Raw genomic sequence first — 72,089 nt, 5'->3', positions numbered from 1 at the left:
AGAATGCGAATATACCCTCTCAGAGGTGATCACGGTGGAGCTAAAAGCTGTCACTGCGAGGGTGCTTGAAAAAAAGAAAGCGAAAAACTTGCTCCGGACGAACCTAAAATAGCACCATCAGCAACACGGCTCGTATGGACCCCATTGCTACATACAACACCCGTGACTCTTGATGTGCTTGCTTACAAAACGGGCCAAAAGACCAACAAGCCCTTTTTGCAGAGAGTATTCGATCGTTTTTGTGTTACAATTCACAAAGCCTAATTCTCGGGAACTACCTCGGCTAGAGCTTCTAAAGAAACGTAGCTAAAGGCGTACTCCTATTCCCCCGACGATTCCTTAAGCCATGTCGCAGGGGAAAAATGCCTTACCTGAAATAGTGACATCCTGAGTCGCCAGCTGAGACGCAAAAGTAACATCAGCTGATGCCACCAACCAAAATCTGAAGTAATGCTTTGAAGTCATTTTGGATAGCGGCGACTCTGTATTTTGTGATCTCGTTGGGGGCTTAAACAGTAGTTGAAAGTAGTTTACTGAGAGAGGAGCACAATAGGTCCAAAAGAAGGCCTGAGGACCAGAACGAAATGTATAAAGGAAAAAAAAAATCACTTTTTCTCACATTGCTGACGATTACCTAGTAGCAGTTACAGTGCATGTCGTTTCTTGCGAATAAGTAACGTAAACATTAGCGCTTGTTACATTTGACCCATTGATATAGAAACGTAGCGAGATAGAAAACTGACTTTTAACAATTTGAGCTGCAAAGAGATGCAAGAGTATACTGAAAGCTTACTGCTGCCACACAAACATAACACAGGCACAAAGAACCAGGTAATCGATTTTTACTGATAACAAACATTAGATGAAGTTATCCTCAGTGTTAGTTTAAATTAAACGGTATAAAGACCACAAGTGCTACTTCCGCACGCTTCGTGCTAGGACGATGCGGCACGCAGTTGCTGAACCACGTCCAGCACTGACAGCCACGGCCGCTATTATATTATTAGAGCACGCTTGATTTTCTTTATGTAGAACTTTCTTATGTCGGCTACCTTGCGCGTAGCTCTAGCAGTTCTGTTCTGTCTCTCCGTAGGGTTAGGTGCTTTCATGCTTTGGCGTTTCATAAACAGATTTATCGTCTCCTGAGATAACTTGCCGGTATCCTGTTAAACTATCCTACCACCTACTTCTACTGCACGCTTTGTAATGATAGCTGTGAGATTATTGTTCATTCTTTCAAAATTAAGGTCGTCTTCCTCAGTTAGAGCCAAATATCTGTTCTACAGCGATATCCTAAAATCCAAACTTTCCCTCTCGCTGGAAACTCGTTGATTGACTTCCGATTCGCTAATTTCCTCCGTTCCCTTCTCAGGTCTAAGCTAATTCAGACCATACCATTCTGTGAACACTACAACGCACCTTTCCGAGGACTTCCACATCCTGCACGATACCAGAGTGTGCGCATATTATGACATCTATTTCATTTTGTCTCACCACAGGGGCTTTTCAACGTCACTTTCCTATTCTTTCTTTTCCGGAAGAATGTCAATGCGTCAACATCTGGCCAGTATAACATGCTTCGCGGAGTAGCTGCCACCGCCAATGCCTCGCTCCCCTGTTCTACCGACGGATGGCTATCTTGCCCCGACAGAAACGAGGTGGAAAGCAGTCAATAGCTGCAATCTGGTCGCTGGCTGGACCCGCACAGCTGCACAAAAGTTGAAGTTGACCCAGCTTTCCACCCGGTCACCGGACCAGCCCGGTGTCCGCATGCTTGCGGATCAGCACAAAAAAACGATTATGGTGGTGGTAAAACTTTATTTCCCACAGTAGGGGTCCTGAAGTACCCTCGGCTAGGCGCCAGGTGTAGAGGGCAGCTCCCACGTAGGCACAGAGAGCCCGAAGCTCTCCGCCGCCGCGCGGGCCTCCTGGACAGCCCGAAGCTGGTCGTGAAGTGAAGCACTTTTTAGTACTTTGTCCCAATGTTCCTTGTTCTGGGCGTAGGCGTCACTTGATGCACAACCACACAGCATATGGGTCAAGTCTACACGTTCACTGCACTGGTCACACACATGTTGTCCGTCGTAGTCTGGGTCGATGTGCTTCATGCGCCAGGGGTTGGGGTATGCGTTCGTTTGGAGCAAGCGTAACGTGACCGACTGGCTGCGGGTTAATTTCTTATCCGGGAGGGGAAACGCTCGTCTGCCTAGATAAAAGTGTTTAGTGAGCTCGTTGTACGTGAATAATTGATCCCTGAACTCGATATGTGGAGTAGCGGGGGAAACCGGAGGGACGCGGCCAATGAGCCCTCGCGCCGCCTCGTGTGCGATCTCGTTGAGATTCCGCAGGCCACCCCCTAAGCTGCCCATGTGTGCCGGGAACCATACGATGGAGTGATCGGTGATGTTACTTCCGCCTAAGATTCGTAGCGTCGTCTTGTCTATTCCGCCCTTGGCGAAAGCTCGAGTGGCTGCTCTAGAGTCGCTGTACACAGTTGTGAAGCTCGAGTCTTTGAGAGCTAGTGCTATCGCTGCTTGTTCAGCTACCTCTGGTTTCTTCGTGAAAAGTGTGAGTGAGTTACGCGTTCGCCCGTGTCCGTCGACTACTGCTACCGAGTAGGCATGCTTTCCCGGTATGTACGCTGCATCCATGAAAGCTGTCTGGTCTGGAAACCTTGCCGCGTCCGCAGCGAGGGCTTTGGCGCGGGCGAGTCTTCTTCCTTGATTGAGGATCGGGTGTACGTTTCTTGGGAAGGGGAACACTTTAATTGCTTCTCGCACGACTTTAGGTAACTGCAGGACGTTGTCCCTTTCTGCTATGATGTTCAGGCCGAGCTTGACGAGAATCTCAGTGCCCGCTTTAGTGCTTGATAGGCGTGCGATCTGTGCCGTGTGCTGTGCCTCGATGATTTCGGCAAGGGTATTGTGCACTCCTAGCTGTAAGAGAAGATCAGTGGAGGCATTATCGGGAAGCCCCAACGCTGTCTTGAAAGCTCGACGTATGTGTACTTCGAACCTTTTCCGATGTACTTTTTTCCAGTTGAGCATCGCAGCCACGTATGTGATGTGACAGAGTACAAAAGCGTGGACCATTCTAATGGCGTTGTCCTCGCTCAATCCCCTGTGCCTTCATGATGCGCCGAAACATCCGGATCGCGTTTGCAATCTTGATCGGGATGCTGCCCAACATTGCCGAGTTGGACCCGTTGCTTTCGATGATTAGTCCTAGAATTCGTATTTTGTCAACCACAGGTATACGATTTCCATCCCTGTCGTGTAACTCTATGCATGGAGTGGGGTGTCTGCGCCAGTCGTTGGACGGGCGCCCTGGTGTTGGGGGGTGGTAAATGAGCAGCTCCGATTTTCTGGAAGAGCAGCGAAGTCCCATTGGGGCGGATGGGCCTCGGTAACTGTGATGGCTTCTTGCATGCGAGCTTCCAATTCCGCATCGCTCCCACCGGTGCTCCAGATGGTGACATCATCTGCGTATATGGTGTGCTCCGCACCAGCAATTTCACCCAGTGCGCAATAAAGCTTTGTAATCGCCAAGTTAAATAAGAATGGTGAAAGTACTGAGCCTTGTGGTGTTCCCTTATCGCCCAGTTCAAAGCTCTCCGTGACGTGCTCGCCTATCCGGAGAGTGGCCGTTCGATCCTCCAGAAATGCCTTGACGTAGCGATAGAAGCGTGTTCCGAGATTGTGGTCAGATATGGCTTTGAGAATGGCTTGATGTTGGATGTTGTCAAAAGCTTGTTCCACGTCGAGTCCCAGCAGCGCCTTGGTGTCCCGTGTGGGGCGATCCAACAGACTTTTCTTGATTCGTAGCATAGCGTCTTGCGTTGAGAGACCCGGTCTGTAGCCTATCATATTGGAGGGGAAGTACTCCTTTTCTTCTACGTATTCCGATAGTCTATTAAGTATGACGTGTTCGGCTAGCTTTCCTAGGCAGGACGTTAGTGAGATGGGCCTTAGGTTTTGTAGGCCCAGCGGCTTGCCTGGTTTTGGGATGAGGACCGTGTTTGCATGTTTGCATTCGCCAGGAAGATGGCCAGTTTTCCAGGCTTCGTTGATTTGTTGCGTTAGGAACGTGACCGAGCTGTCCTCTAAATTTCGGAGAGCCCGATTTGTGATACCATCAGGGCCTGCTGCAGAGTTACTGTTTAGTTCGTGAATTGCAAAGTGTACTTCGCTTTCTGTGAAGTCCGTATCTAGCTGCGAGTTTGGGGCATCGTCATAGTTCTTCCTTTCTAAGGTACTGGGTAGCCCCGATTTAAGCGGTAAGTACCGTTTGGCAAGGTCATCCACAAGGACTTCGGCAGTAGTGGTTTGCTTCGCGCAGTGTACTAATTTACTGAGCCTGGTCCGTTGCATAGTTTTGGACTTTGTTCCGTGTTCGTCGAGGAGGTGTTTTATGAGCCCCCAACCACTCCCTCTGCGTATTTGGCCGTTGAGGGAGTTACAGACTTCGTCCCATTGTTGTCGGGAGAGATCCACGCAGTATTCTTCAATGGTCTTGTTGAGTTCGGCGACGGCCTTTATTCCCCAAACTCTTTCCTCGGCTTTGCGTTTCTTTTGCCGACAGGCTACATCCCTCACCATCTCCTCCATCTCCTGTAAGCAGATTTTATCAGGCGGCCATATGGCCGCACAGTGAAGTTCCAACTCCAAGGGAGCTTCCTGGGCGTACGCGCCCAGCGTCGGCGCTCTTGTCGCACGCCGGAACTGTGTATAAATGAACGTACAGCTCCATGTTCCTGATCTTGGCTCGGTCCCCATCTCGAGCCGATGGAAAGAATTTCAAGCGTAGAAGAAAAGGGGTTGGGGGCGCATAAAGGACAGCTTAAACCACGGAGAAAAGTTCGGGGAACCAGGAAGAGCTTCAAGCCATGAACAAAAGAGTCACCGAGAGCACCGCGCTCCTCCCATTGTTGTAAACTGGACGTCGCTTCAGACTCGTGTGCGAGAGCCCGTGCGCTGGCGCCGGTATCCTCGCACGGACATTACAGCGTTGGCCCGCGCGTCAACCTTGGGGTCGCCCGGCTATCTCCCACAAGCATCCGACTGGCTATGGTGGACTGCCGACTGACAACATAAGGGAAGAACAGGCGGGCATGAAACACCAAGCGTATAGGGAACGTTCTCTAGGCACCACACTTCTAAGCGAACCGATTTATACCTCTGTTACACGGACAAGTTTAGTGACACTTTTACGAAGTACATTTACCGTGAACGAATGACACTTTCGCTGCGCGCTGTGACACGGCAAAAAAAGTGCCATTTGAAAATGATGACAGCGGCGATGAGTGTAGCAGCGCTTTTGAGAAATAATTTGTTTTCACGCAAATACTTACAAAATACAATTTGACGACAAATGTAGTTATTACGAGTTAAATTTAAGTTTTATTTATAGATCTAAACAAATGTTAACTACAAAAAACCATCAGGATCCGATTCAAGTAATACCCGTGCTCTTGGAGGAAGGAAAATTTAAAGGAGAGGCCATCATGTGACATATTTTGAAGCCGCGGAAACGAGCTCGGCGCCACGTTGTCCGGGCGTGCTCTTGTTTACTTTTCTCCGCGCGCGCGTTCCAATCACAGCGAAGGAGCCGGCCTAAAGAGACTCCAGTGCGAGTGGCGCTTGGTTTCTGGCCGTTGTTCGTGTATAGAAGAACCCGGAAATAATCGTGCGAGACATTCGGCTGCTTCCAGTTATTGCTCTTTGCCGCATCGTCTCAGCGTCACCCCCGCTGGCTTGTTCGAACGAAACCGTCCGGCCATGCATGGTCATAATAAAGTAGCATACAGCGAAGGTGCTTGTCGCAACTGCGGTAAGCCCGGGAAAGAACTTTCACTTATTGTGATGGCCCTCCCTCGTACACAGTGTCTTTCGCCGCGTTTGCCTGCGTCGTTCTGAGACGGCGGAGATATGTGTCCCTGGATTCCTTGCAGGCTGCACTTGGCGAAACATACAACTGGTATACTTTCATCCGGTTCATCGTAGTCTCCTGTTAATCGCAGGGCTTAGAGGTTAATTTCACCAGATGTGGTGAAGGGCACAAAACTTTAGTTCCGTAAAATTCTGTACACACAGCTGCTGCCAGAAAATAGCAGAAGAAAAAAAAGCCAAACCTAGCATACAATTTGAAGAACATGCTTGTTGCTTGTTTGCGTAGGGTATTTCACCTAAGACTTTCTGCAATTTTTAAAAATAAGCTATTTGAATTAGATGCGCGCTTTTTCTGGCATAGCATTGCCAGTGGTGTAGTACATCATAATGGAGCTAAGACGTGCTAACTAGCAGGCTTGTTAACCAATATTTAATAATTAACTTTCAACTATTACCGTTGGGCTCCTTAATTATTAAGAGACATGCAGCCCACCGTAAGTAATGTCCATATCCGTTTTTTAAAATTTCGAGAACGCGATTATCCTCGGCGCTGTGGCCCAACAAATTTTGGCTATCTCGACGAGTTAGGTTCACTGGAGAGGTTGCTTTGCCTGCAAGCTTCTCAAACCGCATGTATTTTGGCGCGATGTAGGCGAAATTTGTTGGGCCACAGCGCCGAGGATAATCGCGTTCACGAAATTCTAAAAACGGATATGGACATTACTTACGGTGCGCTACATGCCTCTCAATAATTAAGGAGCCCAACGGCAATAGTTTAAAAGTTAACCATTAAATATTGGTTAACAGTTCTGCTAGTTAGCACATCTTAGCTGCATTATGATGTACTACACCACTGACAATGCTATGCCAGAAAAAGCGCGCACCTAATTCAAATAGCTTATTTTTAAAAATTGCAGAAAGTCTTAGGTGGAACACCCTATATATACTGCTACGCAAGGTGCCACTGAAATAGAACTTGGTACTCTGTGCCGTGTATCATCTTTCATTGCTTTTTTTAATGCTATGTGTCTTGGGTCACGCTGTGTATTTCATGATGCTTCTGAACCAACTATCCGCCCTAATGCAATGTCTTTAAACTTTACCTTCCTGAAATGCTTTACCACATGGTTACCAGGAAGCTTTTCGTTTCCACCTTGCCTGCACGAGGCTTAAATTTCAAATGCCCTCTGCAACACTTTGTATTTTAGAGCATAATGATTTTTGAGTGGACAGGTGTCAAATGTGCTCATGAGGTTGTAAAAAAATCTCTGCCCCTCCCGTAAACGAGAGTAGAGTAAGCATGAAATGTTTACGGGCCTAATGTCATCTCGGTGGATATCCGAACCGCACCGTACAGGAAGGGAGGAACGCCACCACCCGTTCAGCGCGATGCCTTGTCATTTGAACGCAAGGTTTTTTGAGGAAAGGAAATGGCGCAGTAATTCTCTGCCATCTCGGTGGACACCCGAACCGCACCGTAAAGGAAGGGAGGAACGCCACCACCCGTTCGGCGCGATGCCTTGCCCTTTGAACGCAGCGCTTCTCCCCCGGATCACGTGTGACAACGAAGTGTAACGTGGCATTTATGTGCTTTTTGCACGCCTTATTAGAAATCGGAAATTATAATTCCGTGCATTATCAAACCCACAGCTCCACTGATATCTTGATAAACATTGAGAAGGCACTGGCAGCAGTTATTTTTTGTCTCGTTTGGAGACCAACCGGTGCTTGCATGCCGGTCGCGTAGGAGGGCTTAGAGAGTCTCGTTAAATCTCGTTAAGTCTCGTACGGTGCCCGGATGTTCTCGTTTCAGAGCCCGGATGACTGGAATTCAGTGCCCGGATGAGTGGATTTCAGTGCCCGGATGAGTGGATTTCAGTGCCCGGATGACGGGAATTCAGTGCCCGGATGACGGGAATTCAGTGCCCGGATGAGTGGATTTCAGTGCCCGGATGAGTGGATTTCAGTGCCCGGATGATGGCTCTAGGTCTAGGCGTGACGTCACCACACTGCCGACAACGGGGGCTAAAAGCATTTCATGCTTAAAAATCTATTCTATCTTTTCGAGAATGAATTTAGCGCTTCATGCAGGAGATCCCTAAACACGGTTTTTGATGTCGGGTTGTTGCATGCTATGCTCCCATAAAACTGGCCCAGAACTGGCTGCACTTAAATCGCGCTCTGTGGTGGATCGCACACCTCTCTCAGTTTTATGCTGAATAAGAGCGCACGTGTCTGCTTTCGGCTGAGTAATGTACAGTGCTGCTATTCACGGTCACACCCCAGCTTAGTGTTGAACCTGCCTTTTAATGCTGCTGTGCGTGTCTACTTTATGGGTTTTTGCAGTAAAAAACATGTTCAGGCTCAGCTTTTTTCCGCTTACCGATAAAGGACCACAACGCCTCTATATTAAACTTCTCGCATAATTGTTTTGCTTTCCTTTCGGCTTTTGCAAGGCACACGGTTCCGCGTTCATTAAAAACCGAGCAACCACATCAGCTGCTTTTATGCGAAGCATACTACTTTAGCTACCACTTCAGCCCTTCACCGTGGTTATGCGCCTCAAAATCACGTGATACATGACGTCACACCATGTGACACGATGACGTCACGACAGTAGAGAAACGGGGGCCCACCTCGCGCCGTCGCTGTGGCTGTGCGCCTCCAAATCACGTGATACATGACGTCACACCACGTGACACGATGACGTCACGACAGTGGAGAAACGGGGGCCCACCTCGCGCCGTCGCTGTGGTTGTGCGCCTCCAAATTACGCGACACGATGAGGCTTCGCATTCTCCAGGCTTAACCAAGTTAAGCCTCAGCCATTTTTTGTTTGCTTAAAGCAGTCCATGGGGAGTACCCCAAAACTCCCCTCCTTGTCCGCAGTTGACAAAACCAGAGAATTATCCAGCAAGTAACTGACAGTCTTGTGAATCAGGAGGTTTTTTGGTCCTAGTCTCGGGCGCAGCACTACGTCCACTCCATCGAAAGACATCTACTTGCCTCATGTTCTTCAGCTCGTAGGGAAACCCGCCTTACCATTTCGAGTAGCTCAGAGGTATTCTGTCTGCGTGTTTACCAGTCTTTGCCCTGGTATAGTTACGACATGCAGTCTGGGAGTCCGCAATTACACACGAGACCTTCTAGGAAACCATCGCCAAAGCAATCACCGCTTCCTCCGCCTGGACGATTCCCTGGCTTCGAATTGATGCTCCATCAACTAATTTTCCTTGCGCATCGGTGCATGCCATGGTTGATATCCCGTTGACCGGTCCTGTCATGTTCACGTAAATTCCCGCTTACACCCCGCTCCATGTTCTCCTGATGGCGTTTGCCCTAGCCTTTCTTCTTTTCTTATGAAATTCGGGGTGCATATTTCTCGAAATGCGCTGCACCTAGTTCTTGCTCCTAAGGTGGACTTCCAAGTCCTCTCTGTACTCCGTAGACCAAATGCATTCGAGCCCTACTCTATCGAGTACGCCTCTTCCTGTCTTGTTTCCTGATAGCCGTACCCTCTGCGATACCGAATGGCCTTCAATAATTTCTTCTACAGTTATGTGTCTACAGTTACGTGTGTCTACAGTTATGTGACCGGGATACCAAGTGCTCTTTTATAATGCTTCGTGTATTATGACATCCAACTTGTTCTCCCTTCTCTTCCATTTAAGATGCGGTGCTGTGTAAGCGATCCTGCTCACTATAAAAGCCTGTACTATCTTCATGATTTCTCTTTCTTTAAGTCTATGCTAGTGGTTTGACACACTACTAAGCATTCTCTTCACTTGCAGAGTTGTTGCCTACAATGGTCGAATCACTTCTGCATTGTTGCCCTTGCCGTCAATGAACATACATAAGATTTTCGTAAGTGGTGCTTCTTAATTTTCGCTCCCCCCACAAATACTATAACAGGGTTATAGTCTCCTTTCTCCCTAAATATTTGTAACTCCGATTTGTTAGGTGCGCATTGTAGTCCACAGCTATTAGCGTACTGTTGCACGGTATCCGCCGCACATTATAGTCTTTCTTGCATGCTCCCAGTTGACCTGCGGAGGTCCAAATCTCCACGCTACAGAACTTTTTCCGGCACGTCTCACGACCCTCCAAAAGAGTTACCTTATCAAGGAAGAAAACTGAAGTCTCCAACCCATAGCTGGGTTCCGGCACCGCGACCTTCCGCTCGTACAACGCGACGAGAGTTTTCGCGCCATCCGTTGTGTTCTTCGGGTCTTACTCCAAGGTGCTCGCTCGCAGGGGAAAACCTTTCATGGTGTCCCCGGCATTGGCGCACCGGCGTTTTTAACTGAAATATTCTGCGAGATACTCCCTTTATGCCCCAAAGGCATCGCTTCTCACTTCATGTCCGCATTCCACACCTCGCGCTCACACAAGTATTTTTGTGCCCCCGCCCCCCTTTCCACATTATTGGTTCTAGATGTTCGGCGATTTCGTCGCTTCTGTTCACACTTAATCAGTGCTGCCTGCTGCGCTCTCCCCATTTTCTAGGTTTACTGGCAGGCCGATTGGGCTGCATACTCTGTCTCGCAACCACTTCTTTATGCTAAACTGAGACTTCCCCAAGAGCGAGGCTTCATTTATCCAGCCGCACGCAGAAGCGGCCGTGTGTTGTGTGATGTTAGTCCTCTTAAAGAACGTGAAGTGGTCGGATAGGATCTGGGCCGCCCACTGTACCACAATTATACTATAGAAAACATTTGCCACCCAGAAACACAACATTAGGGGCTTTCCGTGTGAAGTGTTTCTAGCTGTTACCTTTAGACGGGTTTTAGGTGACGGAACCTGGAAGTTGCAGAAAATGTGCCGGGAAATGGGGTCAGTATTATGCAAGGATATCCACACACAAACCCTGCCTCCCTCAATAATCTTGTAAATTTGTCATTTTGTAATTGTAATTTTGTTTGAGGTTGATCAACGCGCCAATCATCAGCAAGACAAAAGTTTCTCTCTCGTAATTCACGCCCATGTCGCCCTGAGCGTAAAATGTGCTTCGCATCAATGCAGTTTCTTTTTTTGCTCTGATTACTGAAGCATATTTAAACACACGCGCTGTCGGCATATATTGTCACGCTTAAATACAGGGCAGGGGAAGAGGCGCGAAGTAAATTGCCGATGTGTAGTGTACGGTCACGTAATACTTTGGTACGACGGAATTGTAGTGCGAGCTTCGTTCTGGCGAGAGCCGTCTCGATGACACATGTTGACAGCGCGGGTTCAAAGCAGTATAATTTTATTTTAAAAAACGCATTGAGGAGAGAAAAGAAAGAAAGCGAAAGAAAAAGAGGGAGACATGATGGGCTTCCCAGAAGCCTGCGGTACCGCAGGTCGGGGATCAGAGGTGAGTAGCTTTGTCCCAGAATTTTGGGATCGCTACGAAGCCGTGGTGTATCCCTCCGGTACCCGGTCCAGAACAGCGCCCGGTACAGAACTGTAGAATAGCCTAGCAGTGCTTAATACTGCGCGCGTCTGTTCATGGCTTCTCTTAACAAACTGCGTAACAAGCACACAGAAGAAGAGGTTAACGGAGAGAGGGCATGCTTGCAATTGATTTATCTTTCATTTCAGTGTCAACTTCCACCTTCAGTGATAAAAACGAGGCGAAAAGAGGTATGGAAAGTCACCCCAGCCTTCATATATAGCCAGACAGCACAACATTTTTTCTGCAAATTCTAATGTTACATTGATTTCTCACTGGCGCCATATCACCCCTCTCTGCCAAAGTGTTGAAGTCCTGGCTTTCCACTATTGCTGCAATTTCATGGGCGGCCGTGATCCCTCCTTCTCCATTTTTTATCAACAGGGCATGCTCCCTAGCGCCTTCATTAGGAGTGCAGCACGTCTGACCTGTGTAGATACGCCTGCTTATCAGCGGAGTTTTTGTAGACAACAGCCATGGCACAGTCTTTGTATGCTTCGTTCCGCGTCCCCTTGGTCCAGCTCCTTTCCCTCTGATTCTCAAGTGCAGCCCGGCGAGCTTTTCTGGTGCTGAAAAAACCTCTGGGATGCCGTGCCCTTCTCCCACTTTTTTTTTTTTACATTGTGGGCGATTTCCTGCATATAAGGCACAGTGGTGGGCTTCGTCGTCCCTAGCGACTATTCATTGCTGTCATCACTTTTTTTTAAAGTTTGCTTTCTTAACAACGCTGTAGGCCACCGCCGATATCACTGCGCAAGAGGGGCCGGCTCAGCGGACCTTTTCAACCTGATCCTTAGAGCTGGACTCCATTGTATGCCGACGCGACGAAATTAGAGCAAAGAGCTGACGAACGGAAATGGCATCCCTTTAGTTTTTCCGCAGCATGAAAGCCAGCGGCGCTCAGTAGTGCCGAAAGCGTTCGGCTAAGTGGATAGCGGAATTAGCGCATCAGAAAGGGAAGTGAAAAATGTCACGGCTGTCATCAAAATTCCTCTGAAGCTTGGTGACGTCTGTACAGGCTAGACGGACCGCTGTGTGAATGAGTGTGCGAGGGCTCATATGCCATCGGTGATAAATATACAGAGGGCCAACCTTCCCGCTCACTGTACTACACGCGAAACTTGAAAGCTAGGATTTGAACGTAAAAAGGTTCTTCTATAAGCTGTGAAGACAGTACATGAGTAGCTTACCACATCAAGAAAACTGATGATGAATATTTCAGTGTCTGAACAGTTTTATTTTAGTATTAGAAATTGGTTGGTTGATTGAAAACATCTTTATTTGCTGAATATTCTTATAACATGTGGCTGGGCCGCCTAGTCCGGTAGCCCACTGGTTATTGCTGCTGCGCTGGCCCTCCCCACCAGCCAGTGCTGACGGTCAGGATCATCGCTGAGCAGATTAGCCTGCCACTGCTCCTCTGAGGGGTTTGGAATGGGGTCAACTAAGGGATTACACTGGCATGCCCACACCATGTGGTAGAGGTTAGCTACCTCTCCACAGTGTGGGCGGAGAGTATAGTGTAGGGTACCACTGGTGTAACTTAGCTGGTGTTGGGTATGTGTTGGTTTGTAGTCTCCTAAGGGTGTTCTCTTCTAACTTATTGAGGGATTTATGTCGTGTTGGGTACTCCTTCCTGGATGTTCTGTATGGCGCGAGATTGTCGTCAGCATACACTGCTAAGCCTATTAGGTCGCGGCACCCTTCATGGTCATCAGGGGGAGATGCCCGGTATAGAATTGCTCGGGCATGCCTGTGAGCGGCTTCGTTTCCTCCTGGTAGTTCCAAGTGACCGAGAAACCAGATGACTGAGGCTTGGCTGGGTGGACGCTTAGTCAGCAATGACAACCCTGACCTGTGAATTAATCCGTTATTGAAGTTGCGACAGGCGTTCTGGGAATCAATGAGCACAACGGCGTTGGGGTTAGATGCTACAGCTAATGCAATAGCTGCCTCCTATGCGTAAGTGGGGTTGGACGTTTTCATCGAGGCGCAGTTCACCATCGATCCTGAAGGCGCTGAGACTGCAGCAGTCAAGACTCCATTCTTTGGTCCTGCTGTGTCCACGTAAAGGGTGTTAGGCTGCTTGTCCCATTTCTTCCGCAGGGCTTTGCCGATTGACGCCGAGGTCGAGGAGCGTCTTCAAGCAGCAGCGGACACGGTGGACCGGTACGCCAGGGAGAGAGGCCTCCAGTGTGTGCCGGAAAAGTCCGAGTTGCTCATACTGGAGAACCCGAGGACACCCCTTGCGCAGAACATCATGGTGTATATAGAGAACCATCCAGTACAGAAACCCACGGAGATCAAGATCCTAGGGCAGTATATCCCCCAGGGGCGACAAAACACCACCACTATGAAGAAGCTTACAACATCCACCGAGCAAATCCTCCGGATGATACATCGTATCCGAAATAAACACCATGGCATGAAGGAAAGGGACACCATCCTCTTGGTGCAAGCTTTTGTGACCTCTCGGAAAATGTACGGGACGGCATTCCTCTCCAGGTCGGAAATTGAAAAGTTGGAGACACTGATCAGGCAAGCCTACAAGACGCCACTGGGGCTTAATATTAGAAAGAAATTTAGGTAGCGATTCACTTGACGTGGGATCTGAGGTGGTCTTCGGCGCGTTGCGCAACCTATACGCCGACATTTAAAGGGAATAAAAAGTTTACGTTTATGGGTGTGACTTCCATAAGGAACTGAGGCCGTGAGGGAGGCCGTAGCGAAGTGTTCAGGAAATTTCTACCAACTGGAGTTCTTTAACGAGCACTGACATCGCAGTGTACATGGGCCTCTAGCGGTTCACCTCCGTCTAAATGCGACCACCGCGGCTGTAATCGGACCTGCAATCGAACCAGGGATCGAAGGCAATAAACGTCACTTTAAAGTTTGCGCTCGTACGCTACAGCAAGTTTCCTGTACGTGTCTTTCTTGATCGCGCAATTTGTTGTACATAAAATGGGATGAAATTAGGGAAGCGGAGGAAGACAGGGAGTTCAAACACAGATATAGTTTGCAGGGTAAACACGATTGTTGTACTGACAGGGTGTTGTTTTTCTCTTATCCTATGACTTTCCTGTTTGCTTTGGGCACAAGTAGACGAGAGTGCCATCATTTACTCTAAAGTTGCCGAGAAATCAATACAGCAACTGGCGACGACAACGAACGCATACTCCATATTTCGTCGCCCGCAGCAAAAGGTGTTATGCTTGAAATCTCCAAAAAGGGAACAGAGCGGTGTCCAGTTCTTCTTTACGTTTGAAGAAAATTTTCTTTCGGTAATGGTGAGGCGTCGAACTCTCATAGTTTTTCTGATGAGGCTGTAAAGCACGCAGCCTTGTTTTCGGTGGTATGGTGTTGAAAAGATAATCTCATTTTTTAATTACTTTACGACCGTGTTAACCATTTCATCAAGCAAAATAAAAAGTTTAAAGAGCAGTAAAAAGCTAATAGGGATCCTCGTAATCAGTATTGATGAAATGACGCATACATACGCAAATATGCAAGCATGAATCACCGCACTGATGCACTTTTCAGGCGCGGCTACTCTTTGCCAATTTTATACCTACAAGCTGTTCAAGAATTTTTGTGGTTCGGGCATCACGAGTATGTTGCTTATTTACCTGCCTGGTGCAGGCAACAATTGATGCTGAGTTGTATGCGCAGTGTGGAGGAGTGCATCCGTGTTGCGCTCCACGAATCTCCACCGAATGGGGTGGTGAGTCCTCAATGGGCAGCATGGCAGCAACGGCGCTCGCAACCACGGCTACGCTGGCACCCCCGCTGCTTGGAGAGGGTTGGGCCCCACCGCTATGAGCATCGCACAGCGGGATTCGGACGTGGGCTGCGGTGGCTTCAGGCATGCGACGGCGTAAGTGACATCTTGAAACCACCTGTGCTAGACTCCCGCGACGGCCTTGCACGCACAGTCCCACAAATTATTGCACTGAATGACTGAAAAGTGCGCAGGCGCTTGGTGACAGAATAGCCTGGTGAATCCACTGCCTGCCACGCAGAAGAAAATGGATGCCCAGATCGCAGCTGCCGCAATGTTTTCTCGTTCTGCAAGCCTGACCAAACATGTTAAACTAATATCCTCTGTTCCTGCATATACAGTTGTTCATTTATTTATTTTTATTGGGATACTCTGAGGGTCTTACTGGCCTACATGAAGGGGACGGGGTGGATAATATTTTCATGTTGTGGTGTCGACACCGCTGGTGGTGGTGAGCAGTTTCAAGTTGCTTTGAAAAGATTTCTGGGTTGGGCTGACACGGCACCGGCAAATTGCAGTACAAGTCTGCGGCGGCGATAAGAGAAAAGATGTTCCAGTGTCGTCGGAGGGCGACCTCTCTCAGTCGCACTCAATTTAAAGTTTGGGAAAAACTTTCGAGACTGTGCGCGGCGATCGCTTGCTATATTCTGGAATAGGGTAGCAGCTGTTGCGCGTTGCTGAATTGATTCCAGATAAATCTCGTTGCTTCGCGCGTCACGAATCCGTGTGCCGACAGCTTTTGGGCATAAACCAAGCAACATAAAAAATCTTTTCTCCAATGGAAACTGTGAACTGCATGCACGTGACGAGAAATGTGAGCGCCCGGAAAAATTAAAAAAATGTAACACTAGCATGTACACGACTTCGCGCCATAAAAATTATTTAAAACGAAAAAGTAAACCTCCAAAAAATAAGCAAACGACAGTTATTTGAAGTGTAAACCATATTATACTCTTTTGACAACATGAAGTTTAATATATATCTGGGGCCCCTTATCCAAAACCGGACGCAATACAATAGAAGAGAATAGATAGATCTTTATAAATGAAAGGGAGAAGCAGAAAGGAAGAGGAATAAAATGCCTACAGCAGCGTAAAAACTGTATGATAAGCAAAGTAAGGTAAAATGATTCAACTGTGTACTCAGCACCAAGTAAAAGGGACTTATCTGGGGGAGGGGTACCGAGGGGATCACCCCCCCCCCCCCGTCCTCTTTTTGGGATTCAAGAAGCTTCCTTGGAGGCCCCGCTCAAAAAAAAAGCTGGCCACGTGCCTGATCAACCCATTTCAGTTGTTTTTGCATGTGTCTTTGGGAGTGTATTATAGTTCAATCGGATATCAATGCCACATGTTGGATACTGGGCAACAGTTGGAAGTAAATTATCCTTCCTCTATGACACGCTGGCCTCTATTGACTGTCTTCTGCTTTCCCCCAAATCAGTGTAGATACTGGCGGCATGTTTAAAGCTACGTAGTGTTTTGACGTTGTGGTAAGAGGTGAACGCTCGTCCCCGGTGAACGTCGTTTGCCAGGACATTTCAGATTTGTGCAATCTATTTCTTAATTAAACGTCACGCGTGGACAGAGTGGCATGGCATCACGCGTACTGTGAGGCGCCAAAATTTGAGGCTCGTGCCTCAGAATGTATATGAAAGTTCTCAGCTCTCGTTCGCTTTGTGCTAAACATGCACTCGAACATAACTGTTTTTCTCGTACACTGTTTAACGACGGGGTTTTAAAGTGTTAGTGAATTGACTTACTTCACTAAGCCTCAAACAGATGATTTTTCCCAGGCTTAAGCGATGGCTGATCTCTTGGAAAAACCACGTAGGTTAAAGGTTCTCGACCACAGTGAACCTGTGTGGTGAAAGTTCATTACAAAGACTTCATTGCTGTCGTCGCCGAAAAGCGCCTGTATAGACGAGTGTGACCGGCGGAGGGGCCCGAGAGGAGCTGGCGGCCGAGCTGCATGAAGACACCCCGCACGGGTGGCTCGCATGGTGTGCCAGATAATAAGGGTGCCATCCCGTGGCCACCCCTCCCACACTGCCCGTATCTTGTTTTTCGCGATAAAACCTAGCTTCCAAAAAATGCTTCTATCGTTTTTAGATCCCTACAACGTGCCCAGTACCACACCTCGTACAGAAGCGTAGTCATCACGTACGTCATCGCGTCTCTTAGCTCTCGGTTTCGCAGAACGTTTGACTCACAAACCTGTAAGAATTACTGGCATGGACGGAGGTTATTGTTGGGTTCTAGCCAAATAAAGTTACTCGTCTTCACTGCCTCAAGAAAGACTTCTTCTCTGCAGGGCGCACGAGCAATGTCACGTGACCACCCTTGGTGCTTGAACCGGTTCCAGAATGTGCTCAAAGGTTGGCGGCCGCGAGTTTTAATTGTTAGCTTTGAGAAATTTTCAGTACCAGATTTTACTTTATCAATCAATGAAGATCATGACAGACTTCGTCTTTCGACCTTTTTGACTGTCTCTAATTACATTTTGTAAACACGTGGTCACCATCCTCCAGTTCTGCTCCAGGCGCCTTATTTTCAGCATTGCACCATGAGCCCTATGGAAATACCAAGTGAACGTGAATGAACATTACTTTCACAGCTGCCGACTAAATGTGCCGATGGTGAAGCGAAAGTTAAATTTAATTGAAACCTTCAATCAGTCAGATGTATTGCGCTTTCAAATCTCTATTACAGGTATGTTTCCACAGTATTATTTCTCTTCTACAGAGCCCTTTACCCATACGCAGTGAGTCTCCAGAGAAAAATGACGATTGGGCGCTTAGGCCGACTGCGAGTCGTGTGAGCTAGCTTTTCGTTTTTCACTTGGGTTTCAGTCCGAGGCTCTGTTTTCAAGGTCAAGCAAGCTTCAGAGAAACATGGCCGAAATCTGTGTAGGGGGAGCTAGCGCACTCAAAATTTATGGGGCCACTTAACGCACCTGTAGAGGGCAATGCGTTGGCGGTGTATTCTATATTCATTCCTCACGGATGGAATTTGATGAAGTCGACGACATCCAAAGCAGAGCGCGAGAGACTGGCAGCTAAGCACAGGGGATGTTCGTCTGCAGCTATGGTTCTGCGGTCTATTCCAGCTGCCGGTGAAGCCGATGTGTTCGCGCTGCCGCAGGTTCGAAACGCACTTGCGGCCATAAAGTGCGTTATTTCAGATCAAGCAAGCTTGAGACGGCGATCGGCGAAATCTGTGAGCGGGGGGGGGCCTTAGTGCTAGCGCAGTAAAATACGCGTAATAATAATGTATTGGACAGAAATCTTGCTACGGGGAGGGATATGTAGAAAACACGCAGTGATAATCTGCAGTTTCTGAAACGAGCACAGGGTGGCAGCCTAGATGCCAGCATCGAGCGGTGCAGAGCAACACAACAGCTTCTCGTCCTCGTTTCTGCCCCGCATATGTCCTACAAACGCGATTGGCGAGGAATCGATGCTTGGAGGGATAATAAAATCTTGGGTCTCTAATTAAAGAAGACATCAGTAGCACTGAACGAAATTGTTAAATGGAAGACGGCACAGGCGCCTCTAGATATTGGACGCCTCAAGGATATAAGCTAACATTTTGCAGTGGTTGACAATTTTCGAAGCTCCAATCCTCACGCTAATGCGGTTGCTCTTTACTGAAGCTTCGTTGTGGAAATTATCACGAACATGTTACGATTAGTGATCGTAAGTGACGGCACCTTAGAGCAAGAGAGAAAGAGAGAGAATTTAATGAATAGAGGAGAGACCATGCTTATCTTCAATGTTTCGTTCGAATTTTGGTATATGTACTTTAGAAGTACATATACTTAGAGCCTTAGAGCAAGAGCGCCTGCGTAATGGCTAGGCAGCACGCGGCATGGCACACTGTGAAACTAAGTTAACCCGAATAGGAGAACAAATGGCTACTGTCTGCATTGAATTTCCTTATCATAAAATAGGGCGTCCCACAGTAATTGATGAAAACGAGGAAATCCCTCTCTTTACTGCCGTCGGAAAATGTAGGGTAATAAAAAACATTCACTTGATTTTACTAATTTTCCAGAAAGGAGTGCGTCGGCTTGGGTACGTCTTTTGCCCCTTTGAAAACTCCTTAGCTTCCTTGCGCGCCGTCTAGTGGCAGCTGCCGGTCGGCCGCGCTTGCAGGCGACGACGCCGGCGCCATCGTCGCTGCTTGCTCGCTTCTGTCTCAAGAGCTGCATCTCTCGTTTGTCATGATAGAAGACATCGGATCGCCGACGCCTTGGCAGGAATTTGCTGCACGGACTCTGTCTGTGAAGCCGCCGGCGTGTTCGCGGAACACTTCGCGTTGCTTAGCCTATGCCGCCACACCACGAGAGGGCTACTTCAAAAAAAACAACATGGCGGTGTGTGACGTGTCGGCCTCCCCCCCCCCCCCCCCCCGCAGCCCGCCAGCTTACCACCCGCCAGGGCATAAGAGACCAGACATCATCGACTTGGCAGCAACATACTCCACTGAACGTTTCAATGCTGGTTAACATGCATGTGGCTGATCGAATTGAGCGGTTGAGCGGCACCACAGCAAAAATTTTTTTACTTGTTGGAACCTCGCCGCTCGAGCCACTCGAGCCGCCGCGACGACTCAAAACAGTTCCTTCCGCCGCGGCGTTAGGATTTGCCAGCGTTTTTCCCTTTCATGTGAAACAGGCTTCGCTCAAGCCGGCAATACGTGCGGAAGCAGCGACTGACCATTCGTTGTCTACGCACCATACAACTGTTGGCGGCTGCCGTACCGCAGCTTCGACATGGCGGTGTGTGCATGATGCATCAGTTTTCTCGACACGGACGACCCCTCTTTCGTTCGCTGTGTCGTTGCGTGAACCTGCATGGATACAAAAGACCGGATTATCATCGTCATGTAAAAGGGTAAGAGTATTGAACGCTCATTTGATGGCACTGATGCGCATGCTCTAAACACCACTCTCTCTTCAGTGTGCGACGACTTTCAGCGAATCCCGGGCGCGCCGATACGGAAGACTTCATCCTCGCCCGAGCCGCCAACTCACCCAGAGGTCACTAAGTGTGTGAGAAATTTATTCTTGCATGCGGCTGAAAAAAGTGCGTGGCACTACAGCCATGGCGCTTTACGTTAATCTCGAAAACTGGAAGTATTGTCAGTTTCCTAGGGATCAAATTTTCAACATGTATTTACAGCCCATGAATATGAAAAATATGTACAGGCAATGAGCTGGGCGAAAGTGCACGACCGTTGGGGTCCGTGAAATTTTTCAAGTTATTGCGAACTGCAATGAGAGCAAAACCTCGCCTGCCCTAATTAGTTGCTTCCTTTCCTGTGTTTTAAGATGGCGCTATGATGCAAACAAAGCAAGTGATTTTATTCTTTGCAGCCATAGCATAGGACATGGCGATGCCTTAGAGCCCAAGGATGTTGCCTATATTTTTATATTTTCAGTATTGATGGCGTCGAAACTTAGCAGCGATTTTCGGCAGCGTACATGAGGTGGTGGAATTACTGAGCGTTGATTTTGTGGTTATTAACGCATCTAGTTCTAAAGTGGGGTATCTTGTACACTCTTCGCATTTGAAAAAAATGGCTGTGGCTTAGCTTGGTTAAGCCTGGTAATTGCGAAGCAATACGTGGTTCTGCTGCCGTTCCTCTCGTTCTTCTTCTGTCTCCGTAGCTCGCTGATGCTTTCTCTTTGCAACCTGCCGAAGCGTATAGGCTGGAGGCGGCATCTCATGGGCTTGACGAGAAGAGCGCAGTCAGGCCGCGGCCGTGGTTATGCGCCGCGCAAGGCAACGGCGTGAGATGGGGCCCCGTTTTTGAGCAGATGGTATGACGTCACATAGCGCGCAGCGCCCCTGGTGAAAGGAGCGGGAGTCAGGCCACGGCCGTGGCTATGCGCCGCGCAAGGCGACGGTGTGAGATGGGGCCCCGTTTTTACACAGATGGTATGACGTCACATAGCGCGCAGCGCCCCTGGTGAGAGGAGCGGGAGTCAGGCCGTGGCTATGCGCCGCGCAAGGCGACGGCGTGAGATGGGGCCCCGTTTTTACACAGATGGTATGACGTCACGCAGCGAGGTCACGCGAGAGGTCAAGCGTGGCTATGCGGCCGCGGCACGGCACGGGCTGAGGTGGTAGCGATAGTAGTATTGCTTCGCAATAAAATGTGAAAAGAAGCAGTTTCCTCTTCGCTTCCACTTTTCAAACACCTTCAATTGATGTGAAACTGTCGGGGATAGAAACGTTCCTGTTCAAAATGTCGATCCTGAGAAGGCAGCGAAAGCAAAAATAAAACCTTCACAAGATCCCCATCTAGAAGCGCTCAGCGTTGTACATCGGCGAAACCAAGAACTTCCTATAAAGAATGAAGGAGGAGAAAGCGCATGTCAAACAAATGAATAGGGAAACGAGCGCGGTGGCGCAACACTGCGAGGAAAGTGACCACAAGACAGACTTCGACAGAACTATTGCGCTGGACACCAAACCGCGCCCGCGCATAAATCTCTGAGCTGATTCATAGCATATTCAGCAGACACAACCGCTTCTTAGGACTCCCCCCCCCCCCCCTTCCGTTTTTAGATCCATGGTCAACGTCCAGTGGCCCGGCGAAGACTAACCGAAGGCTGGCAAGCAGCCACTCGCCCCTAGTTACACCGGATGAAGGAACCGAGTAGGTTCCGAAATGCCGTGTTTTTTTTTCGTTTTTTCAATTTGTGCTTGGCATTCTAACTTAAATTCCTTCCCCAACCAGACAGAACTGTGTCAGATGTTTTCTTTTAAACACTGGCCAAGAATGTGACGACCAAGCAGAGCGGAGAGCGGAAGACAGGGGCTGGTAGGGGGGAGGTGGGCTCCGGTAGTAGCTTGCTATGCCAAAGAAATACAATAAATGTTCGCTCCAACTGCTATGTTAATTGCCCTTGCCCTGCCTTTGACCTTTACTCGGAATGACGAGACCGTCAAAATGTGCGGCGACGGGTTTCCCCCGCAGGGAAATTTCATGCCCACTGCGTGTGTGCTAAGTGCTGCCTTTCGTTTGTGTGCTCCGATTTCAGTAAGTGCAACAGCGTAATCAAACTGCGGGAAACAACACAGGACAAAGAGCAGACGGGACAAGCGCTCACTTTCAACACAGCGGATTTATTGCAGATCAAGAGCATATACATGGTCTGTTCTGAAAGTAGTAGGACTGATTTTTTTTTTCAAAATTTTATTCAAGATAATAGTACAAATGATTAGTATTTTTCAAAAGAGCACCCTTCCGCATCTGCACGCTGCTGCCAATGAGTTTTACAGTTTTCGTACGCCTCCAGGAACGCCTGGACCGGAATGCTGTTTAGCTCCCTCGTCACGGCCTGTTGAACCGCCTCTACCGATCCGTGATGCTTCTCCTTGAGCGTCGACTTCATTCTCGGGAATAGAAAAAAGTCTGGCGGGGTCAAGTCGGGGCTCTAGGGGAGGCGAGGTAGCGTTGCCACCTTGTGCTAGGCAAGATACTCAATTACGAGGAACCCTGTGTGGCTCGGCGCGTTGTCTTGGTGTAGCCGCCATTTGTTGGCGATGGCTGGGCGGACACGAACAATGCGTTTTCGCAGTCTTCTGAGGACTTACACGTAAAAAACTGCATTAACTGTTTGTCTGGGTGGTACGAACTTTTTGTGGATGACTCTATTTCGATCAAAAAAGCAAATGAGCACGGACTTTTCCTTCGATTTGCTCTATCGCGCTTTCTTGGGGCGTAGGTAAAAAGGAGTGGGCCATTCTGACCTCTGCCGCTTGCTCTTTGTGTCGTATTCAAACACCCATGTCGCGTAACAGGTCACCAGGTTATCCAAAAAAATCGGGCTCCTCATTCACATGATCAAGAAGATCCTGGCAGATCGCTTTCCGGCTGGCCTTTTGCTCCTCTGACAACACTCGCGGCACCAACTTCGCGCACACTTTCTCGATGGCTAAGTTTTCTGTCACGATCTCAAAAACTTGGATTTTAGGAAAGCTAAAGTCCTTAGCAATCATTCTGATACTCATCCTGCGATCAGTTTTAAGTAAATTTTTGATCACGACACATTTTCGTTGGTCTTGCTGGTCGATGAGCGTCCGGAGCGGTAGTCGTCTTCCACTCTTTCCCTACCTTCTTAGAACACCTTGAGCCACTCAAAAACACCTGAACTACCCATGGCAGCATCCCCGTAGGCCTCCTTAATCATGTCATGAGTCTCTGCCCGTTTTACAAAGCTTTACACAAAATTTCATCGCGTATCGTTGATCCAGTAAACACTCCATGATTCTGCGTGACGAGGCGTTTGGACAGGGGTCCACAATACAAGCGACCTGCTCTTTTCAACGGCCGAGAGCAGACTACCGAATTTCCCCAGCGTTCCCAATATCCCCTTTCACCGATCCTGCGCGCGTAGAGAACCTTTCGTCCACCCGTTCGGCCAAGAAAAAATCAGTCCTACTACTTTCAGAACAGACCCTGTATACACTACTGATGCACCAGAAAAATAAAGAAGAAACATGAAGGAACAAAACAAAATGCCACATGTCGTCATGCCAAGAACTCGAGCTCCTTCTTCGATAACGCCAGAGACGGTCTGCTGACGCATTGGTCTCCTGCCCGTGCTATCTCACACGCTTCCTTGATTTCTCGGGTTAGATCGTTTCGGTGTCGATACATAATGACTGTCTTGTCGAACAGAGGGTGGCAAGGTAGTACAGCGTCACATTTTTTGCAATGTGCCGCCAACCGGCCGTCTGTGGCCGTCCTTTGACAACAACATTTACCTTCAAAAGCAGGGTGTTTGCATTGGTTCGTGTATTGCACCTATTTTGAACGATTTTTTTAGCTTACTGCGACAAGGCTCTTTTTGAGCGGCTAGATCAACTTAGGATTTTAAAAATTTTTAGGTATGTTGATGATTTTTTAATTGTTTTAGGTGAACATGTTTTTATTGGCTCTTTTAACTGTAGACTCTTTTAATGCATGCTTTAGGCCCCTAACGTTTACGCATGAGTTGCCGGCACAGGACAGCATTAGGTTTTTAGACCTGCGGCTGCGTTTCAACCACGATCATGATTGCTGAATGTATGAGCCTAGAGCCAACAACCCTCCTTTGCCTTACAGCTCTGCTCATTCAAAGTTAGTAAAAAGGGGCATTGTTCTTTCCTTCCTGTCGAGCGCTCTCTGCAAGTCATGCGAACATGCTGTGGAAGAAAGTGTACAAAAGCAGGTAGAACGTTTGGAGGTGGCGAGTTTTCCCAAACATGTCATTGTGTCAGTCGCTGAAGGCCTGCATCGCAGAAGAAAAGTTGTGTCACACATGAACAACGAACAGAGAGCAGAGGAGAGAAGGAAAATGGAAGAAAAACGAAAGAAAGAAAAGGTAGCCGTGATTCCCTACCTGCATCAGGTCTCGCACAATCTAAGGAAGGTAGGTGGTGGTGAAAACTTTTAATTTCTGAAATAGAGTTTGGGAGCCACAGAGTGGCCCCGCTACATGGTCGGCGTCCCTAGTCCGGGACACCGCATGACGAGGCCCCGTCTCTCGCCCGTTTCACTAGAGCCCTTTGGGACTCAAGCGAGGAGCAGTTGAGGAGGGCAGTCTCCCATGCCTCTCTGGAAGGGGTAGGGGAAGGGGGGAGGTGGGGATTTTGAGTACATGCCCACACCATGTGGAAGATATCACAGGTCTCCCCACAGTGCGGGCATGCCCATCCGTGTTAGGATCGTAATGCTTTAAGATTGCAGGACAGAGTAGAGTACCTGTCTGCAGGCGCCTTAAAGTTCGCTCCTCCGTCTTACTCAGCCCCTTTGCAGGGGCCGGGAAAAGGCGGTGGTTGTCGGTATAATGCGTTATTATTTCCTTGAATCGCAGCAGCGGCTGGTTAGTCTCCGAGCCAGAAGAGCTGGGATGAGGAGCCCGGTGAATAAGCGCTCGGGCAGCCGCGTCAGCGGCCTCATTACCTCGTAAGCCCTGATGGCCAGGAGCCCAAATGATTCTTTTGGGTGTTGGATCAGTGGCAGTCCGTGTTAGAATGCAAGCAGCTAAGGGGGAGATCTCCCCCGCCAAGTAATGATCACATGCTTTTCGGGAGTCCGTAATGATGATTCTCGAATTGGCGTGGGCGGCAGCAAGCGCTATCGCTACTTCCTCGGCTCGCATTGAATTCGGGGCTCGAAAAGAGAGTCCATCAACGTGCATTTCCTGGTGAACGACAGCGGCCGTGTAAAATCCCGTGGGCGACGGCCCTGCTACGTCTACATAATATACACCGGGTCGGGAGCCGTGTTGTCTCTCAAGAGCCCGAGCCCGCGATTGTCGTCTGTTTTCGTGCATGTCGGTGTCCATGTTACGGGGGAGCGGGGAGACCCAGAGCATATGGCGCCACAGTACTGGGATACGCTCCGCCTCCTCTCGAGTGCAATCGTGTTGGATGTGTAAGCGGTTTAGCAGGAGGCGCCCAGGGGCCGTCTGCATGAGCCGCGTGTATTGGTTCACGAGGTGGGCCTCCCGCAGCTCCTGGTAGGAGTTTAGCACCCCCAATGCCTTGAGTTTGGCATTAGAGGTAGCCACCGGGAGATCCAGGGCTCGCTTAGTTGCCTTGCGGATGATGGCGTCTATTCGCGCCTCGTCTTGCTTAGTAGTGCGGAGATATGGCACGGCGTAGAGGATCCGGCTAGTCACGAAGGCATAGACGAGCCGAAGCGCGTCCTTGCCCCGCAGACCGCCCCGCTTGTTGGAAACGCGGCGGATCATGCGCCCTACCTGTTCGCCTACTCTCTTGAGTTTCACAATGGTGGAGTCCGGTCTGAGTCTGTGGTGAATGAAAAGGCCCAGAATACGGAGCTCCTCCACCTCTCTAATAGGACCTCCTGACAAAGAGATGTGAATTGCTGTCCTATCCTTTGGGTTCGCTCTGACATGCAGAAGCTCTGATTTCGCTGGAGCACATTGGAGCCCACAGTCAATAGCATACGCATCGACTATGGAAGCGGCCTGCTGAAGGCGGGCCTCCATGTCCCCAAGGCTCCCCTCAGTGGTCCAAATTGTAATGTCATCTGCATATAAAGCGTGTTGAATGCCTTCCACCCGAGCCAGTGGGCTTGGGAGGCGCATCATAGCTATGTTGAACAGGAGCGGTGATAACACCGCTCCCTGAGGGGTACCCCGTGTTCCCATCATGTAGGGGCCGTATTCCTCGCCCTCAATCCGAAGAAATACCTGGCGATTAGTTAAGAAATCTCGAACATACGCGTAGGCCCTAGCCCCACAATCGGTAGAACTCAAGTTTGCCAGGATGCTTCCGTGTTTAACATTGTCGAAAGCCCCTTTCAGATCAAGGGCGAGGATGGCTTTGTCATTGTGTTGCATAGTTGTGGGTCGTATTACATCCCTGTGCAGCTGGAGAAGGACATCCTGTGCAGACATGTGGGGGCTGTTGTGCCGGCGCTCATATTTCGCTGGCTGGCCTCTCTGGAAACAAGCGCTGCGCGCCCGCCGTCGCTCAAAGCAGGCCCAGACTCCCTCGGACATGTCGCGACGTGCAGCGTGACTCATCCAGCCACGCCGGCGCCGACACGGACCCTTCCTCCTTCCCTCCTCTCCGTCGGTGCGGGCTCCTCCGACGCGTCATCGGCCGTCGCCCCTCGACCATTGGTCTAATTTGAACGGTGGCCAGTGATTGGAGGATTTGAACGGCTGGCTGCCGTAACCGTTACCAGCGGCTATAAAAACGGAGCCGCGCTGAACCCGAGCAGCAGACGGGCAGCAGAAGAGCCATCACGCCGGAGCTACGCTCGCCGCCGGGGTCGCCCTTCTTCTGTGTGCCTGCCCGTGGTGCTCTTGACCCTTGTATCATGTAAAAGCCCTTGTACATACTGTACATAAAGTTCATTTGACTCACCGTCGCCTCGACCGTTTCCCGGCTCGGACACCCAGTCCCAACAGTGGTGGCAGCGGTGGGACGCCCCAGTCCCAACAGTGGTGGCAGCGGTGGGATGCCTCAGTCCCAACAGTGGATGGCAGCTGCGGGATCGACCGGCGTCAGCTACCTCGGCGCGGTGAGTGCCTGATGTTTTCCCCTCAATTCGCCAGACTGCTCTAGCACACGTGATTGTAGTCTAGAGTAGGGCTGTGTGTGTAGCACTGTAGGAGAGCTTTGCTGTTTCGAGCCAAGTCGGAGCGCTTTGAAACGAAAGCTGGTGCAGAGGGAGTAAACGAGGCGTTTTGAAAAGAATTACTTGCGCGTGTCATGCTAGTAGCGCTGTAGTAGTGAACCGCAAGGGAATTCTAAAAGGGCAAGCTACAAGAGGCTATTGTGAGCGATGGAGAACTTCAAAGTGAAGGAACTCATCGAAATTTGTGAAGAGTTGGGCATTGATTTGGGCCCCGCAAAACGAAAGCAGGCTATTCTTGAGATCATGCGAAAAGAGGAAGTAACGGCTGAGGAAGCCAATGAGGCCTGGGATGAGATCAAAGAACGCCGTGAGAGCGAGGAGGCCAAAAGACGCCGTGAGCGCGAAGAGACAGAAAAACGGCGTGCTCGCGCTAAGAAACTGATGGAGCTGGAGCTTGAAGCGCACGAGATCGATTTCGAGAGATATAAAACATTGTCCGCTCTGCATGAGACCAACGGTCAGCAGCTGAGAGACAGGCCGCAGCCCTTCGTGATCGCCGAAGATATGGCGAAATATTTGGCGGAGTTCGAGCGCGCCTGCGAGAGAAAGCGCGTTGAGCGGAATGGTTGGGCACAGAAGTTGGTGGCCCTGCTTTCCAGCGAAGCGTATGACGTTGTCAAGCGCCTGTTGGACGGCGGTTTGGCGGACTACGATGAGCTTAAAAGCTTCTTACTGACGAGATATAACGTGTCACCGCTAGACCTTCGCCAAAGGTACCTGCGAGAGAATAGCACCCCATCGTTTAACGATTTTCCCTACCAGTTTAAAGCCGACATTTTAGAATGGCTCGAAAATGCGGAAGGTTCGGAAGATCAGGACACAAAGGTAGAGTGCGTCGCTGTGGAGCAGCACTGCCAGTGCGGCACAGAGGAACGTAGTCCGTACTTGGCAGATGTAACTGCTGCTGTAACAGTGGAAGGTGCCTCACATTCGCGAACGGAGGGAACCTCTCTACCATCAGATAACGTAGTCACAGCATCGGACGATGCACTTATAGAGGCCTCGCCCATTGAAATTGTGGCGGAGTTACCGGAGAGCGGATCTCCTAGCGAGTCAAAAGCAGGAGAAGTTGCAGAGCAGGGCAGAGAGGACGTCCGTCTGGACAGTAATGAAAACGCCTGCGCCGACGCAAGCGAAGTAATCGAAGTAAACGAGGACGGCACACCGTGTTGTGCAGCGCGTTCGGCAGAACTGCAGAAACCCGACACTTACGATCAACGGAAGCAGGCGCATGGAGAGTTTGCGGACGCTGAGTTGTGCGTTAGTGTCTCTGGCGAGGAATGCGAAACGAGTCCCGTGCTTCCGCACTGCTCTGAGCTTTACGACATTCCTGAAAGCAGCTGCAGTAGCGGGAACACCGCGACTGAGTGCAGAGCCGACCCTCATCCGAAATTGGCTGAAACGCGTCAGGAGCATGACGAGAGCTGTATACCAGCACTCATGTCAGTTGAAAACACTGGTTCGTCTGCGCCTGAAGAAACTAAGGTGCTGGACGACAGTGGAGAACAGAACCTTCCAGACGACATGGGAGTGGTAGACGTCAACCAGTCCGGAAAAGATGAGGACGAATGCGCACTCAAAAACGCTGAGCAGGAAGAGCGCAGCTTTGAGGAACTTAGTAAAGGCGCCATAGCTAGACGTGATCTAGGTAGCGCAGCTGAATTGGCTGACAATCAAAGTGATGTTGTCAGAGAGCAGAAACCTAGGCGACGGAAGCAGCATGCGCTTCCACAGGCGAAAATGAAAGGAAAGCTCACGATAGAAAGCTGCAACCGGAAGAAAAGGAACCGCCAGTTCAGGAATGTGAGCTATCGCCACAAGGTGATAGCGAAACAAGAGAAACAGTGCTGCCGTCGAAAGGAGAGGAAAGGCAAGCTCAAGAGAGAGAGCTGTCACCGAAAGACGATGGAAGGCAGGCAAAAGAAAGAGTGGTGCCGCCGAAAGATGAAAGGCAGGCATAAGAAAGACAGGCGCCGCCAAAAAGAGAGAAAGGGCAAACGCGCGAAAACGGGTTTCCACCATCGGAAGCGCCAGCGTCGCCGGCAAAATGACTTCAGTAAAGTCAGTCACGTTGTCAGCCCTGAAACTAGTGTCAGAACCAGAGCTAAAGAAATGTGCGAGGCATTACTATCGCGCAAAGCGAAGCGCATAACTGTGCCGAGGCACATGGATCTGGGCAGTAGAATAGACTGCAAAAAGAAACCGTGCAAGCATTCGCGCGGGAAAGAGTATCAAGGCAGGAAACCGAGATACAAGAGAGTGCTGCCCAGGAGGCGAAAAATTAAGGTGCGGGACAAGTGTGAATTTTGCCGCCAGCACGGCGAGAGCAAGACGCGCAAAGGCGCGTGCTCTCTAGACGGCTCTCGCTTTCCGCTGCAGTCACGAGACAAACCGCGCTCCCACAGAAAGCGGCACGCGCGCACAGGGAAAACGCGAGGACGGCTCAAAAAGCGAAAGACTGTACGAGGCCGCAGTGACAGGGGCAAGAAAATTGCCAAGAAGAAACCGTCTAAGCGCTCAGCCAAGCACAGTTATCGCGATAGAAAGCCGCGATTCGAAATGACGCCACTTAGTAGGCGTGAAATCAAAAGGCCGGGTAGATGCGCACTTCGCATCGAGCGGAAATGCAAAAGGGTGCGCGAGAAATTAAAGCCTCGTGGGTCTCACTTGCCGCCAGAAACAAAGAAAAAGAAAGGAAGGTCCCACCGGAAGCGTTGCGCACTCTCTATGGGACGTCGCGTCTGGCGCGCGAAGTGCAAAGAAAGGGACAAGTCGCAAGTGAGTGAAAGCGAATCGCTCTCGTACTGTACCTCCCCTAGAAACTGGAAAGACAAGTACAGAGAGAGAGAAAAGCGCGTATACCGCAAAGAGGCAGAGATATTAGCTACCACAGTAGTAGAGAGAGAAAGAAAAGCGCGTCCACCGTGAAAGAGGCAGAGACGTTAGCTACCACGGTAGTAGAGAGAGAAAGAAAAGCGCGTCTACCGCGAAAGAGGCAGAGACGTTAGCTACCACGGTAGTGGAGAGAGAGAGAGAAAAGCGCAGCACAGCGAAAGAGGCAGAGTCACTAGTTTCCGCTGTAGCGGGTGTCGTTTACCGTCCGTTAGAAGCGAGGAAAACGCGAACGTAGACGCACTAAGCCGTGTGTTCTAAGCAAGGCTGGCTTCGCCTCCTCGTGACCTACATTTTGTCTCTTCGCGAACAGCTGTTAAGTTCGCTCGTAGATCGGGGAAAAATTGATATCCTCATTTGTGGCCTCAGCTGAGTGTCTTCTGGCCGAGTGATCTCAAGAGAGCGAATTTATTTTGCATTCATTTCATTCCGAGTGTTTCATGTGTTCGACACTTTGTTTGAGTTAATTACTTTCAAGTTCTTGTATCCCGCATGTGTCTCTTGTAGAAGAGGGAACAAAAAGGGGACAGAAATATAGCCAGCGGAGTTTTTATGACGTAAGTCTGGCGTTTTGACGGGTGACGGAGGGCACTTGCTTGTGTTGGGTGTTTGCCTGTTGTCGGTCGGTTCTTGGCAAGATGCAGAACGATCAGCGACCGATGCTGAGAAGCAAGCTCTTCCGAAGGACCGAGCGAAGCTGATCCAGTCACCTGGGCGACTAAGCTGCGGAGCAGTGATCCTGTCCTGGTGAGCGGGACCTGTTCTCGGAAAGGAGCCTGGAGCTACCTGCGGCTGAACACCGTACGAGAACTTGGAGGAGCTTGGCGTACGAGCGCGCCCCGCATCCGAGCCACGCGGAAGTAGCTCGTCTTCGTGGCGCATTGTCTGGCGGCGGTGGTGCTGTTGTGCCGGCGCTCATATTTCGCTGGCTGGCCTCTCTGGAAACAAGCGCTGCGCGCCCGCCGTCGCTCAAAGCAGGCCCAGACTCCCTCGGACATGTCGCGACGTGCAGCGTGACTCATCCAGCCACGCCGGCGCCGACACGGACCCTTCCTCCTTCCCTCCTCTCCGTCGGTGCGGGCTCCTCCGACGCGTCATCGGCCGTCGCCCCTCGACCATTGGTCTAATTTGAACGGTGGCCAGTGATTGGAGGATTTGAACGGCTGGCTGCCGTAACCGTTACCAGCGGCTATAAAAACGGAGCCGCGCTGAACCCGAGCAGCAGACGGGCAGCAGAAGAGCCATCACGCCGGAGCTACGCTCGCCGCCGGGGCCGCCCTTCTTCTGTGTGCCTGCCCGTGGTGCTCTTGACCCTTGTATCATGTAAAAGCCCTTGTACATACTGTACATAAAGTTCATTTGACTCACCGTCGCCTCGACCGTTTCCTGGCTCGGACACCCAGTCCCAACAGTGGTGGCAGCGGTGGGATGCCCAGTCCCAACAGGGCGAAACCCGAACATGGTGACTGCGAAGAAGCCCTTACTCTCCAGGTATGGAGAGAGGCGATCTAAGGAAGGTAGGGCAACGTTCTGGAGTGAAATTTTGGTTTGGTTTATGGGGTTTAACGTCCCAAAGCGACTCAGGCTATGAGAGACGCCGTAGTGAAGGGCTCCGGAAATCTCGACCACCTGGAGTTCTTTAACGTGCACTGATATCGCACAGTACACGGGCCTCTAGAATTTCTCCTCCAAAGAAATTCAACCGCCGCGGCCGGGATCGAACCCGCGTCTTTCGGGTCACCAGCCAGGCACCATAGCCACTGAGCCACTGCCGCGGGGCGGAGTGAAAGTAGTATTCACGGCACCAAAAAAGCTTTTGAGTGCGAGTAAAAATAGCTGCCCTACCAGAACGCGGAAACCTGAGTGCAGAATTAAGCACAGAAATGCCTAAGTGCCATGCAGGAAGGGGGTGGTGTACAAAATTCCCCTTTCATGTGGTCGGCTGTACATAGGGCAAACGGGTAGGTGTTTGAATGTGCGCCTATTAGAGCACAACAATAAAGTTGGCAATATCGCCACAGACGGCCAGTTGGCGGCACATTGCCAAAAATGTGACGCTGTACTACCTTGCCACCCTCTGTTCGACAAGACAGTAATTTTGTATCGACACCGAAACGATCTAACCCGAGAAATCAAGGAAGCGTGTGAGATAGCACGGGCAGGAGATCAATGCGTCAGCAGACCGTCTCTGGCGTTATCGAAGAAAGAGCTCGAGTTCTTGGCATGACGACATGTGGCATTTTGTTTTGTTCCTTCATGTTTCTTCTTTATTTTTTTCTTTCTGCTGTATCAGTAGTGTATATATGCTCCTGATCTGCAATAAATCTGCTGTGTTGAAAGTTAGCGCTTGTCTCGTCTCCTCTTTGTCCTGTGTTGTTTCCCGCCCTTTGATTACGCTGTTGCAATGAATTACCAACCTGCCCAAGCCTTTTCTGTTTTCAATAAGTGTCCTTGATCTGGTGCCTGGAACGCATGAGGAACCCTCTGATCAGTGACAAAAAAATTACGTCGCAATGCCACTTTCAGTGCAGGAAGGCAGCCAGACTGACTGCCGGTGCGCAAGCGCCTCAGTAAGGCCATTTTATTTTCGCAGTTTTATGCTTAATGGGGAAAAGGTTCCTGATCGACGCTGCTTTCCGCTTGCCGTATTGCATTGACGGCTAAGAAAGCGGCTATCTATGCAACATGTGATACCTTCAAAAACCGCGTTCAGCCATTATCGTACGATAGGCTACAGGTGTTTGCTAGCTACTCTTAGCTACTACTATGCTACTATGTACTACTACCTGATATTTTGACACGAAAAACGTTTAACTTCAACAATACCTGTGTCATTGAAAAATGTCCTCTGAATTTCTTGTGCGAACTCCACTTAAACTACATTTGAAGCACCTCATACTTCAAGCTTAGAGGTGTAATTGTTTTCATGCGCTTATTTTCTTTTTGTAATCTTTTTTTAAGAAGGAGAGCCCCTTTAAGTAGTGCCTTGTAACCAGGGATAGCATTGCATGCCTGTCTATTGACAGCAAAGCTCTTCAATGTGCCCTTCTTGCTTGCAAGTGTGGCATCTTTATTTTCATTCCTTTCGGTGTTTCAAACTCAATACCCAAAGAGGGCGCAGGTCAAGGCAGTCCTCTTATTTTCTGCAGAGGCCAAGGCGTTTTTTCTCTGTAAACATCGAAAGCAAACTGCCGGGAACTTGAATGTTTTGTACCCAATAAAAGTATTATTTGATATTTCTCACTGCAATTTCGTTGACGCATTTATGCTGGAAAAGAAAGCTCTAAAATGAGGCTTCCATAGGAGTACTGAATTTAAAAATGGCTTCCTCATCGTGGGAAATAAACTTTTCTGGGCATCATAAATGCCAACCTAAATTAAGGCATATTGCTCTCAAAATTTCCTTAACAACCTTGAAGATACCTTGACATTGTTGTACAGTTTTTTTTTTCTTTTAACATGCCAGCAAGTGTAATGGCGACCGCTACATTTATTGTATTTGTTTATTTTGTGTGTGTATGTGCCGAATGCAGTTTGCTCACCCCAGGGAGGAAGGCCCTCGTCAGGCACAAGCCTTTTGGCCTCCTTCCTGAAGTGTATGAGACACACTTCGAATAAATACTTTTCAAACTTTTCAAACTTTTCAAAATTTCCTATAAAAATACTTAAAAGGAACAGGCACATACTACTGAAATATAATATAAAGTCAGCTGCGTAGGAATATATAATGTGTATATTAATTACCATGCTAACTCCTTTTTGAGTGGAACATTTACTCCAAAATAAACTCTTGTCAAGAGAGCGGTTACCTTTACTACTCCTAGCACTTCCAGACTACTTCTATACGAAGAGCAGTAGACCAGATGCTCCTGTTCTGAGGAGTATCTAACCACCTTTTCGGCAGTGCGCTACACGACTAGACATTCATTCCTATGCGGGTGTTTTTCTGTTTAAAGTGCATTTGGGTATTCCGAAAGCCCTTTAGCACAATACGTCCATCCAAGGAGTTTGTTTCTTCTGAAATTACCTATTCATGTTGTGTCTACCTACCAAGAAATTAACCTGTGTCATGTATAAGTACGAAGCTTCGCCACATAATGAATCGTCTTTCGTGTTAGTATACTTCGCGACTGCAACCCAAAATCTCTGCCTCGCATTCTAGTCTCATTACATACCACGTGTGCAGACACATGTGGTAACCCAGCAGCTGAGCGCCTCCCAGTCCAGTCGAACCTGGGTCTTATTGTGCGAGAATTTACATCACCGGTTCAGAAAACGCTGGTGGGCATGTGACCTGCGCAGTCTGGATGGAAAGGTTGTTGAAAAGCGTACTGCTTGGAGTGAAACACCGACCCTTAGGAGACAGTAGCGCTAGCGCGTCTGTCGTTATTATGTAGGCAGCAGAAAACCTGTGTTTTCAGATATCGTTGTGCGGCGTACTATAAACGGAGCGTGCTGCAGCCAGCTGTATAAAACGTCATAAAAAATCACAGATTGGATAGAAGGAGGTTGTATAAAATAAACGGCAAATTTCTTGTCTTTCTCAAAGTTGACACATGACGCCGTTAGGTTATGAGAAACGAGGTAATATAGGGGGATGGGTCTTATACAGTTGAAGATTATTCTTGCGATAATTTTTTGAACTACTTCAGATTAATAAGGCCCGTTCCAATTTATGCTTCATGGGAGGTCCCATGTTCCTCTGCGTGTTGTTTGAACGACAAAGATGACATTAAAAAAATCTCGGGTTTTTAGTTTCAGCTGCTGTAATGTTAATCACGAGCAAGATTCAAGCTGGCCATTCCATACCACGCTATGTGGATTAACATCCCGAAGTAGCGCAGAATCTGAGGGGCGCCGGAGGGTTCCAGAGTAACTTGGACCACCTGAGGCTCTTTAACGTGCGCTTAAATCGTGCAGCACACGGGCCTTTTTACATTGCACCTCTAGAAATCTGCAGCCAAGATTCGGTCCAGCGTGCTTGGGCGCCGAAGGCGAACGGCATAGCCACTCAGCCATCGCATCGAGCTAACCTTCAAGGTAAACATTGCGTTGGGTAGTGGATGTCAGGCTATTTAAAGGAGTATCTAGACCTTCATACAAATTCCTCCTGAAAAGCCCTTCATGGAATACGCTTTGGGTGCAGGGCGTCATTACTGTTATTTATTCTTTGCCGCGGGATGTAACTAATGTACTGCGGATAGCGCACCTGAGGAGGTAAAAACTGCGATCCGTTAAGCGGCGGTGTGGTGATGTAGCCCTCTAGGCAGCCAGCATGTTTTTCGCGAGTTCTGTAATTTCACAGGGAATGCTCAGCTGCGGGATGGGATGAGTGGCCTCGTTTTTTTTTCGTTTACATTAGTTAACGCCGATACACCTCTCTACATTCCGAGCACATGCAAATCTCGAAGAGGAGGAGGGGGCACTGCAGACCGCCACGTTTCAGTTTGCCTAGAAACCATCATTTACTGGCAGACAAATAGTTTTTTAATCAGCCTCACGGCATAAGTTTTCATTCCTTTAAAACACCCGCGTGGTGGCTCAGTGGTTACGGCACTCGGCTGCTGACCCAAAGTATGCCGGTTCGATCCCTGCCGCGGCGGTCGAATTTCGATGGATGCAAAATTCTAGACGCCTGTGTACTGTGTGATGCCAATGCACGTTAAGTAACCCCAGGTGGTCGATATTTCCGAAGCCCTTCACTACGGCGTTCCTCATAGCCTGAGTCGCATCGGGAAGTTAAGCCCCCCTAAACCTAAACCTGTCTTCCTTTAGTTTAAAGGTCATTATTCACTGACTCCTTCACAGTCCTCCACAGCATGAAAATAGGCATCAGTCACATAAACCACCAAAAGCAATATGGAGTACGTCTTTTTTTCTGTTGGTGGTACTGATTAAACACCAAAATCAAGACTGTAATCTTTTTGAGATTACAAAACAATCCACAGACGGTCATAGAAGAGACCACATGCTACCACTGGGATCCAAACTCGTGTCAGGTATGGCACTCTGCCATTAAATTACAGCGAAGGTTATCTCGCCTTCAACTTTCGCAGGTGTATATGTTTAATCTAGCCTATCTTTGAGACGGAAAGTGGTTGTGTTTTCTTTTACACTCTCCTGACGGTAGATGTGGGATGTCCTGGGATACCGAAAATGCTAATTGTAATGTGATCAACCGGAGAGTGTGGCCGCGATGCGAGAGCCCATGATGCTGCCCATGGCATGACGATTGCCAGAACCGAGACCCTCGTTACTCTTCTGAGCACACAATTGCAGGGAACTGAGGTGCTCACTGTGATATAGATACTAAATACAATTATCTATAATCATATGTCGCAATGGTTAGAGCTGGATAGTGAACTTAATGTTGTTCTACTCTAGGCTCATTGATTTGTTAAAATGTCATCAAATCTTGTAAATCAACGCTGACGTTCAATTCAATCCAAAGTAGCCCATTTTACGATGAAAACTCACTCATTTTAACAAAAAAAAAGCCTTGGCCAAGAGCGGGCCGCGCACATAATGGACACATATTTTTTTTTGTTAGGGCGGCTGGCGAAAGGTCTGTTCTTGCCTCAGTCACGAATAAAAGCGAAAGGGCCGCATTGAAGCACCCCAGCGGGCAAAAAGCTTACGTGCCCGGTGCAAACATGACCGCCTGTCGGCAAGCTCTTATTGCAGGGGAGAAGAAAACAACTAAGACACCGCTCAGCTAGCAAACAAAGAAAAATTTCGCCATGAAAAATAGTTAGTCTCGGAGTGGTGGTACATGAAAGCTTGAAATTCCTTTCTGTACTTGTGCCGTTAAAGTATTTATTTATTTATTCAAATACCCTAAAGGCCCTCTGCAAGAGGGTATTACATAGGGGGGGCACACGAAACACACTAATAAGAATATGCGAGAAACAAAATAGTAAGAATAAACAATTTCAGCAAACATAGCAAGAAAACCACAAAATACGCAAACACCAATATTAGAAGTGGATTAAAGTTTGAATAAAGATAAGATAAAAGTGTGAAAATTGAAACACCGGGGGTTCAAGGATAACACAAAAAGAAAAAAATACAATACGATATCGAACAAGATGCACTGGTATTAAATTAGTCCTGGAAAAAAAAAACAGCTAACCACAAAAACGCACAGAGACGTCAAATTCTGATATGAGTCCACAGCATTTGATGAAATTGATCGGTGTTAACTTCAGTGCCAATATCTGATGGTAGGTTATTCCAGTCAGCTATGGTTTTGGGGATGAATGATTGTGCGTAATGGGCCGAGTGGCATGCTGGGCGTTTGACTTTGCAGGGATGATCACGGCGAGGAAAAATGACAGGGGGTGACTGAAAGAAGTCGTCGCGCAAACGATCATGGTGATAAAGTTAATATAACGGCTGCACACGAAGCCGTGGAAAATGCATAGCAACAACATAGTAACAACAAAGTAACACAAATCTGCGCCTTCTCTAAACCTTTCGCCAAGGTATGCCACCATTTATTACTTTTTAAACTAAATCAACTGAATATTGATCATAACGTTTTGAAATGAATGAAATACTTCCTTCATAACCGATCACAGTTTGTTTCTGCTAACTACGGTTCACCTTTCAGTGAGTAAGTAGAAAAACCAGCGAAAAGGACGCGTTCACAAGGAGGAGAAGTACACAGGACAACGCTGGAAATACAACTGAAAAACCGATGTTGTTTACTCGCTTCCACTGTCCTGTGGCAAGGTCTACATAGGTCAAACTGGTCAATGCGTCAATGACCGTACGAGGCAGCACCGCACCTCGCTGCAGCCAGGCAACACAGCAAATCTGCCACGACATTGCAACCACTGCAAAGACTGCACCCCTTTGTTCCATAATGTAAGAATAATTGGCCGAGGCAAAACGCAGATAGAACGAGAAATCTTAGAAGCTTTCAAAATCAAGCAGTTAGGAACTGAATTCGTCAGCGACAGCCCTGTTAGGTTCACGGCGAAAGAGTATAGTTTCATGAATGGGACATAGGTTGCCACACGCTTTCTTCGATCGCTTAATCTATTTCGTGTTTTTTTGTTTTTGTTAACGTTTGTGGTTGCTCTCGCGCATGTGCGCCCTGTCTTGATGTTGGCGATTCATCAAGTAAAGAATTTCAGTTATGTTTCCAGCGTTGTCCTGTGTACTTCTCCTTGTGAATGCGTCCTTTTCGCTGGTTTTCTACTTACCATGCACCAACTGGCCCAACAAGCTACGCTTCTTCAATACCTTTCAGTGATGTTTACTCGGCTTTGTCACAAGGGTCAGTCATTGGACTGATTCTGTTTCTCGTGTACATCAATGATCTTCCTTCGAAAGGAACATCTAACATTCATTTGTTTGCTGACTGCCTAGTTTTTAGCGAAATAAAATCACCCGATGATGCTAACCTTCTTAAAAGCGATCTTAACTGTATTTCTACTCGGTGCAATGATTGGCTCATGAACCTAAACACTGACAAATGTAAAGTTATGCGAGTATCCCGACAACGCTAACACTCCTTCCAGGTACTGCTTAAATAACGTTCCTGTAGAACCTGTGCTGCGTACTTGGGCGTCCACATTTCTGCAAAGCTGTCCTGGTCGCATCACAACGAGTACATTATTCACAGTGCTAACTGCATGCTGGGCTACATACGCCGAAACTGTACGAGAACTCCGTATTCTATTAAATAATTGCTTTACAAAACGGTACTCCGTTCAAAACTCGAATATGCAGCTGCTGTATGGGATCCCCTCCACGAAAAACTTATTACTTCTCTGGAGATTGTCGAAAATACTGCCGCGCGTTTTGTTTTATCTAACTTTAATCGTGGCGCAAGGATAATAAGCGTGAAAACTTACCTCTCTTTACAGCCTTTAGCATACCGTCGAGAAAAATTCCTCTGTCTTTTTTATAAATTGCACCATCATTACACTCTATGGAACGCACACTTTTCTCCTCCCCACTACGTTTCAAGCGGCGCCGATCATCGCCATAAGGTTGGAATTTAAACATTTAACACCTTACCAGCATTTCAGTCCTTCTTGCCTCGTGCTTCACGTCAATGGTACCACCTTCCCGCCGAAATCGTCACCATCAATGATAACCAGCATTTTCGCAATGCATTAGGTAACATTGTATGAATACCAGAAAATTTTTGTAACTCATTTTCTTGTCTATGTGTTTCTTTTTTGTATTTTTGCAACCACTCCCCTCTTTAATGCCTCTGGTCCTGAGGGGTCAATAAATAAATCATTACTGGTTTGGTTTGGTTTGGTTTATGGAGTTTAACGTCCCAAAGCGACTAAGGCTATGAGAGACGCCGTAGTGGAGGGCTCCGGAAATTTCGACCACCTGGGGTTCTTTAACGTGCACTGACATCGCACAGTACAAGGGCCTGTAGAATTTCTCCTCCAAAGAAATTCAACCGCCGCTGCCGGGATCGAATCACTTACTGAGTAAAGAGGCTACCTTTGCCATAAAACAGCCGGGATTGTGGTAGTCTGTGTGGAATACAGGTGAAATACGCGAAACTATTATTGTGGACAGGGTGGCGTGACGAGTCGAGGTATGGGTTCGGATTTCAATGCTACCATGACGACGTGATGTCACGATGGAGTAAAGGCAAACCATGGTTAAACAAAACCATTCATAGAATAATAAAAAAATGATGCGTTAACAGGTCCTGTCTGCGCACAAATGCGCCTAAAATAGCGCATTCCTATTTGCCAGGTGTTCCAAGGAAGGTGAAGCGGAATTTTTAAAAACTAACATTTCGAGGCGTGAAGGTAGCATCTGCGGCGCATTAATATCTTGTTTGGCGGGCCTCAAAAAACAGGTTGCGTCGGAGATGCTGCCGTCAAAGCACTCTAAGCACGAGATATAAAGGGAGAGGAGGATAGGAGCAGCAATAGAGAAAGGAATGGAGCCCGAGCTTAATAAAACGCAATTAAAAACCGAATATTCAAACTAATATTTTTCAAAACACCAAAATTAAACTTATAGAGGTGACGCAAAAATGCCGCAGCAGATTGTATCAGCGGGTTTCAATGTTTTTGTTCCTCTCATTCTACGGGCGCCACAATTAGTGATTTTTTTTTGTTTCTCAAGATTTAAATGTGCTGTTAGCTACCTCTGAATCCTTCCTACCTGCCCCCTCATCACCGTATCCAGTTAAACTATTTTTGTCCTGTCCACGCTCTATTGTACGGAAATCCTCTCAGCTTTTGTAGCGAGAGCTACATTACCCGCAGTCTCGCCGTTTCGCTGTAGGCCTTCGGCCCCACTTGTGCGCATGCGCGAGGAGCCGAGTGATGTCACAGCCGCGCAGCTAGTGTGCCGCGTCGCTCGCCTCCGACCGAGAGGACCCGTCGACTGATGTCACAGCTGTCGGCGCGTGACAGGAGCCGCCGAGTGACGTCACAGCTGTCGGCGCGTGACAGGAGCCGCCGAGTGACGTCACAGCTGTCGGCGCCACGCGCCGACGCCGCTCGCCTCCGACCGAGAGAGAGAGAGTGCGCATGCGCGACACGCAACTGGTGCGCTGTGCTGTACTGCGCATGCGCGTCAAGAAGAGGAGGAAGGTCGCGGTCCATAAATGATGGTGATGCGGCGGTGGAAAAAACACACTGTCATGGCGGCCAAGGAGAACGAGGCCGACGCTGTGCGGCGTAGGAGATGCGAGAAACTCCAGTCGTCGGACCATGACGATAAGCAAAACAACTAGACGTAACCAGGGATATACCGTACCTCTCACTGCGTATATCCTGGCATAGCTGAGCTAAGCCACTGCCAATTTTTCTTTTCCACTGATGTCACTAACCTTGGCCATGCGATACCAGCGGCTGGTCGGTACCATCAGGCACACGAAGCACTGCCAAACAGTCAAACCAGGTGACCACTTTGGGAAAATTAGGCGTCGAACCCATGCTACTCCTCGATTATTTCACTAACAGCAATGCATGCGTGCTGGCCCCTGTTCTGTTGCCATAAAAAAAAGTACAGTTCTTGACGAAATTTACTTTTAATCACGTACCTGTTCTCAGCTGTCGCGCAGGACAGCGAATAACAGCAGGTGGTAACTGAAGTAAGACACATAGTTCTGAGATACCGTATTTTCGGCCACCTCGCGGACGATTTGGTCGATCTAGCGCCACCCCCGCGATCCTTGTTTTAGCGGCTATGTGCCGCGTGGTAGCGGCAATCCTTGGCACCGGGGCGCATGTGCTAGAAACTCTACCAGACTAAAAATCTCGTGCCTTCGCAATGTCTTTATTGTAGGTAGTAATTAGAAAAATTACATCCGATTGTGTAGTTAATTAAACGCGAAGTAGGTGCGCTAGCACTGCTTAGCATTGCTATGCTTTTATAAGCGACGCAAAGTGCACCGGTGTTCTATGAGGTAGCTCCGCCTTCTCAGCGGCTAAGACGCGCGACGAGGTCTGTCTCTCTCTCCGCGAGCTTTAAGCGCGGAGACGGTGGCGACGCGGTGTGGCCGCCGTCTTGACGTGTCCGACGACAAATTGAAGTAACTATGCCCCTTTCCTTTTCCAAAAACTGAGAGAGGTTTTAGACCACCCAGCCCAGGCTTCGGAGTGCCACCATCGAAATACGTTATCGTGGCTAGAACTGCTACGCACTAAAAAAACCGTTCGCCGTCAGTGCTGGTTCACCTGACGATATTTGATGTAATACAACAACAACGCACGAGAATTTATGAACTCCTCTGAGCCTCACTAGGGCACCTATGGAGGTCCTGTAGCCTTGGTGGACGCTACCGTGACAGACAATGGGAGTTGAAAATGTAGCCATTGAGTGCATTCCTGCATTTAAACCGGAACGTAACCTCACAAGGCCCCTGCAGAGCACGCAGCGGGGCATGCAGCGCGAAGAGTTGGAGAACAGGGAAACTCCTACTGCCTGGCAGCTCTGCTGGGGCGCAGAAGGGTCCGCACCGCGCTGCGTGACGTCGTTCAGGGGCCCACATGTTGGATTTCCTCCATCGCCAGTGTGAAAATTCTGTCGCGCCAGACGCCGACCGATCGTCCCGACAAAAGCACCATGCAATTCCTGCTTGAGGCGGGAAGTTTTGCGCATATATTGTGTGATGCTTGAGAGAGCTCATTATGCGCGGTAAATTCAGAATGACGCCGCATACCTCTGCGCACTTGTCGCGAACCGTGCCAGGACCGCGTTAGATAACAAAAAAGAGCTGTGTGCAAGTCTTGAAAGTGGTCTATTCGAAAGCACTATGAACACCGACGCCTACCAAAATTGCGCCGAGCTACATAAAAAAGCGGGTCTTTGAACCTCGGATATTTCTAACCTGAGTGCCTTTCCCACCGTCGCCTTCCCCTCACGTGATGACATCGGAAGGCCTGAAGAAGTATTCTTTTCCGGCTGTAAACACACATTACACAAGTAAGCGCATAAAACTGCGCCTTCTGCTGTCAGCATCGCTCCGCCCGCACGAGCCAGCAGGAATAGAAGGCGGACGGAAAAGAAGAATAGCTCGAGATTTTTGTTCTATTCCTATTTGCTCCTCCAGCCATCTGCAGCTGCTCGCAGAAAGGTTATGACGAGCAACTTTTTCTTGAAGAGACGTGGCCACATTTTCTTTCTTTTCCCAGGGCATTTAGACCTGGGACCGGCTCGTCTCCTTGTCACCACGGAAGTGCCATGCCTCTCGGCCCTGAGCGTTGACATGCCGCCGTCCGTCATCCACTGGCCAGCTGGGGCGAAAGGAACTCGCACACACACTCACCCAGGTGCTGTGGTCATTCAGGAGGCCACCCATTGTCGAGCTGCGCCAAGGGCATCGTCGTCTCGGTCCGACAATTCGCCAGCGGGCTGGACATCGCCGCTGCGCTCCAAGCCGAAGGCGGCCGATGGCGGCCGATGCCTTGGCCAGTTGCCACACAGAGGAGCTTCCAGTCCGGCTGATCTACCAGCCGTGTTCCCAGCGACCCCCACGGTGATTTATTATCTTATTCTCACGGCCGGACTGTGTCGAAAGAGATGTCGTTGTCGAGAAATACGGTTTCTGTTCCTCACTACTGTGTCGGCTCATGAGAACGCAGTGTTCTAACGCATCACACGGTCCGTGAACGTGGTTTGCGCAGTGCCTACACTATACGAGGGGTGATTTGCGCAAAATTATTAGAGGATGTGGTTGAGCAGGTGGATGGTTAATTCGCATAATGTGTTCCCTCCTTAAGGTTACAAAAAATTAACCGAACGCTTACATTTATCGCAGCGAATTTAAGCGACGGGAGCAAGCTACGGATTTCGGATGCTAATCAGTGTTCAGTGACTCTGAGTAGTGGTGTGGGATGGGAGTAGGGTAGGCGTCGGTGAGTAAGCGTGCGTCAAGCACGGCCGCTCAACCATTCATAAAGGCGAGCGCCCAACGATTGTGCCGTGAAGTGCTACGCCTGCTAGTGGCGACAGCGTTCCGACAAATCCGCGTGGCCGGCCGCCAGCTACTCTCTACCTCCTTCCCCCATTTCCTCCTCGCACTCCTTCGTGGTACGGCTTTGACAATGACGACGCCTTGGAAACCGGAAACGTGGCCTTAACAGCTCCTGCTCATGGTACTCCGATTTAAATTTCTCGGTGGGGAAAGCCGTCGTTCCTCCCAACTCCCCGTTCACTAAACACTCCGCTGACTCTTCCCTGCTGACATTTACACGTTTACGGGCAGTGCCACGCTTCTCAAACTTGTGCGGCATAAAAGACGAAATAGCGCTCTCTTCTTCATAGGTAGCGGCGGGCATGGCCCCACCCCGACTACCGCTCTCTCTTGCACCTCGCAAGGAAGCGAATCTTTGGATACTCTGTTAAATCCAGTGACGGAGAACACACTTTCCTCTGATTAGCATGAGCTCTGCAAGCCAAGAGAGATGTCTCGGAAAGTTAATGTATATTGATTACCTTTGCAAAGCATCTTAGTTTGGAGGAGAAATTCTAGAGGCCCGTGTGCTGTGCGATGTCAGTGCACGTTAAAGAACCCCAGGTGGTCGAAATTTCCGGAGCCCTCCACTACGGCGTCTCTCATAGCCTTAGTCGCTTTGGGACGTTAAGACCCCATAAACCAAACCAGCAAAGCATCTTAGGAACAGGCCTCCATTGATGGCCTGTCTCGAAGTGTGCAATGCTTCATAGCGAATATTTGTTCGCATTATGAAATTCGTCTAGTATTGCTTTGACGGTCTGCCTCTGGGCCACAGCCGATACAAACGCTAATGGATCGACAAGATTTCACACGTAGTTTCCGCCTGTGGTGGCCTTCGGCTCTTCGATCAATACGACTTTGAAGCTATGATTCATGACCTCCCGCTTTGGTGGCCCGTGTACGCAGCGCTGACAGGCACCTGGCCAGCATCCGGCTCTGTAACGATTAGACCACTTCAGTTATAAAGCTCACGCTCGAGAGACTGTCACCCAAGCGTTGCCGTTGCGAGTCAGGCTCCTGAAGTTCACAGCTTCTTACGCCGAGTATGGTGGGCGTTGGGGAGGAGTGACATTATTTCGACTGCACGGGCTGCCGCAGTGGCTTAATCATTCTGCTCATGAACACAATGTCCCGGGATCGATTCACAGCCGGCGCAGGTTTAATTCTGTTGGGGGAGGGGGGCGAAAGGGAGGGAACTGTTAGCTTCGTCGGCCTGCCCTAAAAAATCTGTAAAGAGCTCCAGCCTGCACCGCTCAAAGCAGAACAGGCTCAATTAAATAAAATAATAAAAGAATACGATTGAGCAAGAACTGGTCCTTTATACCCTTTGTCAAAGAGTTCAATATGATTGGGAGAACATGCTACGAGGAGCAGCAAAACCACTGGCAGGGGTACAGGCCCGGCCAGGCTACCCTGGTCTAGCCGTAGAAAAGGTGGATGGAATGGATGTGGGTTATGAGGGTAAGGTTACGGGATTTAGGGCTGAACTGGGGACAGCGTCGGCTTTCCCTAATGGTTCTGATATAGTCAAGTTTCTTTTGAGGCATCCCTGGAGGGCGAGAATGCGCAATTGTGCGTGTTGTGCTATTTTCACGGCCATCTGCCTCCAAGCCTACTTCCACACCAAACCGAGATCTCCAACTTTCTGATATCGATTGGTTGCCCTACCAGGGACGAAGAATAGGATCTCCTCCACCAAGCCAGGTTACGCCCACCCGACCTTCCGCGTGTACTATGAGAACAGAGCTTTCGCGCCACCCGTTTAGTGCTTCGAATGTCACTCAAAGGTACTCGCTCGCAGCGGCAACCCTTTCACACTCATCGCAGCGCCGCCCCACCAGCGCATGCCGCTGACATTGAATCTTAGACGGCTACCTCTAGGCTTCAAAAGCATGGCGTCTCATATGATGCCCGCAGGCCACATCTCGCGCTACCACAAGGTTTCTTTTGCCCTCCTTGCCCCCTCTCCCCTTTTCAAATTTATTGGGGCTAGGCGTTCTGCGATTTCGTCGCGTCTACTCACCGTTACTCGATATTGACCACCGGGCTTTACCCAGTTTCGAGGTTGACTGCCATCCCGAATGAGCTTCTAGTCTATCTCGTTTCCGCTGTTCCAGGGCGAAGGGCGACTTCCCTAAAATCTAGGCTTGGTTTGCCTGGCCGCATGCCCTCGCGTGGCACAAACTCTTCGAAATGAGAAGCCAACGCGCCGCGGCAGGGTTCTAGACTCTTCGTAAGCTCAGTGCGTGTGCTTTACATTCAACCCTATAAATTTTGTTTGCCCGATCAAAGCGCAAATCTTCAGCAACCAAAACTTTTGATCTCTCTGGTTCGCGCTCTGGTCGCCACGAGCGTAAATCAGTGTTATTCTTTTGGCTTCGCGCCAGTGGCATTTCTTTTTGCTCTGTTTTCTAATATCGATTGATACATCGGCGCTGTCAGCATATTGTTCGACGCTTAAACTAACTGGACTTCTCTCAGCTAATTTTTAAAAAACCTGTGGGGCCGATTCAGCTCATCGAGTACTGCAAAAATTGACCTCAGTCTGTCGGCATTAATTGAACCAGGCGAAGAATACATTGGCCGAGCAGCAGTAAATTAGCAAAAGCGGGAGGCGGATTGCAAACTGCTCATCTGTGGTATACGGTCACGTAATAACTGTGTTGGACGGAATCATCGCGCGAGCTCTGTTTTTCCGGGAGAATAGAAAACGTGTGTTGATGTCGCGGAGATTTAAAGCTGAATAATTTTATTTACAAAAGAAACGCATCAAGGAAAGAGCGAGAAAGAAACCAAAGAAAGAGAGAGGAAGATACAGGGAGAAAACTGGCTTCCCGTGTGACTTCTAGGTACCGCGGATCGGGAATTAGAGGCGAGTAGCTTTCCTCCCAATGGGTGGCATGGCATTTAAAGCTGTGGCGTGCCCATTCAGTACCGGTTGCGGAAAAGCGGTTGGTACAGAATCTTTGGAATGTCACATTCCTTTCATCAACATAAAGCAGAGAAGCTAAGCAGTACTACTCAGCTAATTGATGCAGGATTTATCTTAACACCCAAATATCCAAACAAGAAAGACATACAGGAGGAGGCACAGGAGGAGTGCATGCTTAAAATTCATTTATACTTCCTTTCACTGTCAGTTTCTATGGGCAATGATAAAAACGCGGCATAAAGAGCGATGTCAAGTCATCCAGTCCAAATTTAAATGAAAATACAGCACTATTCTTTCTTCAAATTATAAACTGAATCTAATTTCTCATTGATGCGAGCGTCTGCCGTTTTCATGATGTGGTGCGCACTGCAACAGCTCAAGCGCTACTGTATTCCTGCCTCTGCCAAGTTTGTTTATAGCACTTCGAAGAAGCAATTCCATGAGTGGCGAAGTTGGCTCCTTGTTCATTTTTATCAATGACGTATGCTTCCTTCCGCGTTAACTAACTGGCCCGTCCGGGTGACTTAGACACCTCCACAATTCAGCGGGATTTTATAGAAGAGAGCCATAGCGCATTTCACAAAAATTTTTTCATGATTCGTTCCCCGTCCGCTTGGTCAAGCTTCTTTTCTTTTCATGCTCAGGTATAGTCGGGCGAGCTTTTGCGACGCTGAGAAAGCAACACAGGTGTAATGCCTGTCTGTCACCTTTTTTTTATGTTCTGGGCGACTTTGTCCTTATAAGGCACAGTAGTGGGCTTCGTCTTTCTCAGCGTCCATTCACTTCTCTTATCACTTTTTTACTTTCTTAGCATGGTTATCGGTCACAGCCAATGTCACTGCGCAAGAGAATCCGGCTGAACGCATTATTCCGACCTTAATCTGGAGGGCGGACAGCACTGTATGCCGACAAGACTTATTGAGAGCAGTGTAAGGAAGATGCCAAGCGGGCATGTCATCCCTGTACTTTTTCCGCAACAGGAAATCTCGCAAGTGGGTTACGGAACGAAGCATGCAGAAACGTTTGTGACATGTGCCACGGCTGTCAACAAAATTCCTCTGAAGCTTGGGGGTGTCTGCATAGGCCACCCGCGGACCGCTGTGTCAATGATCGCGCAAGGGAGCACAAGCCATCGGTGAAAAATGAAGAAGGGACCAAGTTGCCCGCTGACTGCGTACATGAAAAGGTTGAAAGCTAGGACCTGAGAGTATTAAGATTCTTGGACGAGGCAGGAACGCAGTATTTCAATGAGTCAACAGTTTCATTTTATTATTGGAAACCAATCTTTTTGCAGCGATTCACTTGACATGGGCTCTAGCGTGGACACCGGTGCGTTGTTTTATTACTACCTCTTATGCTAACATTGAATGCTAATCAGCGCATTTGAAAGTGTGTGCTTGTCCCTTCAACCGTGTTTTCTTTGTGCGTCTTTCTTGGTCACGCAGTTTGTCGTTAATAAAATGAGACGAAATTGGATAAAGGGAGCGAGACAGTGAGCTCAAAAACGAATGAAGTTTGGATGATAAATGCGAGTGTTTTACTGGCACAGTTTGTGTCATAGCAGGATCTTTTTGTGTTAACCTCTGACTTTCCAGTGTACATTGAGCAGAAGTGGCCGGAAGTGCCATTCTTTACTCGAAAGCTGCCGGGAAATGAGCACGGGAACTGGCGACGACAAGGAACGCATAATCCATGCTTCGTCGCCTTCAGCAAAACGTGTTATGCTTCAAACCACCAAAAGGAGCACAGAATAGTGGCCATTTCTTCAGTAGACTTGAATTCTCTAGCTATGATCATGCACCAACAAGCCCAAAAAGACACGCTTTTGAATTTCTTTCGGTAATTGTGAGCTGTCGAATTGTGACAGTTGTTCTGTACAAACAGTAATGCACGAAGATTTGCATAATTCTGCAAAGACAATCACATTTTTTATTACTTTACCACTGTGCTAAGGATATCATTAGGACGGGCATAAAAGTTTCAATGAGTAGTCAAAAGCAAATAAGGATCCCCGTATTCAGTGCTTAGAAAATAACACATGCATACGCAAATATGCAAGCACTGTCCATGGATTACTTGTGTGGCTGCTCTTTGCCAGTTTTATAACTCTGAGCAGAGCAGGTTGTATTGTTGAATGCGTGGTGCAGACAACTGATGCTGAGCTAACGGTGCAGTGTGGAGCAACGCATCGGTATTGCGCTCCATGCATCTCCACCAAAGCGTGTGGCGAATGGCCAGTGGGCAGCATGGCAGCGACGGCAGCCGTCACCGAGAAGACGGTGGGACCGCCGCAGCTTGGAGACCATTCGGCAGCACCACTGTGAGCGTCGCACACGGTGCTCCAGATGGGAGCTTCGGCGGCTTCTGCCATGCGGCGGGGTAAGTGAGACTTTGAAGGCGCCTGTACAGCACTCCCCCCCCCCCCTCCGCAATGGCCTTCCGCGCGAAATTGCAGAAATTAGTGCGCAGAATAACTGGAATGCGCAGCCTCTTGCCGGTAGCACAGCCTGGCAAAGCCGCTGCCTGCCACGCAGTATAGAATAGGTGCTCAGAGAACATCTGTAGTCATGTTTGTCGTTTCTCGCAGCTTGCAGGCAACGTTATACTGATGGCCCGTTTGCTTGGATATTCATTTCCTTATTATTTTTTTTTTCAAAAATACTCTAAGGGTGTTTACTAGCCTACATAAAGGGGTAGGGGAAAGTTATATTATAATGGGGGGGGGGGGGGTTTAACGCCGCCCGTGGTGTGAACGCCGCCTATGTTTAGAAGCAAATTGATGTGGCGCTGAAACGAGTTCTTTGTTGGGCTGACATGGCACGCGCTAATTACTGAACAACTCTGTGACGGCTTTAGGAGAAAATGTGCTCGACTCTCTTCGAAGGACAATATCACCACCTCTCTCAGTCGCACAAAATTTAAACTTTATGAAGAACATTGACGATAACGAGCGGCGATCGCCTAATATCACCTGGAATAAAGTAACAGCTATTGCGCGCGGCTGAAATGATTCCAGATAAATCGGCTGCAACTCGCGTCCCAAAGTTATGAAAGTTGAGCATAAACAAATAAACATTGAAACATTTGCGCCAATACCAACTGTAAAGTATATGCACGTGACGAGAACTGTGAACACCCGGCAAAATGATAAAATATAACACTGGTGTGCATACCACTGTACGGAAGAAAAGTTATTTAAAACACAAAGGGAAATCTCAAGAAGATAATTTAAACCAAAAACAGCTGCCTCAAGTGTAAACCACATTACATTTTCTTGACAGCGTGCACTTTAAAAAGAAATCTGCATTTCGACCACCTGGGGTTCTTTAACGTGCACTGATATCGCATTGTACACGGGCCTCTGGAATTTCGCCTCAATCGAAATTCAGCCGCCGCGGCCGGAGTCGAACCCACGTCTTTAGGGCCAGCAGCCGAACCCCGTAGCCACTGAGCCACCGCGGCGGGTTAAAAAAAAAGGAAACAAATACTTGAAGCTGCGTAAAGGAGTTTAAGTTAAGCAAACTAAGCTAATAATGATAGAACTTTACACGCGGCACCCAGTAACAAGCATATATTTTGTGGGGTAAAGAGGGGATCGCCCCCCCCCCCCCCCCCCCCCCGTTCTCTTGTCGAGTTCAAGAAATATCTCTGGGGCCCCTACTGAAAAAAAAATTCTCACTACGTGCCTGAAAAGCACGCCTAAGTGGTTGTCGCCGCTTGTTTGAAATTAAGCCGCAGTGTTAAAAAGATTGCACGTCCTTTATGAGATTCTGGCCTCTATTAACTTTCTTCTGCTTTTCCCCAAATTAATGTAGATACTGGCGGCATATTTACACCTACGAAGCGCTTCGAAGTTCTGCTAAGAGGTGAACGCCCGTTCGTTGTGAATCTCTGCTGCCAGGATATTCCACGTTTGTCCAATCTACTTCTTAAGCTTTACGCGTGGACAGAGGAGTGTGACAGCAGACCGCAACATCACGCGCGCCGTGAAGCGCCGAAATCTGAAGCTCGTGTTTCTGAAAGTGATAGAAATTTCTCGGCTCTTGTTCGCTTTCTCCCGCGCACTGTTGAGCACCGGTTTTGACAGGGGTTAGGGAACTGACTGACCTCAAGGAAGCCCCACGCATATGAGTTTAAGTATGCTTTCGCGAAGACTTCTCTTGCAATCACCACGTACGTTAAGGGTCGTTTTGCGCTATCAAGGTGCTCGGTGAAAGTTCACCACAAAGCATACGCCGCTGTCGCCTCGAAAATCGTCCGTACAGCCGAGTCTGACCGGCGGAGGGGCAAGAGAGGATGTTGGGGGCGGGCGGCATGGGGGCGCCCCTCACAGGAAGCCGCGTGGGATGCCAGCCATTAGGGGCGCGATCTCGTGACCACACCTTCCAGGCAGACCGTACCTTGCACTGTAGAAACTTACTGATTTAGTTCGTTGTTTATGATATAGACTGTTATCGTTTACGTAACTTGGTTTCCTGCAACAAACAAGAAATAATCAAACTGTTCGCTAGAGCTCGAAAATTTATATGCTCATGGTTGGGGCTCCCCACTCGTGCTGCCCTTTCCCTTGCCCCTCCAGACGGAGGGGCCCTCCGTTTGTCTCAGCCTTTGGCCCCTCTCCCGAGGGAAGCCGCCGAAAGCCGTAGAAAAGCGAGAGGTGTCTGGGTTTCGCCTCGCGAAGCGGGCTTTCGAAAATAGCATACAAAGGAAACACAGGCTCAGCATGAAAAGAAAACGAAGTTTCAAACTGCGCTAACAACCGCACCCTGGCCAATTCCCCGCCGTGGGTATGTGCCATTCAGCCCGAGGTCATCATCATCATCATCACAACCAGCTTCCAAGGAATGCTTCTAGCGCTTTTAATTGCCCGCAACGTGCCCAGCGCTACTCCTCACAAAGAAACGCAGTCATCAGGTATGTAAATGTGCAGTTCCTTGAATGAACGCCTCACGCGACCCCCTTGATTTAACATCAGCCGAAATGATTCGCACACTTTGCGGCTACATAGAGCTTCAGCTCTTGTTTGTCGCTAAACTGCCACTTCCCTTCGACACTCCCTTACTGTGATGGTTCAACAATAATGCCAACCACATAAGATTTTCAGTCGAAAACCAAAATTCCCGAATCTTGCTTAAGCGCCACCATCCTGCTCCTGCTTTTCATTTCATTTTTATTTCCTTAAAGACCCCTGTCGGGGGTTTTACATAAGGGTTGGGGTTAACCTGAGAAAGGAAAACATTACTTTCATGATGACAGGTCGGATGTAACTTTTTCTAGGAAGGTTAATGGGCACGTGATGACTGCAATTTCATGGGGAAGGTCGTTCCAGTCGCTTGCTGTTCGGAGGAAAATTGTCTTGGAAAATGTAGTCGTACGGGCACGTTGGCATGAAACTTTCAGCGGATGACCAATGCGGTGAGACGTGCGTGGTGGCGGTGCGCAGATGTATGGCTCCTTTTTGAGCTGGGAATAATAAAATTTGTGAAATAGGCACAGGCTAGAAATGTGGCGACGGAGGGAAAGACTGCATAATTGGGACTGTAGTTGGAGAGATGAAACACTAGTATAGGATGAGTATGAGCGGTGAATGAAACGGGCGGCTCTGTTTTGCACAGCCTCAAATGAATCAATGTGGTATGCTTGCGATGCATTGCAAATGGCGGATGCATACTCAAGTTTTGGCCTGATGAATGATTTACAAGCAAGTAGCTTTACATTTTGAGAGGCGTCGTGAAGATGACGTTTAAGAAGGCCTAGTTTTTTATTCGCAGATTTTAGCTTTGTTACGTGTTCGCGCCATGATAAATGATGGCGTGAGCCATGGTATGTCTACACCTGCTACACCTTCTATGAATGAGACCGTATCTTATGACTCTCTAGGCGCAACTTGCTGAGCAATTTTCACGATTGCAGCCCTGTGCCAAATGTTCCCGAGAACTGTGTATTTACGAAGCAGGCAAACATCGAAGTTGAGCTGCACGTGGGAAGAATAGCTCGGAGGCGTCCTCGCTCGTTAATAAGTATTCAGACGTCGCTCAACTTCACACAGCTCCCACGAAGTGGCTACCTCCAGCTCCTCAACAGCCCTGATTGACCATTGTTGGGGTACCGTAACTTTCAGGCCACTAGCTGAACTGCCAAGCAGCAGCAGCTAATCATAAACCGGCGTTGTTTCAGCGCAGTCATGAATTTGCATCCAGTGATTTTGACGTTATTCTAGACTGCCTGGAACCGTCTGATAGCTCTCGCTTTCGCGCAATGTGTGACCTTAAAAAACCTGCGAGGCGTAAAGCACTGACATGTGCGCCGGTTACAGATGGACTTTACACCAAATAATGTTATTCCACTGGCCTGCCTCAGCAACTATTTCTTCTGTGCAGGGCGCACGACGGATGTCACCTGCTCATCCTGGACACTTTAGGCGGTTCCAGGACTTGCTCATAGGGCGACGGTGGAGATTTTTGATACTTTCCTTTGAGAAATTTTCAGTACCTGATTTTTGCATTGTCAATCAATTAAAATAAGAACAGACGCCCTCTTCGGACCTTTTTGCCTGTCTTTAGCGTCATTTTTTGAACAATTACCTTGCTCCAGTACTATTCCATGTTCATTATTTTTAATATTGTACCATTGCCCTAGCAGAAAAGGACCCATTCACAACGAGAAGAAGTAGACAGGACGACGCTGGTAATTTAAAGTTCGCTGACAACTTCAATCAGCGAGATTTATTCAGCTTTATAATTTCTGTTACAGGTATGTATCCACCGTAATATTTCTCTTCTAAATGGGTGCAAAAAAGAGCAAAAATAACGAATTATTTAGCGTGGTTAGGCAAATGCGAGTTATGTGCGCTACCGCTTCGGTTTTCACTTCGGTTTCGGTTCGAGGTTCGGTTTTCAAACTCAAGCGGGCTTCAGACAAGCATCGCCGAAAGCTCAGTGGGGGAATTATTGCTTGCGCACTCAAATAATATGGCGCACCTTAGCGCACCTCAACACGGGAATGCGATGCTGGTGTGCACTGTACTCATTGCTCAAGGATGGAATTTCATGAAGACGAAGAAATCCTAGCAGAGCTCGAAAGAGTGGCAGTTAAATACTCGGGATGTTAGACTGCGCTGATTGCTCAGCGGTCTAATCCAGTGGCCGGCGAAGCTGATCTCTTCGCGCTGCCGCGGATTCGAAACGCACATGCGGTCACTAAGGGTGTTGTTTCTAGTGAAGCAGAGCTCAGACAAAAATCGGTGAAATCAGTGACTGGGGCCGTTACTGCTGGCGCACTAAATCACAGGAGAAAAGTGATTCAGCAGAAACAACGTTCCTGGGATGGATATCTACGAAGCAGTGACAATTACAGCTCATGAACCAGGCACAGGGAGGCAGCACAGATGCCGACATCGAACGGCGCTGAGAAAATGAACAGCTTCTGGTCGTCCCTTTTGCCACGCATATTCTCGCCAGAACGAGATTGGCGAGGTATTCGTTTCTGGAGGGAGGCTAAAATTTATGAGTGATAATTGAAGGAGATATTAGTAGCACTAAATGAAATTTCGATGTGGAATGCGGGATAAGCGCCTAAAGAAATAAGAAACCGTAAAGGTGCTCACACCACATTTTGCAGTGGTTCACAATGTTCTGAACTCCAGTCTTCACGCTAATGTGGATGCCGATAAGTAGAGCTCTGTTCTGGAAATTGTCACGAATAAGTTATTAATAATGAGCGTAAGTGGTGGCGCCTTAGAGCAAGGGCGCCTGCTTAATGAGTCTTTCATGCGGCATGCAGATGAGTCTCCTGAAAACTCTTGAGCACTAGGCGCCCGGCGAGCAAGCTTGTTTCTTCTCAAGTTACCTTTTCGTGTTACGTCTATATGCCTGTCAAGAAACATTTGGCCTGCATAATTATGCAGCTTCACCACCTAATTAAGCGGCATTCGAGTGAGCTTACTTCAGGACTAGAACCAGAAATGTGGCTTACGTCCTACTTGCATTACCATACCACGCATGCAGCCACAGGTTGTAAAGGATGGCGTGTCCCAGTCGAACCTGGGGCTTATTGTGACAAAACTTTTATCACCGGTTCCAAACACACTGACGGGCAAATGGTCTGCGCAGTGCATATGGAAAGGGTATTCTAATGAATACTGCTTGGAGTGAAACCGCGACATAGGAAGTACTAGCACTACTGCATCGTCATGATTTAGGCAACGGAAGACCTGTGTCCTGAGATATCGTTCTGCTCATATTCAAGAAAACTTTGCGCAGAACACAAGACGGAGGGAGAAACACTTACATACACACGAGCGCTCGTGTGTGTGTACGTGTTTCTCCCTCCGTCTTTGTTATTCTACGCAAAGTTTTCTTCAATATGTCGCTACGCCAACTGGCCCAAAGTTCTGCTCTGCTAAATATCGTTCTGCGGCGTACTATAAGCGAAGCGTGCTGCAGCTAGCTATAGAAAACCTCGTGAAAAGTAACATATTGGCTACAAGGAGGCTGTATATTATAAATGGTAGATTTCATATCTTCTTCAATGTGGTTGACACAAGGCACAGTTAGGTTGTGAGAAGCAAGTGTATCGAGAGGTATGTTTCTAAAACACTGCACTAATTCTTAGAAAGCTCCAGGTAAGTGAGGCACGTTCTAAACTAAACTTGATGAGAGGTCCCTAAACAAGCTCCTTTGCGTGTTGTCTGAATGAGAACAATATCATTTCAAAAATTCCGAAGATTTGTTTTTAGCTCAAGTGACGTAAACACACGCAAGCTCCGAGCTGCGTATACCGCATCATGGTATGGGGTATGGCACATTGGAATTAACATACGCGAGCTATGGGGACGCCGTAGTGGAGGGTTCCACCTTAATGCCACTAGAGGTACGTACTTTTGCAGGTGTGCTGAGGTATACGTATGCTAAAGCGAAACAGCCCTTTCAGGTGTTGCAAAAACGGCTTTCAGCACTGCGAAAACCGAAGATTTTTACAGGCAGCGTGCTACATATAGCAGTGATTTGTATGTTTCGGAGAAGGCATTCCTATAACAAAACTGAATGCCTTTTTTGTGTTTCCTAATAAAAGCAGTAGATAATAATTTTCAAAACATTCAGCTGGGTAAGCCGCCTTCTACATATTCATAAAGTCAAATTGTCACTCGCAAACAATCACTTCTCGGCGTTTCTGCCACCAAGTGCGTCTTCAGAAAAAAAAAATATGGAATGGGCTGAGCTGTGCAGCACTGATCAGGCTACTCCTTGCTTTATATCACTTTCTGCGAAGTATTGTGCATACCTGGTGTGAAATAGCTGAGAAACAGAACAGCGCGGACACAGGATGAAGATGAACGACACAGGCGCTGACTAACAACGGAAGTTTACTCGAAGGTGCACACAACATATAGTGAAGAACACATATCGTGTGCACCTTCGAATGCATTCAAACGTCAGTCAGCGCACGTGCCATTTATCTTCATCGCTCTGCGTCTACTCTGTTCCATTTCTGTCAAGCAAAACCCTCCTAGTTCTTAGCTCCTAGTTCTTCGCGTTGCAAACCTAACAGGGTGCCTTGACGTCTCCACAAACTATTATGGCGGAAAAAATGTTTTTGAAGAGAAATGGCGAGTGGCACTAGGACAAGTGCATATCTCAAGAAATATATGTATTCTTCAGATTTTCTTGGTGGCAGGTGAAAAATTCAATTAAAACTTCCAATCTCCAGCAGTTAAGCCGCTAAATTTCAATTTTGTACCGGGCAGATGAAGCAACTCTCTTTTGGGCACCTCGTGTACTTGTCACGACTTCTGATTTTCTTTGCGTATAATAGAAGGTTGATAAGTTGGACAAGTTGCTAACAGTTGATTGTGGATTGAACAGCGCAAAATGAGTAATTTTGTTCTCTCTGGTTTGGGGCTATTTCATCTGCACTCAATGTGCGTAACACTTTTTGCCTGATGTTTATTTATGCTTTCGAGAGCCTACGTTTATGTTAGTGCAACCACACGTTATTCTTCTCGTTAACCAAATTGTGGAAGCATAAGTGGCTCTCATATACCAGTGATGTCTTACAGCAAACATTAGCTCAAGTTGCTGATTCATTCTGAGCAGTAGTGATTACCGTTTATTGATAAGAGGCTACCTTTGTCATAAACAGCTGGGATTGTGGTAATAGGTGTGAAATGCAGATGTAATACGCGAAGCTATGCGAGTGGACAGGGTGGCTTTACGATCCGAAGTAAAGCATGAGTTGCTGCCATTTTGGAGTGTATGGCTTCCGATCTCAGTGCTCTCATGACCACATGACGTCACGATGGAGCAAGGGCAAACCATGGCTGAAAAAAACAATTCATAGGCTAATAAATAAAACAATGGGGCTTGAGCAGGCACTGTCTGCGTAGAATAGCGCAGAATATGACGCATCCTTATATGCCAGGTGTTTTAACGAGGGCCAACCAGAATTTTTAGAAACTATCTTTCCGAGGCATGCAGGCTGCTTCTGCGGCACAGTGTACCTTCTTTGGCGGACCTGAACACACACACATGAACTTCACGTGCGTCTACTCACCGCGATGCCAGTGCGAGATAATGTGTGTGTGTGTGTGTGGACATCACCCATGAAACTCAATATATTATGCCATCATCAAACTTCATTCGCACTTTCCCTTTCCTTCCCACCCGCCAACCCCTCCACCTTTTCCACTCATTAAAATCCTGTCTCTCTCTCTCTCTCTCTCTCTCTCTCAGGAAACCGGTCATCAGTGTTAACCGTTTAGCCGCTCAAGTAATTTATGCTAATTTACATTTTAACTACAACAGTTAGACACATGGTTGCAAATAGAGCTGTGTAGCCAGCAGTTAGCAGTGACCATATAAGTTTTTTAGAATTTATAAAACCATATCTCATATTCTTTGTGAATGCCCAGCGTACAGATCTTCAAGACATTGTCTATGTCGTGCGCTGGAACACATTGATTGAAGACCACTAACAGCGTGGACAATGGCCGCGGCGATCATCGGTGGTGAGGGCCTGCGAGGCCCTTCTGCGGTTCTAAAGAGTGTCGGGCCTGCACGGCAGGCTGTGACTTTGTCGAAGCCATTTCGTCTGCTCCTTTTTCTTGTCTCTTCCTTCCCTCTCTCACCTTTATATCCCTTCATCCCTTTCCCCCGTACAGGGTAGCAAACTGGTTTCATCTACCGGCTAACCTCTCCGCCTTTCTCCTCATCTTCCTCCTCCTGCTAAAACGCGACCACTCTCGCCGTTGCGGCTCGCAAAAATTTGCATATTTCTACTAGTTATATGCCCTGGAGGGTTTGCTTTGCCTTCTGGGGGGCTGTAATAGGGGTATCAATACGTTCTCCCCACCTAACCGCGGCTGACACAGTTCAAAACCACCGACCTCACCCCGTGATGGCGAGTGCTACCGAGCACACGCTGACTACTGCGGGCCTTGCTCTGAGGGGAACAAAGGAACGACACTGTGGCTGACACAAACAAGGCATTTATTGCTACAACAACAATAACTCCAGCTAGCAACAAAATACACTGAGGAATCGAGGATGTCCAACTCGCCAGCTCGGTTACGAGCGAACGTTCGCCCACGCTAGGGCAAGAGAGAAACTCCGCGGCCGGGCGGGACGAGCTTACAGAGAATGTTCCCACCACGGGGCCCCCCCACCACATCCCCCCCCCCCCCCCCCCCGCCTGCACGCTTTTCGGAAGCGGATGTACTTTCGCACGATGTAGACAAAATTTGTTGGGTCTTAGCGCCGACGGTAATCGCTCTTTCCAAATTCTAAGAACTGAAATGGCTATTACTAACGACCGGCTAAAAACCTCTACTTGCGACCAATGCCTAATTCTGATAGTTAAAAAGGAAATTATGAGAAACTAGTCAAGTGGCTGAGTAGTTCACTTTCGCTAGCCTGTTTTCCGGTGTCCGCCGACGTATGTATTATTGTGCCCGCCGAAGCCCCTTTCATACCTCAAAGAATCCTATTTTTAAGAATTCTGGTTCCCCTTCGCTAGCAACGGAGACTCGGCTTGCGAGTCTGCACAGCCACCATAGTGCTCCATGCAGCCCGCATTATAATTCCAATCAGAAAGGATGTCAGAGAGGCAGACACGATCTCGCCAATGCTATTCACCGCCTGTTTACAAGTGTCCTGAGTACTGAATTTGAACAGTTGCTGATAAGAGTTAATGAAGAATACCCGAGTAATCTACGGTTCGTTGATGACATTGACTTGCTAAGTCACACATGGATTGATTCTAAAACGTGATCGTTGACATATCTTCCTGTCAAACGCGCAAAATAATGTTCACTTACCAACAGTGTCACTTGTTAAAAGTGCACTCTAGGGCAGCTAAACGGCATAACATAAGTGCACTCGCCGAAGCGCGCACTCAGGTTTGAGTGCGCTCACAGAACACACTTTGAGGGCCGAGAACATAGTTTTGACGGCAGTAATTTTTTGGGCTCATTGTGTGGTATGTAATGGAAGTAGACATTAACTTTTGCACGTATTTTTTTGTGTGCAATGGTTTTATGATTGCGACTAGCAAAACAAAACATCACTGAAACGCGCTGTAGCCCGCCATGTTGTTTGTGCCCAGATTCTGGATCTGCTAGGAACTTATCCTGACTTACTACACTACTTCATAAAAAAAATTAATGTGATCATGGCTGCAAATTAAGTTATGTTAATTTTTGGGAACTTTCCTCTACTAAACGAGAAAAATTCTAGAGGTTATGATTGCAGACGCCATTTCGAGAAATGTAGTTTTTACCAGGCCGCAATTTTTAAATTGCGAGCACACTCCAATTTCTGGTTTAGTGCCGCGTAGCATTAAGTGCACTCTCCGAAACTGCACTTTATTTTACGCGTGTGACAGGGATATCAGACAGGCAGAGCAGAACGGGAACAGCAGTTTGCAATTGGCAGCGAGGTACTGGAAGTAGTAAGACAATATGTCTACTTAGGGCAGGTAGTGACCGTAGATCCGGATCACGTCAGCGAAATAACTAGAAGCACAAGAATGCGGTGGAGGGCTTTTGGCAGTTTCTCTCAGATCATGAATGACAGTTTACCAATATCCCGCAAGAGAAAAGTAAAAAACAGCGGTATCTTACGGGTACCTACCTATGGGGCAGAAATGTGCAGGCTAACAAAGAAGGTTCAGCTTAAGTTAAGGACTGATACGCCTGTGCCCATTCCTCTACGGGGCTGGGGAGCTCAGTGACACTGAGCTTCCACTGCTGAGCCACAGGTCACGGAACTACATCAGTGCGTCTGTGATCAAAGTGTGGCTGAGGCGGTATGCAACCCGTGCGTCGTCACGACGCCACGAAACCCCAGATGGTTAAAGTGAATCCAGAGCCCCCCAGTACGGCACCGTTTATATTTCATGCATGGCCTCGGGCCGCCGAAACACCTACATCGGGTCTACTGCTGTAATGATTCCTTTGCAGATTGACAGTATACTAAAGTGAATGCTACCAGAAGTGCGCTCCTGTTAGTTCGGCATCTTGACATTACGGCGGCTACGCCAACCTTATCTGCGGGGTTGCGCACTGACGTCCCGCTTTTTGCACACTTTTTGTATCCCTGTATCATCTGCAATGCACTCTGTAGACAAGCTGACAAGTGCTTGTAGCCGGTGTTTTCTGCCTTATGCGGATTTCACGCGTTTATTCCACTAATACCCATATATTTTCTACACCACACGGCTCCGTTTTAAGTGATATTTAGCAAATGAGGTGACCACAAGGATGCTTAAAAAATGTCTTTTCTTTTGTGCACGCCCTAAGTCTTGATTGATCACTACTTGTTTAATATTTTGAGCAGTCTTATTTCTACAAGCTATAAACTCTGCCCAATTAAGTATTCACAGTTGTTTTCTCGAATGAAAGGGTGCACAGTGTAGACTTGTTTTCGTAGGACTGAAACTTGTTTTGCTGTGACCTTATTCTGTTCTCGTGGTTCGTGTGCACTCTAAACAGGAGGCATTGTATATTCTTGTGCGGTGGAGTACTGGCTTGAGCATCTGCCCCGAACACGCGAAGTAAGGGAGCTCAATCCTCACGGACACCATGTGGAGCAACCGGTTTCAGATGGGTGTAATTTATACCCTTGTCTGCGTGCTCGGATCCTCTAGAGTGAAATATTTCGAAGAATCATCTTCGGCTCAGCTTCGAGCACACCTAAAACACGTTAATGACGGCGCTCTTCAGCCAAGCTGCTCTTCTGCGATTAAAACCGAAATATCGCTGTATTCTTTTGAAAAACGTCAATTAAGCCGTCTTGCAATACATAAATAATATTTCGTTGAAGCAGACTTCTGTCACTACACTCGACAATTTACGATTCTATTGTATGCAGCGCAGCGGCAATATCAAGGAGGCACAACGTTGTGTATAACTTCCACCCTCAAACACCACGAATTCTTACTCTTTTAGCTTTATCACCCTGTTATGTTTTAATCGCTTTTATCGCTCTTTACACTATGTGACGTCGACTGCTTCCGATTACCTCTGCCACTGCCTTCCTATATATTGTGCGCCTTTCGCTCAATAAAATTCAGTTGTCATTTCAGCGCTCTTTCCTATCCGTTCTTCGTTTCGGCTTTCACTTTCGGGATTCTTCTTTCGCGATGCTTCACTTATATCAGATTGTTAGCAGAAATTCTTTGTTATTGCGGCAATTTTTGCCACTTATATTTAACGGCCTGCACTTCATCCGAGAATCAGCAATGCTGAGCGGGGTTGATGGGTACGTGAGCCACGCAAGAACAACAACTTGAGCTGTATCATGAACTAGTTCACATCCTGCAATCTGCGAGTTATCTCTGAGGACTGCACGTTTCTGGTGCGTGAACACAGTTATACAAAAAAAGGAAAAACTTTCAGTCGATCACCTGTGGAACGTTCGAACACGTTAGCATTTTCTGTTGTTGCTGCTGATTTTGTTGTAGCTCCGTCTTAAGGGTATGGGATGAAAGTTTTAATGGGTTAATGCCCATATATGCGAAAGTGGGTATTCTCTACTTTGCATTCATAGACCCCTGAGAGTTTTGTTACCACTACTGCCGCAGTGAGTGATGCAGTGTTAAAACCATTTTCCACTGCCTCGGCAGGTGGCTGTTTCAACACACAGCCAGCGGTGTGGCTTGTGTTATCCAAGCTGCTCTACCCGAGCAACCTATAGCGACCAGTCGTTAATTTGCTGCCACCTGCAACGGTGCGCACTTCACTCTCAATCCAGCTGGCATGGCGGAGTGGTTAGAGAGCTCGTCTCGCACTCCGGAGACCCTGGTTCGATTCCTCAACTCGACCAATTTCTTACTCGGTTTTATTTATAACCCGCCGCGGTTAGTCAGTAGTTACGTCGCTCGGCTGCTGACCCGAAAGACGCGGGTTCGATCCCGGCCATAACGGCTGAATTTCGATGAAGGCGAAATTCTAGAGCCCCGTGTGCTGTGGGATGTCACTGCCTGTTAAATAACCCCATGTGTCGAAATTACCGGAGCCCTTCACTATGGCGTCCCTCATAGCCTGAGTCGCTTTGGAACGTTGAACTCCATAAACCAAACCAGAACGTTGTATATAACATCGATCATCAAATGCCACGAATTATTACTCTTTTAGCTTCATCACCCTGTTATATTTTACCGCTTTTATGGCTCTTTGCACCATGTGACGTTGACTGCATCTGATTACCTCCACCACTGCCTTCCTATACATATATTGTGCGCGTTTCGCTCAATAAAATTCAGTGTTCAGTTCAGCGCTCTTTCCTGTCTCTTCTTCATTTCGCCTTTAAACTTCGGGATTCTTCTTTCGCCCTGCTTCATTTATATCAGAGTTTTAGCAGAAATTCTTTATTATTACTGCATTTTTTGCCAGTTATCTGTAATGGTCTTCACTTCATCCGAAAATTAGCAATGCTGATAAAGCCAAGAGAGGAATAAGCCGGGCTAGTTGGTACGTTTTTTGCATCAAAACACCACAACAGACGGGACCAAGAAGAGAAGACACAAACACAGGCGCTGACTATCAACTGAAAGACATTTATTGCAGCAGCGGCAACATGTAGAAACCCATGCCTCGCCCACATGATAAAAACATGAAAACATTAAAACTAGGCAATAAGTTTCTTCGCAATCAGCCATCGATAAATCTGATCTCTTTTCTTTTCAAGTTAACAGAAGGAGTGCTGACGCACTTCTCTCCTCGTTGGTGAATGGCATACGCTTCAAGTAATTCGCGTTCAGACTGGTTCTTGTAGCGCTTAAGACCTTTTGTCCTGTCCAAAGTGGCAGTGCACAGGCAAGTGCTCACGTGTTCAGGCGCCCACTTTGTAAAATTGGTGGTGATGCACACGATAATGGAATATCGTAGACGACTTCCTTTGTACAGTCCACGAAAGCTCTCTCATGTTTCTTCCCGCTCTGTTTTGGCAACGTATCTACTCGGTTGACCACCTTGCAAAGTTTTTTTCAGTTTGTTTGGCGCAAAGAAAAACAACTTGACGTAGGTCCGCCCGAAGACTTTTTTCAGCGGATGACTCACGCCGTGCACGTGCGGGATTACAACAGTTTTTTCTCTTCCCTCGTGCTCCTGCGTCCTAGTGGCCTCTTGCCAAAAGTCTTTCAAGATCTTGTTGCCAACACTACGGAGAACTTCATCCGGGAACCAAGCAGTGCGCAATCGTTGCAGCTGGCCCTTGTAGCTATCATTGATGCGATGATGACATGACCTGTTGAGGGCGTTCTTCGCGGCTCTTGTCGCTACTGCTCTTTTAACTGGTTTGGAGTGTGCTGAAAGGTATGGCATGATGCCTTTCTTTGAGCGTGTAGTTAGCACCAACAGATGTGACTGAGCGCATGAAGAGGCGCGAGTCAAGGAACTGGAGTTGCTTGTTTTTAGATATTTCCTTTCTCAAAATGAAGTTTTTAGAGTATCTGCGAAGATCTTGAAAAGATCTTCTACATCCATCTGGGGTCCTGAATTAGATGCCTTGTAGACGATCAGGAAATCGTCCACATAACGGAAGACTCTCAGCGTGCTACTGGTTTGCAGGGCTTCTTTCAGCTTTCTGTTATAACGTCGAAGTAGTAGGTCTCTGAGAAGAGGCGCAACGCATAATCCAATGCACACTCCTTTTTGTTAATGTACAGCCCACCATTGAAGTAGATAAGCTGGAGCAAAGATAGACCGCCAACACTTCAAGGAAGCTTGTACAGCTAATACCACAGGCATTTTGAAACCTTACGGTTCCCAATGGTCCATTGCTTTCTTTTTCCGCCTCGAACAACAGGTCGTGTGGCAAATAGTATGTTTCCAGAAAAGGGTTGTAGCGCCGAAACAGACAATACACAGAAAGCTAGACGGGAAAGGCGCAACTTCCAACTGATTTATTCACCGCGAACGCGAATGAATATAAGACAAACAATCAAGAGGGATCGCAAGAACCACACATGCGTGGGAGGGTTGTACAAAAAATGAAAAAAAATTTGAAAAAGGAGATAGCCGAGTCACACAGGTGTCTCACACCCGTGTATCTAAAAAAGCAGTTTAATTCTTATACACTGCAATTGAGGGGGTACTAACACAGTCGCTACAGTTGCAGGAAGAAGTGGAACAGTGGAAGAAGTTTTATCTGCTTTTAAACTACTTGGAAAAGGTTTGTACTTCACCCATGAGCTTGCCCAAGGCAATAGGTTGCAGGTTTTAGACATTAACATCACCCTTAAAGACGAAAGCTTTGGCTGGATGTATTGCCCACGCGCACGAAAGGAATTAATGCCCTATGATTCTGCCCATTCAAAGACCGTAAAGCGCGCTATTGCCCAGATGTGCCCGGAAGCATCGCTGAAGAAATCATGTTGCCATAAAGCGAGCGAAAGCTTCCAAACCCAGGTTCGGAAGTTGGAACAAGCAGGCTTTCCAACGTCGATTGTAAGCACAGTAGTAGAAACTTTGTTGAGAAAACTGAAGAAAGAATGTAGTAAAGAAGGCAATGAACATGAGGTCACCAAAACCAAAAGTAGACCGGTTGTCATCCCGTACACCCATAAGGTGGCGCCCAATTTGAAGCATGTGGCAACAAAATACAAGGTACCTGTGGTTTTTTCCGCCCCCAAGAAACTGGCTGCCCTGTGCGTTAAAACTGATCCCAACAAGGCAAAGAAATCTGAATGTAAGAAAAGACATGCAGCTCCGTTTGTTAAATGTGCTGTGGGAGTCGTCTACCAGATTCCTCTGACGTGCGGAAAGAAGTACATCGGCCAAACCGGCCGCTGTATTAACGACGGATTGGCAGAGCACAATCGGGATTTAAAAAATGGCACAGGCTCACATCTGCCCCATCACTGTAAAGCCTGCAGTGAAGAAAGAGTAAGTGTACAGCAAGGCTGAGAGAAACGAAGGTTTTAAACAGAAGTCAGGACCAGACAGCCCGTGAACTGTTAGAGGCTTTCTATATCAAAAGCAACTGTAGCGACTCTGTTAGTACCCCCTCAATTGCAATGTATAAGAATGAAACTGCTTTTTTAGATACACGGGGGTGAGACACTTGCGTGACTCGGCTATCTCCTTTTTCAAATTTTTTTCACTTTTTGTACAACCCTCCCGCGCATGTGTGGTTCTTGCGATCCTTCTTGATTGTTTGTCTTATATTCATTCGCGTTCGCGGTGAATAAATCAGTTTGAAGTTGCGCCTGTCCCGTCTAGCTTTCTGTGTATTGTCTGTTTCGGCGCTACAACCCTTTTCTGGAAACATGCACCAACTAGCCCCCCAACAAGTATTACTCAAATAGTATGTCTCTTAAGTGTACTGAGAATATTTTTACCCTTGCAGGCCTTGCTCTTCGAGAAACATGGAGACTTGCTCTGGCTTTCTTATCAAGAAAGGATCGCCCACTGTTAGCAAGGAAAGGGAATCTTGTAGGAAACGCCCTAAAACCTGCTGCCAACTGCCTCGCTCCGAAACAATTGTTCTGAAGGGCTAGTCCTCTTTGTGCGTCTTGCCCTTGAAGAAGGCGTTAAGTCTGACACCTTTGGTCTTCTTTATATATCTTGCCCGAATTTAGTCAGGTTGAGGTCATCACAAAGGTTTTCTGCCTTTTTCTTCACGGTTTTTGGCTTTACTTTTTGCACTTTCCTGAAATTTGCCAAAATGGCCTCTTCTGCTTTCTTCCCAAAAGTATGCGAAGGTAGGACAACAAAGCTTCCCTCTTTATAAGAAGTCAGCAATCGAAGGTCTGCTTCTCTGAGGCTTGCCACAGCTTTGCTGCAGTTTATGAGGGGCTCCTTAGTACGTGCCTTCCTTAGAATATCGACGCCCTCGCTGATACACCTATCAGCTTCTTCCGGGTGGGCTCTTGCAGCGCTTTTTCTGAGTAGGAAAAGTAGCTCGAAATTATTGTGACGAGGATTCACGCAAAACTTTGGTCCCAGGTTGAGAGCTTTTCTAGCAAGTGCGGGCACTTCCGTAGAATTGAAAATACGCGCCACCTCGTGGCCCGATGGACGTGGGGCTTTTCTGGGAAGGTTCGGTAGAATCTTGTTCCAAAGGAAGTCGCTCACTTGTGACATGGTACGAAGAGACTGGACAAATTGTTTCTCTCCCCCCCTGGTGGGGCTTCTCGAAAAGAAACAAATCTTAAACAATACTTGAAAAAGCTTATCTGGTGCAATGCCATGTTCGTGCGCAATTAGTACAGTGCTGGAAATCTAGCCAGCAGCTTGATGTTAGGGACTGACACTTTGGGCAGTATGTATGGATTTCCACCATCCTTTTGTGCAGATCTCATGACTTCCTGAAGCCGTATTTTGTCGCTGGGAAAACGTTATGGCCCAGTAACGCATTCAATAGCTTCAAAAAGCTCTCCACTTGTGTCCAAGGAAGGCGAGCAACAATAACAACTGTTAATGCCAGCAGCACCGCCTGCAAGTGCGTGTGTCTCGGTGTGGGAATCTCAACTCGGAGTTCACTCTTATAAATTCGCACAATTCTTCACAGGAGCCCTGAAGCGCACAGTTGTCAAGCCCATCGGTGTCTTCATCGAGCCTCGGCAGTTGTGCATCAGCAATGCTGTCATCAATATGCAGGCTTGAAGGCTCATCATCCAAGTTGGGGTGACTTGTAGAGGCGTTGTCATACACCTAATTTCTAGCTTTTTCCAAAAATAAAAAAGACTGAAAAGGTTTCATCAGCAACAGAAGAAAGAAACATCAGTGTTTAAGTGAAGGACTGCCACCAATTCGTGTAACCCTGAGTCGTTATCATCTGCATAAACATGATTCCGATTCGATCCACATTTTAATATTTCATTACAGGTTGTATATTTATTTTTAAAATGATTCATAAAAAATTAGAATACATAGATCTGTACGTGATATCGGCCTACGAACAATAAATGAATTAGAATCTACTTTCTTCTCTCACCTCTCGCTATGAACAGGCAAGCAACGGCTACGACGTGAAAGGTCAGTATAAGTCACGTGAGTCACAAATAAAAGGTAAAACATAATCACTGCTTCGTCATTTTAATTCACTGCGATGCTAAAGCCAGCCTGCCTCAAGAGCTGGAATCGCAATGAGTTTGGTGAATGGTTCATGGGGGTTTTAGCGTCCTAAAGCGACCCTGGCTATGAGGGACGCCGCTGTGGACGGCTGCAGATAATTTCGACAACCTATGGTTCTTCAGTGTGCACTGACATCACGCAACACATGAGTCTCTAGCGTTTACCTCCATTGAAATATGATCACAGCATCTCGGATTTAATCCCCGCTTCTCAGGTCATCAGCCGTGAACCATAACAACTGAGCCACCGCGACAGCAGAATCGCACTGAATGAAGCAGCAGCGGTTGTATTAAAGTTTTCTTCATGCCTCATGTGGCCTATACTGACCTTTGACATCGTAGTCATACCTCTCTTGTCGAATTAGGTGAGAGATGGAATTTGATTATAAATTATTTGGCAGTCGTACCCGAATACCACATGGTGTTCCGTGTATAGTAATGTCTTACGCATCGTTACAAACAAGAAAACATAGGCAGTCAAATTGGGTGTCGACATTCAATTAAATTTTATAAGGGGAAGTATCATAAAAGTAGGACGAAGAGTTAAAGAGCGACAAGTCGCCTTAGAGCATTGCCGGGTTCGTTGAGCTTGATTTCACAAGGCAGACAACAAGAGACACTAATACTTTTAAAAATTGAGCTGCTCAACAGCGGCATCTGCCCATGCATGGTACAAGGATTAGAACTGAGTGGGCAGGAAACATTGGCAAATAAAATAATACTTTTTCTCGTAATACCGCATTTTCATAGTTCTAAAGCAGCTAACATTAAACTATGAAAAATGTGCACAAGGAACCAAGCATGAATTTTTGGGCTTAGCTGCCAAGCACCTAAGCACTTAGCCACCACAGCAAGTCTAAGGCGCATATCTCTGTGGCTTCGCTTGAATGCAAGAATTGCCTCTGAACACCTCAATAGCAAAACGAAAATTTTAAATTCGTTCTGGGGCAAAGGGCAGTGGTGAATTACATAGGTGTGGGGGAAAGGCAAATCCATTTCAACTGTGTACTGCTTGGACATTTTTTTATTCGGAAGGTTTTCCTAAGCAAAATCTAGAGCTTGTTGAGAAGAAAGGGGGGGAGGGGTGGATTGCCCCTCTTCAATTCACCCCAGCCTTTTAAATCCGCCCCATCCCTCAAATATCTATTCGCGTCATTAAATTCGTTCGCTGCGGTGCGAGCCCCCCGGCATCGCTGCAAACAAGCTTACTCGCCTCTGTTCATGATTTTATTTTTTTCCCGTAGGAGGCCAAGGCAAATATTTTTACCCTGGATGGATTGGGGGAGTGGGGCCAGCGCACGCTCAGCTCGAACGCTGGCAAGAGAACTTGGTAAGAGTACGGGGAGAAATTTAGGGGTAGCGGGTCCCTATGTATACGTGCCACACACAACGGCTCAGCTCTGAAGCTTCACCATTCGACGGTTCTCTTTGCCGCTGGCCCCACACGGTTTGCCGCAGAACTTTCGCTGGTGACGAACCGGGCTTAAAATAAGCAAGGTACCGTTTTTTTAGAAGGCAATCTGCGAAAAAGTGCGCGGCCTTCTGGTAAAGGAAACCATTCGGACCGAGTATTGCAGCAAACAGCAACTAAAAGCGCTGTGTTGCACAAGTACACGTCCAGAAAGACGACATAGACTTACAGACGAACTGAATGAAGGAAAGGCATGATGGCAGAATAGAATGCGCTTTTGGTACTGGCGCGTGTTCTCGGTCTCCACAGTTAAGTAACCACCACCCCGGCACTTTGCACCACTGCACTCTCAACTGCGTAATTTTTTTCCTTTATTACAGGCATAAATGGCCGTTCTTTCTTCGCAGTAGGTGTTGTAGATCTGTGACCACGGAAGTATTTATGGTGCACTCATGAACATGCTCATGGAGGGGGCGCATTGAGAAAGAGGAGAGGGACGTGGGAAGGCAGACTAATTTGCACTGTTTGAAGCATTTGAAGGATGCAAGGAAGAAAAAGATAACCTTTTCCACCATAGAACTACGCATTTCTTATACTTTCCTCGGCGAAAAATGGGATTCCGCGCGGCTTTCGCATGCGAAAATCCAATCAGCCCTGCCTTTCGTGCACCTATTATATTGAAATACCTACAACATTACCACTTCGTTTTGTTCGCAGTCGCTTTCGTACGCTTTTTCATATTGTCGATATTGCTCATCCTTTCGATGCCACTGGATGTTTATATGTTCCACACGTGCTGTCAGCAAAAAATGAAACGCGCACAGGACAATCGAAATACAAACAGCAAAATGAGATCTGCCAAGGAATTAAGATCGGAGCGCAGGTTTATGTAATAACTTCGGAACCGCGAAGAGAATCTTGTAGTTCCTCTCCAGCAGCTAAAATGTGTTTTTTGTTAGAACTTCAGTCCTCTTTTCCGCGTTTCACTTGTTAATTGTTAGAAGTACACCGCGCCAACTATTAGGTCGCCCACTCAGTGAATGGAGATGGAAATGCGTATTGCCTTTATATTTTCCGCCATTATTTGTATGTTAATTGAAAATTGTAGGGTTTAACATCCCGAATATACACTATGATGGACGTCGTATCGAAGGGCTCCGGGTCAACTTCGACCTTTTTTTTATTTTTTTCTTTCTTTCTTTTTTTTTGCTAAGAAGGGGAGAAGGTTGCGCTTTCACTCTCTTCTGGTTACAACGGACAACGGCGACGCAGCGAAACGCAGAAACGGGTGGCTTAGATCTGTGCTCTAAAAAATATCGTAAGCCGTAAAAGTTAGGCGACCACAGGAAATACACCATTTCAGGGGCCTGCAATTCGTGGATGGAAGGGGTGGGCTTGTTTGACATGTGTATTTCTTGGATATCTTTTGTCGAAAAAGTGGGGTTCGGCAGGCTGTTATTAAGTATTTTTTTTATTGTGGAGGACGAGGTGAAAGACCTCCAAATTGCTATTTAAATTCATCGCCGACTTTCTGGTTTTATTATACAAAAAGCCATTAGGAAGCGCTTAATTTGCTTTTCGTAATAATGAACACAAAGTTTTTTTTTAAGAAATAAGCTCTTCCCAAAGTAACTTGATGATTTCGACTAAAATTTTAGTTGGGGCATCACACGTGCAGTTTCTTTTTATGGGACTTCTAGCTCCGAATATAGGTACGTGAACTACATGATCCATATTTCTGGTTCACTGCAGCCTGTTGCTGCTATATTTACTTGATGATATGAAGCTGGCAGTGAATTTTTTGCAGTGCCGTACGCTGCGGCCTATATACGTATACGGCCGACGTGTTCATTCTGCGGCCGCTATTCTCAGCACTCGGTCATGACGTGGCGCTTTGGACTGTCTTGGATTAAGTTTGCATTATGAGGTGGATTATTGAACTCGAAATTATACCCATCCATCTAGGAACCATTCCATCTCAACTCGAATCATATCTGTATCTAGCGAGAAAAAGCAATACACCAGAAAATCGCAATGTCGCGTAATGTAAAAGGATTCCGCCCAGCCGATGTGCACGATTTTAGCGCCGGGGAAACTAACAGCATCTACTGGGAAGGCGATGAAAAAACTAGCGTAGGCTGTTACGACGCAAAAATACTCCACATGTCAGGTAAGCAGAAATGTCCTGAAGACCCTTTTGAAAGTTTTTTTCTTCCTGTGCCGTGAAGTATTGCCGCAAAACATACGACAGGCATATGCCGCCTGTCTGCTCACATGGGTCCGCACGGGGCACACGATTCAAAACAAAGCGCGCCCTTTCTTCATGTCCCGCGCCAACGCTGTTTTCGCTTTCATGCTGTCGAATCTGCACCGACTGGCCCAACAACATCTTGTGTGCGTTGTTTATCGAACCTTTTCGTCCTCTTCCAATTTCTTGTTACCGGCTGTGCGCTCCAAATGTGCCGAATGTTTGATGTTCCATGTACCGAAATCCCGTGCCCATTAGTTTGGCGCGGTTTCGCGGAGACGGCAGAATAGTTACACCTGCTTATTTTTAATTCTGTGTGTTTACATACACTGTAAAGCTTTCTAGTATCTGCCTATATGGTGTTGTAGAGTTATGGAGTGAACTGCGCAGTAGTATCAGCCATTTCTATGCTCCATTCATTTCAGTCATGTTGCCTTATCTTTTCCACGCTTTAAAAAATGTTACCTCATCAGCGCCAACAGACTGAACATTAATTATGTGGCCACTTGATAAAAGCACTGCAGCATGCTAGTGTAATTATCTGGACGCTTGGAGAAAACACAAGCATACGAGTGCGAGTACTGAGACGTAGCAGCATCAGTGTGTTGTGACCTAGTCGTTACAAGAAACAAGTGTTCATTCAGATTTGTTTCAAGAGTGTGAAGAAGGAATGGACACATTCATTGTAGACAAAGCGCAGCGTGCAAAGCTGAAGTGGCAGGGCCACAAGAAAATATGCGTGTTTATTGCAGGTTCCGCTCAGGAATTGTCATGTTGGCAGTCTGTATAAATGGCTTTCACGTCATGTGATGGGCGCCACGAAATAGAGCCAAGGAAGAGTTTCTGCATTGCAGATTGAGGCAGGTAATGAAAAATGAATAAGAAAAATGTGCATGTTTCTGGCATGCATCTGATCTCAAATATGGAGGCAGCCATGTCTTCGGTGCAACAGAGGTATATGCAATTTCCATTGATGCCGCTGCTGGGTCCTTTGCTATCTCCCTGGTAATTCTGAATGTGTTTACTCTTTTATATATTTTATGGGCATGTTCGGTAGTGTTTATTTATTGAAACGTGCAAGTTTCAGAGCAAGCAGCAAGTAGCTATGCAGGCTCACGTATAATCACAGCCATGGTAAACAGAGCATGCACTTGATGTAGTGCATTTTTCTTGCATTCCTTCGGCGTGCATGTCAACTTGCAATTGCATATGGCAAAGCATTGTATGATATGGCTGTTTCCTCTGAAGAACCACTTAAGGTCCTGCTGTGAAGAGCGATCAAGTAAGAAATCGCTTTAGCTTA

The 72,089-nt window shown here is 47.8% G+C and overlaps 2 long non-coding RNA genes across 2 annotated transcripts; both read left to right on the top strand.

Annotated features, from left to right (window-relative positions):
- The first annotated feature begins 19,811 nt into the window (after positions 1 to 19,811).
- LOC149356996 (uncharacterized) lies at positions 19,812 to 42,998 on the top strand. The gene is made up of 3 exons (XR_016289856.1): positions 19,812 to 19,994; positions 20,061 to 20,148; positions 42,798 to 42,998. It is a non-coding gene; the product is annotated as an uncharacterized LOC149356996 (long non-coding RNA).
- A 63-nt stretch (positions 42,999 to 43,061) lies between these two features.
- On the top strand, positions 43,062 to 53,067 carry LOC149356995 (uncharacterized). Its single transcript, XR_016289855.1, has 3 exons — positions 43,062 to 43,141; positions 48,728 to 48,932; positions 52,934 to 53,067. It is a non-coding gene; the product is annotated as an uncharacterized LOC149356995 (long non-coding RNA).
- Positions 53,068 to 72,089: the final 19,022 nt, after the last annotated feature.

The sequence above is a fragment of the Amblyomma mixtum genome, chromosome 3, assembly GCF_055824585.1.
Source record: "Amblyomma mixtum isolate Tamu chromosome 3, ASM5582458v1, whole genome shotgun sequence".
Lineage (NCBI taxonomy): Eukaryota > Metazoa > Arthropoda > Arachnida > Ixodida > Ixodidae > Amblyomma > Amblyomma mixtum.
The sequence above is the reverse complement of the archived record's forward strand: the minus strand, read 5'-3'. Positions and strand labels throughout refer to the sequence as shown.